Raw genomic sequence first — 72,089 nt, forward strand, 5'->3', positions numbered from 1 at the left:
CTATTCTTTGTTGTATCTGAATAAATAAATAAATCTAAGGTGCCGGTGAGCTGAATTTGGAGTACTTTGAGCAGTTCTGGTCACCTACCTATGGGAACGATATCAATAAGCTTGAAGGAGTACAGAGAAAATATACAAGGATGTTGCCAGAACTCAAGGACTTGAGTTATAGGGGAAAGTTGAATAGGTTAGGACTTTAGTTACTGGGGCACTGGAGAATGAGGGGAGGTCTTTCAGAGCTATACAAAATGATTGGGGGGGGGGATTGTTCGGATGAATGCATGCAGGCTTTTTCCCTTCAGGTTAGGTGAGACGAGAACTTAGAGGATGGTGGGAGTGTGGAATGAGCCACCAGCAGAAGTCATGGATTCAGGTTCAATTGTAACATTTAGGAGAAGTGAGAATAGGTACATGGATGAGAGGGGTACGCAACACTCTGGTCCAGGTGCCAGTACATAGGACCAGGCTGGTGCAAACTAGATGGGCCAAAAGGTCAGTGCTCTATCTTCCAGATAACATAGGCAGGAAAAGACCATTTAGCCTTGTTTACTCTGCCATTCATTAAGATCACTGGTTTGTCTTAATGCCAGAACCATCATCCTGTGCTAACCCCTTATCATTTCATATATTAACATTAGGCATCTGCTTTGTCTCCCTTGTCAAAGTGCTAAATGAATTAATGTGACATGTACCTACATTAGTAAATGGCTAAATGATAAGTATATACTGCATATCAGAGAAGTATCTTGAATTTCTAAGTGAGCAATGGGCTCTGTCATTATGACATCCTTTGGTGCACTCCATAATGTAGGGATGATGACCTATTGCAGTATTGATATTCAATGCTTCTGTCTGCATTGTTGGAAATTCTCTTTAGATTGCACTAATGCACTTTTAACACTTGGATTTTTCTTAAAGGTTGACAAATTACCCAGGTGTCTCACAGACTAAATACCTAGAGGAATAATTTGAGTAGGATGTGGAAGGCTAGTGAACTAGAACTAAGTATTCACCAGCAAATTCCATAATTACAGCTTTTTGAAGGCTTGCACCAGAAAAGGTGAGCTTGAAAAGTAGAAATTCAAAGGTTAAGAAAACCTTCTTTGATAAAGGATGTCTACTCTGGGCCATATTTAACTCCAATGTCAAAGTCTCTTTAATTGTTAGTGGCCTCAGAGTAGCTACAGGCCCACATTTTGACAACACATATTAAATGTTATGGGTGGGAAAACATTGAAGGCCACCAAAACAGCAAAAAGGTGTTGCTGCAAGCAGACTTATCATGTTCGAGAGAATGTATTGGCAGGTTCATTCTGAGGTGAAGTACAAAAAGCTAGCAACAAGAATTGAGGGAACACTCACAATGCACTGGAGGAACTCAGCAGGTCAGTCAGCATCAGTTGAAAAGATTAGTCGACGTTTCGGGCCGAAACATCGACTAATCTTTTCAACTGATGCTGACTGACCTGCTGAGTTCCTCCAGCGCATTGTGAGTGTTCCTTTGACAACAGCATCTGCAGATTATTTTGTGTTTAAGAATTGAGGGAATTTTGTAATTCTACTTTTAGTGAACAGCACATTACCTGTGCCATAACTGGATCTGAGAATTATGCTAGGTGATTTGTGTTCCATCAACTTTGGAAAAAAAAATATTCTTTTCCATTTCAGTGTAGAGAAGAACAAATATTTAATTTTATCACAACTTATAACGTGTAAGGTTTTACCCTATCTGGTATTTCCAGGAAACCTATAAATTCAAATAAGGAAACTACTTTTATCATATTGTGACAAATAAAACAAGATAACCCTTGTTTTTCTTGAAAAAAAACAAGAAAAAAGCCTGCATTAATAAAAGTCAAGATCTTCAGAGATATCCAAAGATTTTCAGTAAAGCTCTGGTCAGGTTGTCAATTGGAAATGTGTAAAAGTCCTTCTTTTAACTGTGATGAATCCTCTGCACATTACTCTGGCCTGTTTGTGCGGTGTCGCAGGGCCTCCTTGACTGGAATCTGCCCTAGGTATGAGTCACCACTCCCTTGTGCCTGCAAACAGAATTAATTCCATAAACATCTGGCTTCATTCATTTATGCCTATAATTTAACAAAATTCTTCTGTTGACTGTTGACAAACTTCCTCCAGGTGGAAGAACGACAATTTTCTAAACTCAGGAGGTGTCTGTACTCTTTGAGAGTATTGACGATGTTCAAAATCATCAACTGCGTAGTTGACATTTTTTGTGGAGATTACTGCCCTTGTTTGCAATTTTTGTTAAAAGGCTAGTATCTATGGTTTGCCTCTGTATTCATAGTATGTCTTGGGATAAGGTATAATTAAAATTGCTTCTTGATTATGACTTTGTATATAATTAGATGAGAATATCATGACTCCTGTGCATTATATCTTTCTTTGACAAAACTGACATTTAATTTTTTTGTTGTTAACATTATTTCCTTGGCATCAGAGATAGTGCTCCACTGTTGGAAGGTTTGTATTTTTCAGTTTGTTGAACTAAATAAAGCCTTTTCAGTAGGACTTTCATTGCGTAATTCAAGCAAGAACAGAATAGTCCTTATCAATAATTATTCCTCTACTGAGAAAGAATGGGATTAATGTGGGTGATTGGTGGTTGCTGAATGGCCTGTTTCTGTATAGCATCTCTCTGGGGCCTTATTAGGGATTATCATGTCTATTTCTGCAATTTTTCTGTGCATTCCCAGCATTTCAAATATACTTGCTTTTCCAGAAGAATTTAGTAGGCTTTGAAGTGCTTTGATGTATTGTTAGGGGTGATAAGATATATGAAACTCTTTTTCCTTTCAGTTACTAGAATTTAGATTAGTGTAGAACATAGCCTTAGAAGGGTAGATCACTGACATTGCTATTAAGACCAAGACAGCAAATTGGCCAGGGATAATTGAGGATTCAATTGCTGTGCTTAGATACAAGTCAGCAAATTAGAATGATGTGCAAATGGTACAGTGAAAATCCCAACCACTGTGCTGCTGGAACAATGAATGGCTGTCTGCTTCCAGTGTAACACTGTTGCTATGGTTTATGGAGAAAGGGGGATCACTACATTTTCTGACAAAGAAAGTGCTCACTTACATACATTTAAAAAAAATGTTTCAGGCTGTATGTAGGTCAGTGCCCGCAAAAGCACATTAAAACTGTGGCTGTGACTCTTTTATCCCTGGTCTTAACATGTTGGGAACTCAGACAGATTTGGGTTTGGGAGGTCAAGGAGGTGAGGAATAAAAGGGATGGTCTGGACTGAGTTGGAGCAGATAGCTTAGGTAAAGGTTTGGATTATTGATTGTTTGGAGGATGGGGCGAAGGGCTTGTTTTCCCAGGTGGGAAGGTCATGAGGAATCATTAGCTGATTCTGATCAGTTGAATGGGGCGTTGAATCAAGCTGCATGATAAATTGATGGATAAGGGGAATATGTCAGGCTGGGATGATAGGCACGTGACAGTCTGTTTCTATCAGGTAATGATGCTGACAAACTAATTCATGCCTTTATATCGAATAGACTAGATTACTGCAATGCATTTTTACTGGCCTTCCAAAGCAATCTGTTTACCAAACTTCAACTCATTTAGAATGCCACTGCTAGACTTTAGCTAAAATCAGGATGAGGGAGCATACCGCTTCTGACCCAGCTACTCTACATTGGCTTTCTGTATCTTTTAGAATTGATTTTAAAGTTTCCTTAATTGTCTTTAAAGCTCTTAATGGTCTGGAATGGGAGTACATCACAGAATTACTTTTGTTTTATAATCCTGCTTGGGCTCACAGGTCTCCTTCCTCTGTTCTATTAAATTTCAACAATCTCCCTCAAAAGATAAATTGGTAGATCAGCTTTTTTGAACTACATTCCTAAACTGTGGAATTCAATACTTAAAACTATAAAGGATGCAGACTCATTTTTAAATGTCACCTCAAAACCCATTTAACCTTGCTTTTAACTAAATCTTTTTGACTTTTATTTTCACGTTTATTTTTATTTTCATGTTTACACTTTATTCCATTGTAAAGCACTTTGAACTACATTGTATGAAAGTGCTCTATAAGTAAGTTATTATTATTATTACAACTTTGCTATCTTGAAAATGTGTGTGAGAGGGAACAAAGGAATCTCCACAAAAGAGCCAAGAAGACCTGGCTGAGTCATGTCCCCAGCGTTGGTCTCTCTAGTCACATAAAGGCAGGCTCTAGGCACTGTGAATCTGTGTCAACAAGAATGATATTTAAAAGAGCCCATGCAGATAATCTTTGGAAAATCCAAGAGATAGCATCAAAGGGTATGTTACATTATCACTGGACAGTAATGCTTGAGTTTACCACATCAGGCACATGGAGGGCCCAGAACCAAACACACTGAGATCTGAGAACATATGATTTTTAAATGAATCTGGATCATGTAGTGCACGGAACCTGATATGACCTGCTATAACTTTCAGACAATAATTCACAAGTTGCACTTTTGGGTGTATTGGTTTGTCATGTGATTTATAAAACAAAATGATACTGGAAAATGTTACAGGTAAGAGTTCTACTAAATATTTCAATTTGAAAAATTAGGTCAAAACAAAGTAAAAACATTTCAATGTTAAAGAAATGTTCTGGAATTCCAACCTGTGCAGATATTTCCAATTCTGCTTTCATTTTTCTCTGGGCACTTTCTTTGTCCATCCCTTGTTGATCATGGGAAGGATTACCTGAGAATGCAGATCATAATTAGTAATCATTAACAAATCCAGTCCAAGATAGAGTGGAGACATGACAGTTTGGCACTGAAGAATCTGATTGTTGAACTGGTCTGTAATCTGGATATCAGCAGTCAATTGCCATCAGGAAGAAGGTACAGGAGCTTCAGGACCCACACCATCAGGTTCAGGAACAGTTATTACCCCCTCAACCATCAGGCTCTTGAACCAGAGGGGATAACTTCACTCGCCTCATCACTGAACTGTTCCCACAACCTATGGACTCACTTTCAAGGACCCTTCATCTCATGTTCTCAACGTTGATTGCTTATTCTTTTTGTTGCATTTGCACATTGGTTGTTGGTCCACCCCGTTGGGTGCGGTCTTACATTGACTCTATTTCTTGGATTTACTGTGTGTGCCCACAAGAAAACAAATCTTTGTGCTTTGATATTTAATTTACTTTGTGCTTTCCCAACTAGTAGCAATCATTTTTCAGTCAAAAATAGCTGTAAGATAGACCTATTGGGGATCTGATGCATTCTCAGCCAAGGGAATCAAAGAACTACAGTAATGTGCTTGTCTTCAGCAGTTCTCAACATTGGAGTAGAGAACAACGCGAATCTTGAAGCAGATTAACCAAAGAGATTCTGCAGATGCTGGAAACTTTGAGCAACATACAGAGAGTGCTGGAGGAATTCAGCAGGTCAGGCGGCATCAGCTGAAGGGAATAACAGCCAATAGTTTGGGCTGAAACCTGGTTATTTCCTCCAGCATTTCGTATGTTACTCTGGAAGCAGATTCCTCAGTGGCTAGAATATTTTGGTGGAAACTACAATAATATTTTTAGCTTTTCCTATGTATCATAATTCCTTTGCTCATATGCCTTCCTTCAACTCCAAGGCTCCTGAGGAAATTGGAATAACTTGGCAAAATAGACTGTACAGTAATCAGGAACTTGGTTGATGGCAACTTCACCTTTGTCAGAAGGTAATGGCACAAGTTCCACTCCAGGGACATAAGGAGAAAATCCAAGCAGTAGTGTTGATGGTGCCACCTTAAGATGTGGACCTGAAGTCCTGGTTCTTTTAGGATTTCAGAGAAAAGTAGTCAACTGTGTCCACAGCAACATCACTAATGAAACAGATTAACTGGTCCATTTTTCATTGCTAAATGGAATCTTATTGACCCAGATGACCAATCCTTCAGAAGCCCACTGTGATGCTGAGACAGTTGTCATACCTGGACCACAGCAATATTAGTGCTACCTTTGAAAGTGAGTGGCTGATCTTTCTTAAGGTAAAAATGATGCAGCAGTCTAATACATGGTAATAGGCAGCTAAGCTGTTTGTGAATGTGGAGAATACAAGTTGGACTCATGCGTTCTTTTTGACTACAACTATTTCAATATATCATTTTTCAGCCCTCCTGATCTTCTGCATCACGAGCCTTCTGCCCCTCAAACCATTCCCAGACTTTCTGACTTTCAGCCTCTGCCAATTCTTCATCTCCACTCTCTTCCTATTTATTCACTTCCACTTTAAGTACATCTAATGAGCTAGCCTCCACAACACTCCAGGGCAAAGAAGTCCAAAGATTCACTTCTCTACAAGAAGAGTTAATAGTTCAGGCCTGTGACCTTTTGACAGAACTTAAGCTTACTGATCAGCTGGGTGCCTACCGGAGACTATGCCTCAGAGCACACTAGCAGAATGTTGGGCATTGTTGATCATTCAAAGATCAGGGCGTTTATAATAATGGATGAATTTCAAAGGTATTCATGGGTCATAAAGTGCTTTGGGACATCTTGAGCTTGTGAAAAGCACTATATGAATGCAGACTATACTGACCTGATCAATTTTTCCCCTTCCAGAGAAGCATTTCAGCAAACTCCAATTGGTTCCCATCAAGGTGGCAATTGAAATCCTACTTAAACACAAGAGATTCTGCAGGTGTTGGAATAACTACTTAGACTCCCAGTGTCCTTACTAAAATAAATGGATATTCCTCATTCAACAGCATTGTTCCTTTCAGATGAGAAGTACAGAATTGCTAATTTTATTGTGGTGGTAGGCTTACTAAATCCATTTTGAGGCTCTTAACAAACAAAGGTAAACAAAATCAGCCCTGAACTCAGGCAGCTGAACTGTAAATGCTGTTGAGGTTACCTGACTGCTGAGATTGGCGTTCTGTAATCAGCTTTTCGTCATCATTGACCTGCACATCATCAGTCTTCTTGTAGTAATAATCATCAGGGGGCCCAAAACGCTATGGAAACAATCCGCGTCACAAGAGAATACAACATGTCAAGATAAAATGTAGTAGTGAAAATTACAGTACCATACCCTGCCCCCCCCACATAGTACAGGCAGGAGACACAATTCCACACAAAGTGGGTAGATCAATCTATTACAAAAGAGCATAGTAGCTATAAGAGAACAAACAATAAATTACAGGAACGGGATTCAGTGAGATTATTTTAGTTTTAAGCATTTAATTCTTACTCCATTTTTACTCTATTATGAACCAAAATTAACAGAATTACCTTATTTGGCCAAACAAGGCTAATGAATAAGATGACTGGTAAGGCAACTGTGAACACGTAGACCCCCCAGAGCCATGGGCGCTTGTCTGCTGCCAAAATGAGCTGCGTGATCAAATTAGGCTGTGGACAGCAGTAATCAACAGAATTATCAGTCACTCTTGAAAAAATGTATCCATTCACGCTCAGAAACAATTAAATAAAGGCACAGATTGGCACATGAAAACACAATGAGGCACTCTCAGATGTTTTGCCACATGATGGCACCGCTGGACAAATGACAATGGAAATTCTCCTCTCTCGGGGAACAGAGCTCCAAATAAATTTCCCAGGCTTGGGGTTCATCCAACATGAAGAGAAGGCTCCCAGTGAGGTATCCACCAATACACTTAAGTAAACTTAAGCCAACGTTAAAAAAGATGACCGAGGACAGCAAAGGGTCAGTTGTCTGGAATCAAACACAGCAGCTCTCACTGAGTCTCATTTGTCTTGAGGTGGGGAGGTGAGTGGCGGGTCCACAGAAGACCCATTTTATTGTTCGTTGGGAATATTATCAGACGGAGTCTGGAGAGCAGTGATAAGGAAGGAGGAGTGAGCTTCATCGTGGACACTTGACTTCCCTACTGTGATTATTTGCATTTGGTATGTACAGAATGAGGGGCTCATGTTGGTCTCTGGTTGGGACTGTTAGCATTCCTAATTCTCAACTACCACAGCATCTCATTTAAGGGAAGAACAGGGAGAAAAATTTCTCCCACTTGGATATGTGATAACACACTGCAAGAGGTATTAGTAGGCACGGGGAGATGGATTTTAATTTAGAGTCACAGAAACAAAGAGCTCTACTGCACAGCAACAGGCTCTTTGGACAATATAGTCTGTGCTAAAGTTTACTGCCTAGTCCCACTGCCCTGCACCTGGACCATAGCCCTCCATACCCCTCCCATCCATGTAACTTTACAAACTTCTCTTCAACGGTTCAGTCACACCCACGTCCACCACTTCTGCTGGCAGCTCGTTCCACACTCTCACTGCCCTCTGTGTGAAGTTGTTCAACATCAGGTTTCCCTTAAATATTTAACCTTTCAGCCTTAAACAATGACCTTTTGTTCTAGTCTCACCCAAACTCAGTGGAAAAAGCCTGCTTGCATTTTCCCTATCTGTACCCCGCTTAGTTTTATATACCTCTATCAACTTTCCTATTAGATGCAGTTTTAATGTAGCACACTCTAGTCTTTAGGAATGTTGGACTAATAATTTCATGATAAATGGATTTTAATCCTTTTGATATTCCAGATAACTTTTAATCCATTTTATGCAGCAATACAATAAAGTTTCCTGCAAAAGGAAAGCAGGAAATGAGGCCATGACACATTCAAAGAAAATCGAGCGACCCTCGTGTACTTAAAGCGAGTATAGGAAATGGAGCCTCATGTGTTTAAAGGGATTGTGAGAAAAGAGACCCAGTGAGTTTAATGGAAGATCACCAAACAGTCCCAGTGAGCCAGATGCTGAACCATTGGGATTTCTGAATAATTGGATAGTGGATTAATACAGTTTTATTGTATTAAAGTAACCACTAAGAATTTATACAAGGCTGCAAATATATATTGTTACATCTGTGTACCATTTACAGTATGGATGTTATTACTGTTGATGAATATTGCAGAGGGACTTAAATGCTAAGTGCTTGAAACCAGATGCATCCTGCAACCATGGGAAGACTGTATAGGAGCATCGTACATACTGACTGGTGCCAGAGCTGGGAGAGTTAAGTGCTTGCCCAACCAGAGAAGTGAACCCGTAAGCAGCTATAGGCCACAGGCAGTGAAATCCTATACAAGTATCTGGCAGAACCTGGACTAATTCTGAGCATGTGGTTGCACAGATAGCCAAAAATACAGCAGCACCCAAAACTAATCTGACGGATCCAAGATCCAAAGTGCAAAGCAAATATACAAAGCTCTTAAGTTGCGAAACTAACCTCCCAGCACAAGTAGTGTGAACACAGCCTTTCACACAGAAAGCAGCAAAGTAGCAGTGTGCTTTCGCTACTTTCTGGCATATTTCCGTTATTTCTTCAGCCCTCAATTGCTGGTGTGTTCCTACTTTATTTTACCTGCTAAATTCCAGGAAACCTTATAAACCCACAGGGCATAGTAAAATTGTGCAGGCACAGTACTATTGCCATGTCTGAGTGACAAACATTTTTTAATTGACATGCTGCCTCTTTAATGGAGGATTTCCATCACAGCTTAACTGCAGTTAGAAGTGGGAGATGATGGTGTGGAGTTGCTTTACTGATCTGCCAGTGTTCCTGGTTTCAACCCCACTACTTGGCTGCAACCCTCTGTCAACCCCCACACCTGTTGAGCCAAACCTAAGAATCTCTGCACATTGAAACTTATCCTGTGCTGTAACACAACAAAAGTGATCTCTCTGCAACAACTATGTTAACTTACTCCATCTGCGTCATATACTGCCTTCGTTTGTGCCCAAGTGTCCTTCACCCACTGCTTGACAACCTCCTCATCAGATGAAATAATAAAGTTGTCAAACATAATGCTGTCAGTGAGTGACCAGAGTTCCAGTCCAATGGCACTGATTGAAGTCATTTGGAATGGGTTTGAATCTTCAAAATAGTTCGGGTTAGGTATCTTTCGAGGTGTCCATACTCCCTATTGGAAAAAAGTTAGAAAATTAGAAATTTTGCTCACTTAGACTTCTCAGTTATGTTATAAAAAGAGAAATATTTACTTCAGTGAAGAAAGGAAATTGTATCACCTTTGCTTTAAGAATCTAAAGACAGTTACTTCCCTCAAGGAAGACAGCAACAATATCTACAAGAAATGAATCAGTACTGTTGAAATGATCTCTCCATTATAGCCAGGGGTTTTTGGGATGAGGAGACATGTTAGTGTATAAACTGAAAAATCAAATGATGGGAGAGATAAAAGTGCAGGGATCTCCTGGGATCATTTCTCGCCTTTGGCTGATCACCTTCAACACTGGGCTCATGCTAGCTGATTTATCACAAATAATAGATAGGTTGGTGGCCATTTTAAATCACACAGGTTTCAGTGCTCCCAACATAGTGTGTTTTTTGAACTGCAATGCTATGCACCTCATTGTCCACGCGTGAATTCCCAAAGAAAGTTACCACAGCCAAAACTATTCCTCACCTGAAACTTACATATGATAATCATTGGGTTGGGTTCTAAACTCTTTGCTTCAGAGACACCCATAGATTAACAAGAGCAGCAAGAGGGAAAATACAGATGTTAAAAGTTATGAAATACAAGCCTGATGCAGGGTCTCAACTCAAAATATTGACAGCTTCCCTCCATACATGCTGTCTGTCCCATTGAGTTCCTCCAACATTCTGTTTTTTGCTTCACACCCTCTGGTCTGCACAGCACACTTCTGTATTTATTAACGATCCATACCAGGAATGCTACAGAGTGTTCAAAACTTCTAGCTAATATAAGGAAGACTGTAAAACCTTAAAAATCACACAAAGACCGTCAATGTAGCATAGATGAATTTACTTTGTAATTGGGATTGGCAATCTTCGGTGCTTTCCATTTGCCTTTATAGGCAGGGTTGGGGATCAGGGAAGGTTTCCAGGTTCCACAGCCTGCAGACTTGCACAGAGGGTTTGGGATCTTTGGTCCTTCCCATTCACCATCCATTTCTATATCCCTGTAAAACAAAACTTAGGTGATTCTGATTGAAAAATAATTCCTAAATGATCTATGACAAACATCTCTTTTATTAAATCTAACGTTAAACATTGTTATTTTTGTTCATTGCAGTGGGGAAAATCATTGGATTTTGTTATTATCAGTGATTACTAGAAGGGCAAAAATAGTTGGATGTTAAATAATGATTCCTCATTTATAGGGCTAGAACCTCAGGGACTGAAGCGGCTCAAGAAGGCAGCTCATCACCACCTTCTCAAGGACAACTAGGGGTGGGCAATAAATACTGGCTTAGCTGGTGATGCCCACATCCCGTAAATGAATAAATAAAAAAAAACCTTGGTAAGATCAATGAACGTTTAATCAGATGTGTTTGAAAGGATGTTATGTTGAGGACTGTGACATATAGACATACAGGTAATGATTCTGCAAAGACTTGAGGGTATTTCAAGGAATATGAAAATGAAAGTTGGGTTATATGAATGAATATACCAATTTAAATTTAAAGTCATCCGTTAGCCTTGTGAGACCATGGATCTACACCTGGAAAGTCTTCACTCTCCAGGGTGCAGGCCTGGGCAAGGTTGTATGGAAGACTGGCAGTTGCCCATGCTGCAAGTCCCCCCTCTGCACACCACCGATGTTGTCCAAGGGAAGGGCAAGAGCTGATGCAGCTTAGCACCAGGGTCGTCACAGACTACTGTATAGTTAAATGCCTTGCTCAAAGACACAACACGCTGCCTCGGCTCAGGCTCGAACTCACAACCTTGAGATCGCTAGTCGAATGCCTTAACCACTTGGCCACGTGCCCACAATATACCAATGAAGCTATGGTACACGTCATGAGTTTGGTGTCTGGATGTGTTTGTACTCCTCAAGCTTGTGCTCAACTCACCAGTCTGAAGGTTTTTTAGCTTCAGGATCTGTAATGTATTCTGGCTCCTCATCCAGCCAGTCAAGAGGCTTCCCAGCAGTGGGATCTGGAATATAGCGGGGAGCATCCTCATCCCTGTGGTAAAGAACATTCCACAGCAGTTGTGCATTTGAGTATCTGACATAAAGTTCGTATTGTAAATTACTCAGAAAGCATTAAGGTTTGCACGTAAAATATGGCAGGTAGGAAGAAACAACTCCAGATATAACACACAGCAATAGTAGGACAGTGATTTGAAGTTGTTGGAAAGGCTAGTTCTGAAACAGTGTTTAAAATACTGGCCAACTATGCATTTTATCCCTTCCCTGCCAGCCTTCTTCATTTTATTCACACCATCTTTCAGTACTGAGGCTAGCACAGTATGAAATATGTTTATCCACATAATAATCTCTAGCTGAGATTAAATATTTGGTCGTGAAATTGAATTTTTTTCCAGAAAGGTCAATCCAATACTGTTAATTCATATTTCTATCAACTGAGGGATGACTTTTACTCACTTTCTTGCTGGTTGAGAAATTTATCAGAATTTGGACTGGTATCGGTTGATTAGGGAAGTCAATTAGAATTTGTTAAAGAAAAGTCTTGGTTAATTAATGTGATAGTATTTTTGATGAAATAGATGAGGATTGATAATGGAAATGTGGTTGATGTGGTATACCTAGATTTCAAATGGCTTTTGATAGGTGCCACATAATGGCTTGTCATCCAGACAGAGGATCACGACAATAAAAGGGATTACGTCAGGACAGAAAATTGGCCACATAACAGGAAACAGAATCATAGTGAAAGGTTTCTTGTCGAGTACTTTATGGAAGTGTATCGTGAAGTTTCCTAGGGATCAGTATAAGAACTGCTGCTTTTCTCTAAGCATAATATTGCTTTGGAGTTGGGTACAATTTCCAAATTTTCAGATGACATAAAAATTTGGAAGCATGGTTAGTGACACGGTAAGAGGGTAGTGACAGACATTGATGAAATACGAGATCGGCTATTGAATGGGCAAAGAGGTGGCTGATGAAACTTAATGTTGAGAGACACAAAGTAACACATTTTGGCACAATAATTAAGAAGATGCAAAATAAACAGAGGGCTAAAAAGAATACAGAAATGAGAGATCTAGGGTTATCCACTGCCCTATCTTCTTGGTTACCTCCTTAAAGAACTCCAAGTGATTCGTCAGACACAACTTCCTACATACAAAGCAGTGCTGACTGTCCTGGAGTCAAGTCAAGTCAAGTTTATTGTCATTTCGACCATAAACTGCTGGTACAGTACACAGTGAAAATGAAACAATGTTCCTCCAGGACCCTGGTGCTACATGAAACAACATGAAACTACACTAGACTATGTGAGACAGCACAAGGCTACACTAGAGTACGTAAAATAACATAAAAACTACAGACCTGCACAGGACTACATAAAGTGCACAAAAGAGTGCAGGGCAATACAATAATTAACGAACAAGACAATAGGCACAGTAGAGGACAAATTACAATATAATAATAAATGATGTAGACGTCAGCCCAGACTCTGGGTATTGAGGAGTCAGATGGCTTGGGGGAAGAAACTGTTGCACAGTTTGGTCGTGAGAGCCCAAATGGTTTGGTACCCTTTGCCAGATGGCAGGAGGGAGAAGAATTTGTATGAGGGGTGCATGGGGTCCTTCATAATGCTGTTTGCTTTACGAATGCAGCGTGTGGTGTAAATGTCTGTAATAGTGGGAAGAGAGACCCCGATGATCTTCTCAGCTGACCTCACTATCCGCTGCAGGGTCTTGCGATCTGAGACAGTGCAATTCCTGAACCAGGCAGTGATGCAGCTGTACAGAATGCTCTTGGCACATCCTCTGTAGAATGTGGTGAGGATGGGGGGGGAGTGGGAGATGGACTTTTCTCAGCCTTCGCAGAAAGTAGAGACGCTGCTGGGCTTTTTCGGCTATGGACCTGGTGTTGAGGGACCAGTTGAGATTCTCCGCCAGGTGAACACCAAGAAATTTGGTGCTCTTAATGATCTCAACGGAGGAGCCATCGATGTTCAGCAGAGAGTGATTGCTCCATGCTCTCCTGAAGTCAACAACCAACTGTTTTGTTTTGTTTTGTTCACATTCAGAGACAGGTTGTTGGCCCTGCACCAGTCTGTTAGCCGCTGCACCTCCTCTCTGTATGCTGACTCACCGTTCTTGCTGATGAGACCCACCATGATCATGTCATCGGCAAACTTGATGATGTGATTTGAGCTGTGTGTTGCAGCACAGTCGTGGGTCAGCAGAGTGAACAGCAGTGGACTGAGCACACAGCTCAGACCAGACTCAGTCCCTGCAAATGTTGGTAGATATTGTCCCTCAGCAATGTATCCACACCTAGGGTTTGGGGAGTGGGACAAATTGGATTGCAGATTTGATGGGTTAAATGGCCTCCCTCTAAGTCTGAACCATTTTGCGATTTGGGTCTTGTATTAGTGGAGGGATGCTTCTGGATTAATTTGTAATCTAGTGTAGGTGGAAGGAATCTTCCTGTACTCACTGGTAGTCTGCTGCTAGGAGGAATATTCTTGCTAGTCAGCTGACTGGTGCTGGCCAGAGGCTAATCTCAAGTGTTAATGGAGGAACACTGCTGAATTTCCTGCTGATTTCCATTCTCTGTAGTGGAAACCACACATGTCCTATTCTAGCCCATACATAGTATTGGAGGTGATAAATACTCTCTGGAGTTTAGTAATCTTTACATTGAAGAATGAAAGGGGATATACACCCAGTTAACAGTACATATATGCACAGGCTCCTTCACTAACTTGTAGTAGTTTGATTCTTACCAGTCACTGGGTTTCACAGACTCTGGGTCAGCTATTTTAGGCCTGTCATCCCAGTCTTCAGGTTTTTGATGGTTGGGATCTTCAATTTCTTTGGGAGGGTTTACAGAGGGTGTCATGTCCTGAAGGAGGTTTCCTTTACTCACAGATCTTTCATCAATCAGCATCTCAAAACTGTTGTCTGGTCTCACAACTAAATCAGTAATTATTTGAATTTTTATTGAAAATAGAGAGATAAAAGAGAATATCAAGTGAGAAGCAATTTTAAGTACAATGATTATAATATGCTAGTATTGGTATAGTACGTAAATATGTTGCAGTGCTGAGATCTAATAAAGAATCTGCTCCAGAAAGCAAGAGCTGGGCTTTGGCATTCATATGTTAAACTGTATTTGATATAGGAAGTTTAGACCCACAGATCGTGTTGAACACAGGAGACCTTGTTCTTCACTTTAGTTATTACTTTCACCAATAGTTTCTTAAGAGAAAGTTGACAGATTGTTTAGTTATATACAAATTTGTTTGAATCATATGGATTGCCTGTTCTATGCTGTTTGTTTTAAAAGGTAATTTAGCCTGTACTACTTCAATCAAAATACATTAAGAGTCTGAATAACTGCCTTCCCTCTCTTGCAGCTGTTTTGTTTTCTGTTAGAATGATAAAGATCACATTACTTAGTGTGAACAGGTGAGGTCTTTTATCGTCGAAGTAACTCTGGAGGTCCACGTCTGGTTTCCTGGCATGCTTTTCCTCATATGCACCTGTTACGGAATTCCTATGCCTGAAGATGAAGTGCAATTTATAGTCCTGGCCACACTTGTCTGGTCCAAACATGATGCTGTAAGGGGTTTTATCATTGAACTTCCTCTGTGGAAACAATGGTAGAGTTTGTAATGAGTACATGAAAGCTGTCATCGAAAGGGGATTCAGATTGTGTAGGATCTGCCAGCTGAACCCACTTAAACTTTGTTCAATGGTAAGCAACGCACACAAAATGCTGGAAGAACTCAGCAGGTCAGGCAGCATCTATGGAAAAGAATAAACAGTTAGCGTTTTCTGCTGAGACCTTTCTTAAGGACTGAAAAGGAAAGGGGACGACATCAGAATAAAAAACGTGGGGAGAGAGGAAGGAGAAGAGCTCGAAGGTGATAGGTGAAGCCAGGTGGGATGCAAGGATAAAGGGATGGAGAAGAAGGAATCTGATAGGAGAAGAAAATGGACCATAAGAGAAATGGAAGGAGGAGGAGGATGAAAAGCAGGTGAGGTGAGATAAGAGGACAAAGTGAGGAATAGAAGAAGAGGAGAACAGGAGGAATTTTTTTTTTACCAGAAGGAGAAATCGATATTCATGCCATCAGGTTGGAGGCTACCCAGATGGAATGTAAGATGTTGGTCATCCATCCTGAGGGTGGCCTCATCTTGGCACAAGAGGAGACCGGTTCAATGGTATTCTTTTCCTAATATCAAACTGGTACTCATCCCATCCTTATAACCAGTGAGAGAGGGAAACGATGGTAATCAATGATCAACACATATGAATATCAAATATAAGCAATGAACAAATGAGTTGGACTTTAATAATAACCATTGACTGACAAAGTATTGGATGAATGGTAAGCAATGATTGACATAGTCAATGGTGACCATCCATTGCCTAACAGTCCAGAATCATCACTGATTATCCACAGGTGTAATCTGAGTTTAACATTAACCATTGACTTTGTGTGTGAATGATCTATTGACAGTAACCACTAACCAATACAACCTAGAATCAAGGAAGATCATCAAGAGACTTTTAATTGAATTTGTATTGATACAATTTAAGTTAGAGACAAATTGCAGACTGTTTATTTTTAAAATAAGACAATTTCTGAATTTGATGACCACCTTTGACTTTAGAATGGGATGTTCACTGAACTGTGTATAAGAGCTTCACAGTGGTTTTCAGCTCTGAGAGTCTCTGGGATGAATAGCTACTTCTAATTACTGATATTTCTACTGTTACAAAATCTGTTGCTCATTAGAGAAACATAAAAAATACTTACTGACTAGGATACTCCTGTTCTTTTTTAAACTAACTGTCTTCAGTAGGGAAGCCCTTTGCACTTATGCACACTCAAAACCATCCTGATTTTTATCAAAAGATTGACTTACCAGATCAAGCTGATCATTTTCTGACAGCAACTTCAGATAGGCACCACTGCACTGAACTCCATTCTGGAAATATATTTCATACCTACAGGACAGTGAGGAAGGACACACATTACACTTAATTCCAGAGTCACCTCTATTTGTCTGTCCTTTGTTATTCATTGCCTTCCACTTCATCCACCTACCATCTATTTTTGTGCCAATTAGCTCTAATGATAATCTATAAATTCTGTTAACAAGGAGAAACCATTTTCCATGGGCACATTTTGTTGTTGTATCATTCACTAATTCCTTTCCATTGTATCTGCTGCTTCACTTGAGTGAGTTTCCAGTGTTAGTTGTCATGCTGAGGGATTGGAGTATGGATACTTTTACAAAGGGAGCAAGTGTGCTTTATTTTGATTTCTTCCTCGCAGGCCCTAACAGGGTGCACTGGAAGTTAAATGAGAGAAGGCCATAAAATAGAAAATGAGAAAAAGACCACTTCCAAACAGAGATTACACTAAGGCTCAACCTGGTTCAAAAATTGTGGGAGTAATCTTTGAGAAGACATTGAGTAGACTGAGACTGTATTCTCTGTAATCTAGAAGAACACGAGGAGATGTCATTGAAACATACAACATTTTTGAAGGGTTTGACAGGCTTGACTGAAGAATCTAGAACCGGAGGGCACAATTTCAAAATATGAGGAAGGCTATCTAGTACTATGATGAGGAGAAAGCTTTTCACTCAGAAGGGCAGATTCTATATTCTCCCCCTTTGAAGCCTATGGAGGCTTAGTTACATCTTTATCCACAGATTTCCAGATATGAGGGGAATCAAGGGTAGCAGGGAAAGTGCCCTAAAATGGGACTGAGATAGCAGATCAATATATGACAGAATAAGCTAAAATGGGACTGAGATAGCAGATCAATATATGACAGAATAAACTAAAATGGGACTGAGATAGCAGATCAATATATGACAGAATAAACTAAAATGGGACTGAGATAGCAGATCAATATATGACAGAATAAGCTTGAAGGGCTGCATGGCTTCCTCCTACCTTCCTGTTTTTTTTTTTAAAAAAGTTCTTATATTGAAAGAAAGAAATGTGAATCAGCTACTTAGATTGCTGATTACGCTTAGATCAATTGCAATAAAGTAAGAGAGAATCCATCTACGATAACCTGGGCAAATTTGTTAATAAGAGAGTATCAGTTGAGAAATGTTCAAAATAAAAACCGAAAGTGAAACAGACCCAGCTTATACATCCAGGGGCAAAAGCTTTTCTTGCCAATAAAGCAGCTAAAGACAACCAATGCGGTAAGAGAATATAAAACTAAATGAGAAGTGTACAAGTTTGCAAAAAAAAATCCTAGTGAAAGAGAAACAGGAGTGTGACAAAACAAATATTAAGAAAGATAAAATGGGTGAATGAAAAGAAGCTCCTTAAGAGTATCAAAACTGACACAGAGATATTTCAGGAAAAAGGAGGATGAATAAGGGTGAAGTTAGTGCAGAAGTTTCCAGAAGTCTATTTACATCTGTGGAGTAAACTCATTAACGATGTACTATCCTGGGTCTCTTTATCTTAATAATGAAGTAGTTTACTAGCTTAATTAACCAGTTATCTTCCAGTATCTCAAACTATAATTGGGAAAAATATTAAGATGTAATTGAGCACCTTAAAGTCATACTTGATGAATGTGATTGAATTCTTTTGAAGAACATTGAATAATGAATTATTGGACAAAGGAATGTCTAATTATATTACTTATGAGTACTTTTAGAAAATATTACATGAGGGTGCCTCAAAAGAGACTGGAAGTTTAAGTTGAAGGAACAGAATGAAATTGTAATTCTAGTTAGGAAACTGATTCCTATTGGTAGGATGAGACAATTCTGCAGGAGCACAACCATTTAGTGCATTCAGTTCACATGGGCAGCTTTTAAATGGTATGCAAGTTAGCTGATCTTTGCATAACATTTGCTGCAATGTCTGTATAATGGAGGTGAGGCAAAGCTCCTGTCCATAACTTCCCATTCTAGGTCAGAGATTGTGTATGGACATTTGAAAAGGACGGAATCGTGGTCTCTACTTGCTGTAGAACAGTCTGCTAATGTCCTTTCCTTTGCCTCACACAAAAAAATGGATATTTTGTAGATTGATGCACACAAAGATGAATTCTAAAATCATATATAGAGCCTAAAATACTTGCTGGAACTGGAGTCAATCAATGTTCTGATTATTATTGCAGTAGAATGAACGGGTTTGTTGGTGGGTTAATTGGTCCCGTGATGAGGCCAGGGGTAAATTGGGGGTTGTGGGATGGTGTGGCTTGAGGTCCAGAAGGCCTGTCCTGCACGGCATCCCAATAAATAAATAAATAAACATTAGATTATAAATTGCTTCAGGTTTGCGGGTCAGTCTATGACCTGGTCTAAATCTGTTGCAATGAGCATCCTTGCAGCTACTCTGATGACGAGATGCATGACTCATTAAATTCCCTACACACTACTTAACACAGCACAAAGCTCTATAATACAGTGAAAGCATCCATCACAGTACTTCATTGCTTCAGTTTCCCTGTGGCAGTATGTGCTTTCAGGAAGATTGAAATGAATATGTCGTTGGTTTTTCCTCGGTAGCTTTCTTGTTCTAACCTTTGTGTATTGCTGTGCCGGGGCAATCTTTTCAAAACAAGCTTTAGAAGAGAGACATAAAAATGGAACTTTGAAGACATTGGAGGGGCTAGGCTTCACCGTGCACCTTAAAAATGGGCACATGCGTGAGGGAGTGGGGTACAGCCAGTGTCCATGCACTTGTACACAATTAGTTCACAATAATCAGGAGCAGAAGTTCTGTTGAAAATGTAAATTCGGTGTTTTGTGTATCTTTAAGTAATGATGTGAGACTTTGAATGAGGAGACAATACTCACTGCACAATGAGAGGTTTGTCTTTGAAAGAGAAGGGTTTCTGCAAGTGGGCAGCAATAGCATGGTGTTTGGCAGGGGACTTCAGTACCAGTCCTTTATTTCCTGGAATTTTCTTGTCATAAGATTCTTCCACAGCCCACATTCCTGCAATTCAGTAACTGATCAGCCATGATCTGCAGACTCAAGGTTATGAAACAAACTGACACAGTATAAGCATCTTCACATATCAGAACACAACACCACACAAAACACTTTCAATTCCTGGAACTCTAAGCCCAACAGCTCTGGTGCAAAGGAGGCAGGAACAACTTTGATTAGTGGCTTGCTAATAACTGCCTAAAATCTCCGTCTTATTCAGGGCGTTGGTGCTGCCTACTGCTGTTCTGACTGTGCGAGATGGAATGGCTACTCTTCTGTGTCAGTACTCCATGATCTAACATTGAGGATCGCGGAGCAAGGCAGAAAAGGGTTGCTGAATCATTCCTAGTGGAATCTGTGATTAAAATGCTCAGCTACAATGCTGGCAGTACATGGACATCGGCTACTTTGTGAAAGAATGGGAGGTTGCTCTTAAGCTGTACCTCGGGAATTGCACTGCAGTTTAGGTTCAACTTCCAGAAGGAGGCAAAACGCAGTATGCTTCATGACGTTACTATTTGCTTGCTATGTGTATGAGAACAGCAACACTGAGCTAGAAGCTCATTCTCAGCCAAAAATATGCTTTGTGTTGCACTCAGTCATAGAGCACAATACGAGGCACAACGGCCCACCATGCCTTGGCCAACCATCAAATACCTATCTATACTAATCCTATTTTCTAGCACTTGGTCACTGCCTTCAGTGTCTTGCTGACTCAAGGGCTTGTTCAGTACCTGCCCCCATCACCTTCTCCAGCAGTGCACTCCAAATTTCAACAGAAAATATTCTTCATCAATCCCTTCTCACCCTCCTGGCATTTAAATTGTAGTCTGGCAACCAAGTGAACAGAGATAAAACTCAAATTAAATTAAATTGCAGTAATCATTATATTTCGTGGAAATGACTTACCTTCATATCTGGTCTCATCAGTGTCACCCTTTGTTGCCTCAGATATTACCCAGCTGGAAAGGGAATGTGAAATCTTTCAGTTCTCGTGAGGCAAACACAGTGTATGTCCTGCTGAATACTGAGATCTCTATTACCTCTGCCAGTGTTGTTCTTCAACCAACCTCTGTGAAATGCATAGCACTGTTTTCTGGTCGGTCTATTTACTAATACCCCTTCTGTTTATCAGACATCGCCTTACCTTAGAGCCTGCTCAGATGAAACCAGTCCTAATAAAGCAACTCAGGCCAAAAAGCTGATCGTTCATTTCCCTGCCTGAACTGCTCAGTTCCTCCAGCATTTTGTGTGTGTTGCTCCAGATTGCTAGCATCTGCAGAATCTCTTGTGCCTACTCTCCACTCCAGGTAGATGTGCAAATGTGCAATTTGGATAACTATTATATATCCCTTTGATTCCCCACCCCCCAATCCAACTCTTCCATTTCTATGGTTTGTACTTATAAATCACTTTGATATGTCACTACAGTGCACCATTGGTAAGCAAATGAATTCCCTGCATGTTAAATGTCCAGGTCAATGTTTCTATTGATTACCTCATTGCAGCTATATAACTCAGCCATACAATCCAGTCCAAGTTTGATGTTAGATTTCACTGAATAAAGTCATTCTGCATCAAATTGCAAGAGGAGTATTGGACACCCTTACACCATTGAGAGGAAAACCGTCAGAGGTGATGGCCTTGGATACTATCCATTTTTTCACCAGTGTAGTGATCATGATTGGCTCCAGTTGTGTTTCCTTTCAATGACTGAATCCCAGGTAGAAACCATTGTCTGAACGCACACATGGAGGATGGCTGATGAGTGATGTGAAGTAGGACTGGGGAACTTAACAGATCAAGAGGCAGTGTCTTTAGGAGAAAGAAAGAGAAAAAAAACTGAGATTTGAGGTAATGAACAAAAGAAACAGCTGATAAGCAAAGATTGTGTTCATTCAACCTTCAAAGAATCTAGAATTTCTTCCATCATTTGGCTTAGTGAAGCATGGTCATAATTAGAGAAAATTAGTTAACATTATTGTTTCTATCAATAACCTTTTGGCCAGGAATTTCTGCTTCGCCAACAGTTTTCAGTGTCCCAGATGCAAATTCCACCCAAAGTTGGATAAGTTTCCAGAAGTATTTTTATTCATACATTTCTTCTCAGACTTTATAAATCACTAAAGCTGGCATGAACCAAATCACGCAGTACTTTGGATTACAATAGTTCATTATCAGATTTTTCATAACAAAGTTTAACTAACAATGTTTCTTACAGGTTAACTTGTTAACAGGTGGCGAGGAAGACAAATGTCATGTTAGCATTTATTTCAAGAGGTCTGGAATACAAGTACAAGAATGTGATGCTGAGGCTTTATAAGGCACTGGTGAGGCCTCACCTTGAGTATTGTGAACAGTTTTGGGCTCCTCATCTTAGAAAAGATGTGCTGGCATTGGAGAGGATTCAGAGGAGGTTCACAAGATTGATTCCAGGAATGAACGGGTTATCATACGAGGAATGTTTGATGGCTCTGGGTCTGTACTTGCTGGAATTTATAAGGATAAGGCGGGGGGGGGGCGGGATCTCATTGAAACCTTTTGAATGTTGAAAGGCCTAGACAGAGTAGATGTGGAAAGGATGTTTCCCATGGTGGGAGAGTCTTGGACAAGAGGGCAAAGCCTCAGGATAGAGGGGTGCCCTTTCAAAACAGAGATGCAGAGAAATTTCTTTAGCCAAAGGGTGGTGAATTTATGAAACTTGTTGCCACATGCAGCTACGGAGGCCAGGTCGGTGGGTGTATTTAAGGCAGAGATTGATAGGTTCTTCATTGGACATGCTATGAAAAGTTATGGGGAGAAGGCCGGGAACTGAGGTTGAGGAGGAGAGAATAAAGGATCAGCCATGATTGAATGGTAGAGCTGACTCGATGGGCCTGATGGCCTAATTCTGCTCCTATGTCTTATGGTCTTAAGTGAAATCCCAGTAAAAGTCACTACAGCTAATGCAATTCTCACACATGATAATTATTGGTGTTGAGTTATATGTTCAGAGAATAAATATTCATTCGCCTCCCTTTCCCAGGTGTGATCAGAAAACTCGGTGAGGGCTGGAAATTGAACTTCACACATTCTGGTCTGTGTGACCCAGTAACACATACTTGGATGCTGGTATTACATAAGGTTATAGTAATTTAGATTAATAGAAAAATATCCAATGATGGAGAATTACATTTCTACTTGTTACATGGTGATGTCAGCACATGACCCTAAGGTTCCAAAATTCATTCCATTGCTAAAAAGATAAAATTTCCTTTTAGTTAATTGCCCAGATGGAACACATATGGGAATTTGCTATAACTGATTTTGTACAATATGTAATCAATTTAATGTAATAGGCGGGAACAGCTGAGGACTCTGTCTTAGGTGTAAAATGCTCTCTAGTCAATATTTGTGCATCTGCTCCTCACAGTTGGAACCTTTTCTCTCTATACGAATAGAATTCAGCCTGCAGTTTGAGAGGGCAAAGCTAAAGTCAGGCAAATCAGTAATACAGTGGAGTAAAGGGAATTGCTGAGGCATGAGAGAAGAACTGGCCAAAGCTGATCCGAAGGAGACACTAGCAGGAGACGGCAGAACAGCAATAGCGTTTTTGGAAGCAATTCAGAAAATGCAGATGAGATACATCCCTAAGAAGAAGTATTCTAAAGGGAGGAGGACGTAACCGTGGCTGACAAGGGAAGTTAAAGACAGACAGCATAAAAAGAAAAGCAAGGGCAAATAATACAGCAAAAACTAGAGGGTAGTTAGAGGATTGGGAAGATTTTAAAAACTAACAGAAGGTAACTAAAAAAGCCATAAGGAGAGAACAGTTGAAATATGAAGGTAAGCTAGCCAAAAATATAAAAATATATCTGTTTTTTCAGATATATAAAGAGTAAAAGAGAGGCAAGGGTGGATATCGGACTGCTGGAAAATGATGCTGGAGAAATAGTAATGAGGACAAGAAATGGTGGATGAATTTAATAAGTATTTTGTATTAATCTTCACTGTGGGAGACGCTAGCAGTATTCCAGAAACTCAAGTGTGTCAGGGGCAGAAGTAGTTGTTGTTGCTATTACTCAGGAGAAGGTGCTTGGGAAGCTGAGAGTTCTGAAGGTAGATAAATCACCTGGACCAGATGGACTATACCCAGAGTTCTGAAAAAGCTAGCTGAAGATATTGTGAATGCATTAGTAGTGATCTTTCAAGAATCACTAGAGTCTGGACTGGTTCCGGAGGAGTGGAAAATTGCAAATGTCACTCTATTCTTTAAGAAGGAAGGTAGGCAGAAAAAAAAAGGAAATTATAGGCCAATTAACCTGACTTCAGTGGTTAGGAAGATGTTGGAGTCTATTATTAAAGACGAGGTTTCACGTTACTTGGAGGCACATGATAAAATAATCCAAAATCAGCATGGTTTCCTTGAGGAGAAATCTCGTCTAACAAATCTGTTGGAATTCTTTGAGGAAGTAACAGGTAGAATGGACAAAGGAAAGTCAGTGAATGTTGTTTACTTGGATTTTCAGAAGGCCTTTGACAAGGTGCCACATATAATGCTGCTTAACAAGATATGAACCCATAATATTACAGGAGGGATAATAGCATAGATAGAAGATTGTCTGACTGGCAGGAGGCAGAGTGGGATAAAGGGGGCCTTTTCTGGTTGGCTGCTTATGACTAGGTATTCCGCAAGGAATGGTGTTGGGATTGCTTCTTTTCATGTTATACATTAATGATTTGGATGAGAGAATTGATGGCTTTGTGGCCAAGTCTGGGGATGATATGAAGACATGTGGAGGGACAGGTAGTGCTGAGGAATTAGGGAGGGTGCAGAAGGACTTAGACAGATCAGAAGAATGGGCAAAGAAGTGGCAGATGGAATATAGTGTAGGGAAGTGTATGGTCATGCATTTTGGTAGAAAAAAACAAAGGTGTAGACTATTTTCTAAACAGGTAAATAATAAAAAAACTTAGAGCTACAAAAGGGCTTGGAGTTACGCAGCAGGATTCTCTAAAGATTAACTTACAGGCTGAGTTGGTGGTAAGGAATGCAAATGCCATGTTAGCATTCATTTTGAGAAAACTAGAATATAAAAGCAAGGATGTAATGCTGAAGCTTTATAAGACTTTAGTCTGACCACACTTGGAGTATTAGGTTGGACTCATGCCTAAGAAATGATGCGTTTACATTGGAGATGGTCCAGAGAATGATCAAAATTTACGTTTAAGTAGTACTTCATGACTCTGAGCCTGTACTCGCTGGAGTTCAGAAGAACACGGGGATGGGAGGCTCTTATTGAAACCTATTGAATATTGAAAGGCCAAGATAGAGTAATGTGGAGAGGATGTTTCCTATAATGGGGAAGTCTAGGACCAGAGGGCACAGCCTCAGAACAGAGGGACATCCATTTAGAACGGATATGAGGAGGAATTTCTTTAGCCAAAGGGTGATGAATCTGTGGAATGCATAGCCACATAAGGCGGTGAAGGCCAAGTCATTGGATATATTTAAAGCAGAGCTTAATAGGTTCTTGATTAGTCAGGGTGTCAATGGTTATTGGGAGAAGGCAAGAGAATGGAGTTGAAAGGGATAATATATCAACCATAATACAATAGCAGAGCAGTCTCAATGGGTCAGATGGCCTAATTATGCTCCTATGTCTTATGGTCTAAGACTGGTTAGAAAAGAATTGCCTTGAGGAATTTTAGCATGTTCAACATCGAGCTTCTGGTTCTGGAATCTGAGTCTGCATTCAGAATAAACAGAAGAGGTTTAGGTTTGTCATATCTAACGAGACTAGACAAAAGCAGTGGAGGTTAAAAGTGGGTTTGTCACATTGGTATACAGCACTGGCTCGGGCCTGTTGTATCCTGCCACTAGTACTGAGTGCTGGAAAATCAAGCTGCCATATCAGCTAGTCTTGTTCAGTAGAGGCTGAGCACAAATTGTCTACATCTAACCCTGAGTTCTCAGATTCTTGTTACATAGAATAGTTACAGAAAATTGTGTTATTAAATTACTGTGCATTTAACTCATTCCACCATCAGTCAGGAGAGATCTTTTATGCAGTTTAGCAGACACACCTATAGACTGCTTACACACTTGCAGTGAGATCAGATTTATGGAGGCAAGCTTACCTTTCAAGACCTTCTGTGTCAAAGGAGGCCACAAAATAAACATCACCAGCGGGCTTTGGTGGGTTATAAGCAATCTGAAACATGTAATGGTAGAATGAAAACAGAGTGCATCTGTTGAAGAAGTGATAATTATTGCATGGAAAATCTTTGCTTTAGAAAAACTGCTAATCTTTAGGCGACTCAATGGCCAGAGCTGAGATTATTGTATTATTCTTTCAGACGTGTCATTTGACATTATCCCTCTGTGAGCTCAAATATAGTTTGTGTCTGCGAATTGCGCACCAGGAGAAAAAACACAGCTTTTGTATGGATCCAATATAACTCTTGATAACTGATAGTCAAAAATCAAATGCAAACTGTATCAATACATTGTTTAATGGTAATCAAATGTCTCAATGTGTGATTCCACATTGGTTTGCAGCTGGGTGATGTAGATCAGCAGCATCTTCGGTTCAATTTCCCAATATATGGTGAGTTGGCTGATGGAGTTTTACAACTGAGATGAAAATCTGACAGAATTTGTGCTCCTGATATTGAATATTAATGGTTGATAGTAACTTCTTTCTCAACTTACACGGTTTCCATATTTAACTTTTCTGACGACACTACTGTCGTTATCTGAATCAAAGGTGGTGAGGAATTAGCATATAGGAGGGAGATTGAAAATCTGGCTGATTGGTGCCACAGCAACAACCTCTCACTCAATGTCAGAAAGAGCAAGGAGCTGATTATTGACTTCAGGAGGAGGAAACTGGAGGTCCATGATCCAGTCCTCATTGGGGGATAAGAGGTGGAGAGGGTCAACAACTTTAAATTCCTCAGTGTTATAATTTCAAAGCATCTGTCCTGGGTCCAGTACATAAGTGCCATTACAAAGAAAGCATGGCAGTACTTCTACTTTCTAAGAAGATTGCAGAAATTTGGCCTGACATCTGTACTCTTGATAAACTTCCATAGAGAGCTGGTGGAGAGTACATTGACTGATTGCATCACAGCTTGGTATGGAAACACCAAAGCTCTTAAACGGAAAAGCCTACAAAAAATATTGGATATGGCCCAGTCCATTATACGTAAAGCCCTTCCCACCACTGAGCGCATCTACACAGAGCACTGTCAAAGGAAAGCAGCATCCATCATCAGGGACCACCACCATCCAGGATATGTTCTCTTCTCAATGTTTCCACCAGGACGAAGTACAGGAGCCTCAGGACCACACCACCAGGTTCAGGAACAGTTACCGCCCCTCAACCAAATGGCTCTTGAATGAGAGGGGACTAGTTCACTTGCTCTGTCACTGAACTATTCCCATAACTCATTTTTAAGGCCTCTTCATCTCATGTTCTTGATATTTGCTACTTATTTATTTATTATTACTATTAATTTTTTTCTTTTTGTATTTGCACAGTGTATTATCTTTTGCACATTGGTTGTTTGTTGGTCCTATTGGGTGTAGTCTTTCATGTATTGTGTTTCTTGTACATACTGTGATTGCACGCAAGAAAATAAATCTCAGGGTTATATATGGTGACATATATGTACTTGGATAATAAATTTTATTCGAACTTCGAACTTGAACTTTGCTGCCAGCTGCTGTGGTCTCAGGATTCAAATATTTGAAGAGGTTCCACATGGAATACTGGACATCTTAAGTTGCTTATAAGTTTAATTATGAACTCTCACCCTGTGTAGTTGAGTAGAGTCAGAATTGTCTTGAAGCTCCTCATCTTTCTTGGAGTTATCAACAGCTTGTATAAAGACCAGAACCAGTCCACAGATTCTGAGACATACGATGGACTGTAGCCACATGCTCTCTTGTGGAAGTGAAGCAATCAATTAATTAATACATGGTAATGCAGATTCACAGAAATCACCTGCCTTCATCATAACTCTTCCCAAATTATCTCCAAATCACCTTGCAAAACATCTCTTTTCCTCCATAACCCATCGAAATCTCATGCAAGTTATGAAAAACCCTCCATCAGAACTATTGAATACATTTTGAGAGATATATTTCACTCGTTAGATGCTGTCAGAAAACTGGGAGCCTGATGTCATCCTGAGCTGATTTATTTGGCCTTTGCTCAGGAAACACGGCTTTGGCAAGATGGGAGGGAGGGTTGGTGGTTGAATGGTCATTTCAAGAGTGTGAAAACCAAACACATTTTCTGATGGCTGACCACATTCCCTGCTAGATTACCATGTAGTTTAGTTAAAAATTACCCTGAGTCTTTGAAATTTTATGCTTTTAAATTGTTAATTAGTAGAAGAGTTCTATTTGTACTTTGGTTATTGGGATAACTCCATCTCTAAAGTAATACTTTTGTATTGTCAAAGAACAAGTGGACATCATAATTTATGCATAAGGCTTCTTCTGAATATGAACACTCCTTTACATGTCTTTTCTACTTATTTCCTTTTGTGTGTGAGAGTTTGTGATATTGGTTGTGAGTAGAAATTTTATCTTTAAAGTGGTCACTTATTTAAGGGTTGTTTCATCTATTCAATGGCTATAACAATGTATGTAGAAAGTTCCAGAGGGCAATCTGCAATGAGCTCTTGAATAAACTACTGTTGTTTTGAGTTCCACAAGTAAGTGTGTACATCTGCGTTATTGGTCATTAAGTTTCCGATAAGTGCACACACTTTATATGGGTGGTGAGGATGGGATGGCAAGGAATGACTGCCATTAAAAAGACAAGGTCATGGAGGACATCCAGTAATTGTGTGATTGTACTGATAGGGTAAGTCTGAAGACTTACAATTAATTGTGGCAAGCCTGAGGTGCATGTAAAGGAGTGTTCATATTCAGAAGGAGCCTAATGCATAAATCATGATCTCCACTTGTTCTTCAACAATGGAAAATAGCGGCTGCAAAGTATATATTCTGAATACAGATACAAGTTCAGTAACTGTTTAGGATGATGCAAAATAACAGCCAGTACCAGTCCAGTCATCTTGGGCTAATGAAGAGCCACTGGGTCCGTTGTTGTCTGTCATCTATAACAATGATCTGGATAATGTGGTTAACTGGATCAGAAAATTTGCAGATGACACCAAGATTGGGAGTGTAGCGGACAGCGATGAATTCTATCATGGCTTGCAGAGGGATCTGGACCAACTGGAAAAATGGGTTGACGGAATATAATGCGGACAAATGCAAGGTGATGCACCTCGGTAGGACAAACTAGGGTAGGTCTTACACAGTGAATGCTAGGGCACTGAGGAGTATGGTGGAACAAAGGGATCTGGGAATACAGGTATATACAAAGTAATTCATTGAAAGCGGTGTCACAGGTAGATAGAGTCGTAAAGAAAGCTTTTGGCACATTGGCCTTCATAAATCAAAGTATTCAGTTCAGGAGTTGGGATGTTATGTTGAAGTTGTATAAGACATTGGTGAGGCCTAATTTGGAATACTGTGTGCCGATTTGGTCACCTACCAACAGGAAAGATGTAAATAATGTTGAAAGAGTACAGAGAAAATTTACAAGGAGATTGCTGGGACTGGAGAGCCTGAGTTATAAGGAAAAATTGAACAGGTTAGGACTTTATTCTTGGAATGTAGAAGATTGAGGGGAGATCTGATAGAGGTATACAAAATTATGAGGGGTATAGATAGGGTAAATACAAGCAGGCTTTTTCCACTGAGGTTGGGTGGGACTACAACCAGAGGTCGTGGGTTAAGGGCGAAAGATGAAAAGTTTAAGGGGAACATGTGGGGAAACCTCTTCACTCAGAGGGTCATGAGAGTGTGGAATGAGCTGCCAGTACAAATGGTTCATGCAAGCTCAGTTTCAACGTTTAAGAGAAGTTTGGACAGGTACATGGATGGTAGGGGTATGGAGGGCTATGGTTCTGGTGCTGGTTGATGGGAGCAGGCTGTGTAAATGATTTGGCATGGACTAGATGGGCCAAAGGGTCTGCCTCTGGGCTGTACTTTTCTATGACTCGATGACTCAGTTTATGACAAGGTGGGGGAGCTATTTCATTTTTCCATACAATGTGTGGAGATAATCTTAGGGTGAAAACTCTGGAGGTCTCCCCTTAGCAGTTCCTGGAGTAAGGCACGTTTGTCGCAGCTCCATCTTTTACAACTTACTTTCCACTGTTAGATTTGTTTAAAGTTTGAAGATTTATTACTTTTGCTGAAGGATTTACGATTCAATTACGATGGCTGATACTCGATCTGGAATTGAGTGGTGGCAAAGGTGGCAAAACTCTTTCCGAGGCTGAAAAAACAAAGAAATCAGAGGAAGTCTCTTCAGAAAGAATGCTCTCTTTAATAGAAGCTATAGATGCTAAGATCAGCACGGTAGATACCAAAATCGATTAGCTGACGAACGCTAATGAAAAGCTGGAAAAAACTATTTTTGCTGTTCAGGAATCTTTGAAGAATCTGGAAGATCAATATCAGATGCTTAAACAGAACACTCATAGAATTGAAAGAGAACAGAAGTCAACAAGTCAAACTATTAAAGAACAAGGATTCAAGTTATCTTCTATGGAAAAGAAAATTAATGAGGTTACTTTGGAGTTATCAAGAATTAAGAAGAAAACAATCGATTTGGAAAGCAGAAGTCGCAGGATGAATTTATGCATACTGGGCTCGCCTGAAAATACGAAAACCGGTGAAAAGTTCTTTTCGAACATGTTATATTCACTTTTTAGTGAGATTCTTGAAGCCTGTCCGCTACTGGACAGAGCTCAACAAATTCAGCCGAAATGAAACCTCGTCCTATTATAGTATGTCTGCATTATTTTACAACCAAAGAAGCTATTCTTCCAGATGCAAGGAAAAGGGATAAGCTAATTTATAACGGAGCAAAGATTCGTATAGTTGAAGATTTTACCCCAGAGATTTATGCTGAAAGAATTAAATATCGGGAAATCATAGAACCATAGAACCATAGAAACTACAGCACAGAAACAGGCCCTTTGGCCCTTCTTGGCTGTGCCGACCCATTTTCTGCCTAGTCCCACTGACCTGCACACGGACCATATCCCTCCATACACCTCCCATCCATGTATCTGTCCAATTTATTCTTAAATGTTAAAAAAGAACCTGCATTTACCACCTCGTCTGGCAGCTCATTCCATACTCCCACCACTCTCTGTGTGAAGAAGCCCCCCCTAATGTTCCTTTTAAACTTTCCCCCCCTCACCCTTAACCCATGTCCTCTGGTTTTTTCTCCCCTTGCCTCAGTGGAAAAAGCCTGCTTGCATTCACTCTATCTATACCCATCATAATTTTATATACCTCTATCAAATCTCCCCTCATTCTTCTACGCTCCAGGGAATAAAGTCCTAACCTATTCAATCTTTCTCTGTGACTGAGTTTCTCAAGTCCCGGAAACATCCTTGTAAACCTTCTCTGCACTCTTTCAACCTTATTTATATCCTTCCTGTAATTTGGTGACCATAACTGAACACAATACTCCAGATTCGGCCTCACCAATGCCTTATACAACCTCAACATAACATTCCAGCTCTTATACTCAATACTTCGATTAATAAAGGCCAATGTACCAAAAGCTCTCTTTACGACCCTATCTACCTGTGACGACACTTTTAGGGAATTTTGTATCTGTATTCCCAGATCCCTCTGTCCCACTGCACTCCTCAGTGCCTTACCATTAACCCTGTATGTTCTACGTTGGTTTGTCCTTCCAACGTGCAATACCTCACACTTGTCAGTATTAATCTCCATCTGCCATTTTTCAGCCCATTTTTCCAGCTGGTCCAAGTCCCTCTGCAGGCTCTGAAAACCTTTCTCACTGTCTACTACACCTCCAATCTTTGTATCATCAGCAAACTTGCTGATCCAATTTACCACATTATCATCCAAATCATTGATATAGATGACAAATAATAATGGACCCAGCACTGATCCCTGTGGCACACCACTAGTCACAGGCCTCCACTCAGAGAAGCAATTCTCTACCACCACTCTCTGGTTTCTTCCATCGAGCCAATGTCGAATCCAATTTACCACCTCTCCATGTATACCTAGCAACTGAATTTTCCTAACTAACCTCCCATGCGGGACCTTGTCAAAGGCCTTACTGAAGTCCATGTAGACAATATCCACTGCCTTACCTTCATACATTTTCCTGGTAACCTCCTTGAAAAACTCCAACAGATTGGTCAAACATGACCTACCACGCACAAAGCCATGTTGACTCACCCGAATAAGTCCATGTCTATCCAAATGCTCGTAGATTCTGTCTCTTAGTACTCCCTCCAATAACTTACCTACTACTGACGTTAAACTCACCGGCCTATAATTTCCCAGATTACTGTTCGATCCTTTTTTAAACAACGGAACAACATGAGCCACTCTCCAATCCTCCGGCACTTCACCCGTAGACAGCGTCATTTTAAATATTTCTGCCAGGGCCCCCGCAATTTCAACACTAGTCTCCTTCAAGGTCCGAGGGAACACTCTGTCAGGTCCCCGGGATTTATCCACTTTAATTTTCCTCAAGACAGCAAGCACCTCCTCCTTTTCAATCTGTACAGTTTCCATGGTCTCACTACTTGATTCCCTGAATTCTATAGATTTCGTGCCAGCTTCCTTAGTAAATACAGATGCAAAAAACCTATTTAAGATCTCCCCCATTTCCTTTGGTTCCGCACAAAGCTGACCACTCTGATCTTCAAGAGGACCAATTTTATCCCTTACAATCCTTTTGCTCTTAATATACTTGTAAAAGCTCTTTGGATTATCCTTCACTTTAACTGCCAAGGCAACCTCATGTCTTCTTTTTGCCCTCCTGATTTCTTTCTTAAGTATTTTCTTGCACTTCTTATACTCCTCAAGCACCTGATTTACCCCCTGTTTCCTATACATTTCATACAACTCCCTCTTCTTCTTTATCAGAGTTGCAATATCCCTTGAGAACCAAGGTTCCTTATTCCTATGGCTGAACTTTATAAGATTAACTGTCGTCCTTCTCTGCGTTATCCGCTCGTCTGATAATTACTCCACCTAATTCTCATTCAAAACGGATTGACTCCCCAGAAGACGGTTGGAAATTTATAAAGGAGTTTAAGTCCATTTTGTAAGCAATTTGAATGGTTAATCCTTAGCTGGGAGCTGTTGTAGCGGTTTCGATGAAAGTCCGCTCCACGTTTTATGAGTGCCCAGACATGGACTTGGTTGATTTACTCAGATCCATTGTTGTTTGCTTTAATAGTTAATATAGTTTTGGACTTTTTATATATTATATATATATAATTACTTATTCTTTCTTTGATTTGTAAGTCTTTGACATTAGTTGTAGTTTACTAGTTGGTTGGATTTATCTTTTTTGCATACATGGTTACGTATTTTAAATGAATCTAAGATGGCCGTCGTTAGTTCGGTGTTAGCTATTGTTCGACATAATATGAAAATATTTGGAAATTCTTATTTATGTACCTTTTGTTATGTCTTTCTGGTGGTGGCAACGTATTACTTTGTAAGCAAGAGCTGCTAACTGGAGACAGGGGTCAAAGGTCATTGGAGCAGCATGCCGTCTGTCTATTGGACGGTTTCCGGGTTTTTGGGAGAGGGAGGTGGGTCTATTAGATTAGTTTTTTTTTCGACTGGGCCTGTGAGGTTTTTTTTTGTCAATTATCTTGTTTCTCTTTCTGATCGAGTCATGCTTTGTCCTTTCTTCGGATTTAGTTTCCGCCTGCGCATTAGCTTACTTTATAAGAATTTTAAATATGGATTTTAATAAAATTAATATAATGTCTTGGAATCTGAATGGTATGAACCAACCTATTAAGCGCAGAAAGATTTTTAAGAGATTAAAAACACTTCATGCGGATATTATTTTTGTGCAGGAGACTCATATCCGTAGGCAGAATGAAAATCGTTTTTTTAAATTTTGGAAGAGACCCTTATTTCATTCTTTATCAGTAAATAAAATAAGAGGGATATCTATTTTGTACATTTCAACACGGTTACTGATTTAATTGGAAGATAATTGTTACTGGTTTGTTATGGGGACAAAAGGTGGCTTTGGTGTGTGTTTATACACCTAATATAGATAGCCCTGAATTTTTTAAGAAGCTATTTTCTGTGTTGCCAAATTTAAATGAATATAAGTTGATTATGGGCGGTGACTTTAACTGCTGTCTCAATCCGTCGATTGACAGATTGTCCACCAATCCATCGCTTCCTAATAAAACTGCGACTTGTATTAATTCCTTTTTATTAGAATACCGTCTGGTCAACATTTGGAGATTTACGTACCCTAAAAATAAGGATTTTTCTTTTTTTTCGCATGTATACCATAAATACTGAAGAATTGTTTATTTTTTGTTGAACATGCGTTTGGTGCCCTCTGTTGCTGACAATTCTGTTACCTGGATATATGATTCACATCACCATTAAGAATGAATGACAATCTTTAAGATGTAAAGGAGGCAAAGTGAAAACACAGATTGACTTTTCAAATCCATCTGAAGAATAGTTTTGCTGTTTAAATACCTAACCGTTTCAAACGCTAGTCGTTTTCTTGAATTTGTTCAGGTCATGACAAATTGCTTAAAGTGAAAGCCGGTAATGTTAACACAAGAGAGCTGAGTAGACAAGGAAAACGGTAACCAATGACGAAAGCCGGATTGTTTGGGAGGCTTGGGAAGGAACTGTACATTAGAGTGGTGAATACAGTGGTTATTTCATGTGAGAGATTAAAATTAAAAGGACTAAATTTAATCCAAAATTGATCTTGTATATCTGTGAAGAGTATTTTCTACAAATTTCCACTCAGGCTCCTTCACTGAAATTAGGTCTGATATGAACTGGTACCATCAGGCTGAATTTAAGCAACACTATATTAAAAATGCTTTAAAATATATTCCTTGTTGTATATAAAATAGATGCATCAGAGAAAGTAAGCATTTTAAATCAGTGTTAATCCACAAATTGCTCAAAATATTCAACATACCATTATGTTATATGAGGAGAAAGAGCAGCTGTTAATGTTTCGGGTAGAAGATCTCTCATCAAAACTACTGAATTTAATTTAAATCAATGATGATGACATTTACAATATACTAAAAAAAAGTCAGGCTGGGGTATACCAGTGAATTCCTTATAGCTTCAAAAGAAATTCTTGACCTTTCCGATGTATAGATATAATATACTCCAAATATCCGGACCTGCCTCTCGGTTTTTTTGCACTACCTTACTTCCCATTTTCCTATTTTCTATTTATGATTTATAATTTAAATTTTTAATATTTGCTAATTTAAACTATTTTAAATATTTAATATTTGTAATCCAGGGAGTGTGAAGCGCAGAATCAAATATCGCTATGATGATTGTACGTTCTAGTACCAATTGTTTGGCAACAATGAAGTATTAAGTATAAAGTATAAATACTAGAAATCTGAAAACAATACAGAAAATGTTCAAAATATTTAACAAATGAGGTAGCTTCTGTGGTGAGACAAACAATAAATACTTCAGGTTGATGATGTTTCATAAGAACTTAGATGTTACCTGAGTTGGTTGGGTATTTCCAAAATGACGAAGGGTTTTCCACTTGGAACTTTACATCCATTTCTCTTTCCACACATGCTGTCTGATCCCCTGAATATTTCTGGCATTTTATGTCCATGATTTTCTGATTTATTTGAAATATGTTATTCATGAACTTGTGCCCAAAAGACAACTGGTGCCTTCTCAAAGACCCACGGATTAAGCAGAAGGTGGAAATACACTGAGACAAATTACCGTTAGGCAGACATTTGAAAAATCTGCCTTAATTGACAGCATAGGAAAGGGACTTTATAACTGGAATAGCTACGTTTCAGTGCAAAGGAGCTGAGAGGCAGAAAACAATCCATATCATTGTTAAAAACTGGTCAGTCTCTGTGGGGAGTTTCAGTTCATGTCTACTGTGTAAGTACACTAAATTCACACAGTTCAATTCATTTCAAAGGTGGGTCAGGTAATGAGTGGCAAGGTTAAAGGCAGAGGGAGAGTACAATTTAGCCAACAACTTTCGTTTATCTGTGTTTAATCTCATCTTCAGATTCCAAAATATTAATAGATTATATCCATTACTTTAGTTATAGCTTGTCACCATCCAGTGCTAACTTTTCTCCCAATCTTTTCATAGCTTTAATGCTTGTTCTCATCTTCCTAATAAACAATATGTTCTAATTTAATTAACTTGAATGAATGAAAGGTGGATGCCACCTTTGACAGAAGTCATTGCCTGCCCTTGACTAACAACCCAGGGCAGTTCTGGAGAAAGTGCACACATTGTCTGCCTATCATCTTCAGAGCAGTGTATACTGTTAACAATATTGTTATTGATAAGTTTACTTCATTTTAGATTATATTTTCTTTGTTATTTCCAGGCTCTCTATAAAACCATGTATTATGTTTAGTTTTTTTTTATCAAAGATACTAATATCTTTAAAAAAAGCTGTATATTTAAACACTTGCTGAGACAATAGAAAGACATTTCAGTCTTTCCGGGGATACTTGTCTCCCCTTTTGAGAAATGTCTTCCTTCTCCTCCTGCCTCCAACATCTTGTAAAAACAAGAAGTGATTGCACATCAATACAGCTATTATATTACATATAATAGGAACATTACTCACCCACTGTTTCTTATAAGGAGCTTAGTAAGGGAAGGAACAATATTCTACACCTACATTTAGGGCTACTTCTTGACAGAAAGTGTTTTGGGCCCTGGCTGTTTTCAGCTCCCCTGTGTAAAGGCCTTGCTGCACAGAACAGGCCAGAGCTACTTCTAACTTCTCAACCTTTGCCCCCGGCAACCAGAGGAACCTTTCACCAGGTGGAGTCATGGCAACCAGCCAAGAATGGAATGTGCAGTGATTGTTCTCCTCATTCACTTGCAGTGAGACTCACTTACATTACAAAATGTTACTTATTTTCAAGTAGTCTCACATACTGAGATACAAATTCAGCTGCATTAATGTATTAGCTTATCAATTCACTCCTCTTACTAAACCACAAAATTTCACTCATCACATTGACAGGCCGAATCTTCCAGACATATCTGGTGAAGGTGGCTCCTAGTTACCTTCCGTATTGGAGAAAACAGTCAAGATTTTTTTTCATGATATTACACCATCAGAGTCATCTGAATACTGTGCTCCTGTCAGGTATAAAAACACCCACTCACTTGCATGTATTAATTTGTTTTTCTCAAGGGATTTGATTTTCCATAACCCGTTAAATTTACAATATTGCCCTTGTTTGAAGATTCCTCATGGTCTTGCCCTTTTAAATTGATCCTATCCTTACCAGGCATCCATTTTTGGTATGCCACTGAGTTGCTGGATTCTGTTTTTTATTCTCCTGCCTCCCTTCGCCACACTATTGGTGATAGAGCTTTTAGATAACTTTGTTTCTAGGAGCTCCAGTGCCACCTGTCTGTAATTGAGCATTATGGGATCTGTGGAGAGCTTTCCTCTCTGAAGCACCTTCAATAACTCCAAAAGACTGAGGTTATGTAAAATACCAAAAGGCTTTTATTCACTGTACAATACGACCTCCATGGTGAGTGTCTGCCCCCGGACTGAGGGGGAGGGGCAAGGCGAAACACCTTTATACAGGACTCTGTGGGAGGAGCCACAGGGGCAGTCAGCAGAGGGGCATGTCCAGACATTTAACCCAGTTACAACATATGTATGGTTTACCACATTCACCCCTCCTTTTTTTAAAGAGAGTACCACGAGGTGAAGTGACTGACAATATTTAAAACAAGTATATTTACAGGTCAAGTCTATCAGGCGGTCGAGTCCGTCGCTGTGATCTACGTAGCACCGGTGGTGATTGTATCGGCGACGGCGGTTGTGCTGGCTCCGGCCTGACTTGAGGTGTTAGTACGTTAGGCATTGTTAATCCCTCATGCGTGTACATCACGCCCGGTATGGTAGTGTCGTGTGGTGTCGGTGTAGGGTTTAGGGTGCACAGTGTCTCGTAGGTACATACATCGGTGGGTACGGGGTCAATAGTCACCACGGAGTGTTCAGGGTAGGGGCCTGGTGCTCCTGCGGGCGCCAGGTCGCAGATAGAGACCGTGTCCTCCCGCCCATCAGGTAAAACCACGTAGGCATACTGGGGGTTCGCATGGAGTAAGTGAACCCTCTCGACCATCGGGGAGTATTTATTGCTCCTCACATGTTTCCGGAGCAGCACTGGCCCTGAGGACGTCAGCCAAGTTGGTAGGGTGGTCCCAGTGGTTGACTTTCTGGGAAATGAAAAGAGCCGCTCATGAGGGGTGGGATTGGTGGCCGTGCATAACAGGGAGTGGATGGAGTGGAGTGCCTTGGGAAGGACCTCCTGCCAGCGGGAGACCGGCAGTCCCTTTGACCTGAGGCCTAAGAGTGTGGCTTTCCACACCGTGCCATTCTCCTTCTCCACCTGTCCATTCCCCCAGGGATTATAGCTCGTGGTCATACTAGTTGCAATTTCCCTGGCCAGTAGGTATTGGCGCAACTCGTCATTCATAAACGAGGACCCTCTTTCACTGTGGATATAGCATGGGTATCCGAACAGAGTGAAGAGCTTGCGCAGGGCTTTTATAACTGACGTGGTAGTGGTGTCGGGGCAGGGGATGGCAAAGGGGAACTGCGAGTACTCGTCGATAACGTTAAGAAAGTACACATTGCGGTCGGTGGAGGGAAGGGGCCCCTTAAAGTCAACACTCAGTCACTCAAAGGGGCAGGTGGCCTTGATGAGTTGTGCCTTTTCGGGTCGGTAGAAGTGCGGTTTGCACTCTGCGCAGACTTGGCAGTCCCTGGTCATCGTCCTGATCTCCTCAAGGGAGTAAGGCAGGTTCTGGGCTTTCACGAAGTGGAAAAGCTGGGTGACCCCTGGGTGGCAAAGATCTACATGTAGGGCATATAGCTGGTCGATCTGCGCGCTGGCGCAAGTTCCCTGGGATAGGGCATCGGAGGGTTCGTTGAGCTTCCCAGGCCTATACATAGTTGTAGGTGGAGAGTTCGATCCTCCACCTCAGAATTTTATCGTTTTTGATTTTGCCCCGCTGTTGGTTATTAAACATGAACGCTACTGAGCGCTGGTCAGTTAGCAGGGTGAACCTTTTGCTGGCGAGATAGTGCCTCCAGTGCCTAATAGCTTCCACTATGGCCAGGGCCTCTTTCTCCACCGCGGAGTGCCGAATTTCAGGGCCTTGAAGGGTACGGGAGAAGAACGCCACTGGTCTTCCCGCCTGGTTGAGGGTAGCAGCCAGTGCAAAGTCGGAGGCGTCACTCTCTACTTGGAAGGGAATGGACTCATCCACCGCATGCATTGCTGCTTTGGCAATGTCCCCTTTTATGCGGCTGAAGGCCGCGCGGGCCTCAGCAGAGAGGGGGAATGTGGTGGACTTGACCAGGGTGCGGGCCTTGTCTGCGTAGTTAGAGACCCATTGGGCGTAATATGAAAAGAAGCCCAGGCACCTTTTGAGGGCTCTGAGGGTGTTGGGAAGAGGGAGTTCCAACAAGGGGCGCATATGGTCGGGGTCAGGGCCAATGACTCCATTCTCCACGACACACCCAAGGATAGCAAGTTGTTTGGTCTCGAATACACACTTGTCCTTGTTATAGGTGAGATTGAAAGCTTTGGCTGCTTGCAAAAATTCTTGGAGGTTTTTGTCGTGATCCTGCCGGTCGTGACCACAGATGGTGATGTTATCCAGATATGGGAACCTGGCCTTCAGTTGGCACTGGTCCACCATCCGGTCCATTGCCCTCTGGAAGACAGATACACCATTCATGACACCGAAGGGGACGCGCAGGAATTGATAAAGCCTGCCGTCCGCCTCGAAGGCAGTGTAAGGGTGGTCCTCCCGGCAGATGGGGAGCTGATGGTAAGCGGATTTTAGGTCTATGGTCGAGTACACCTTGTACTGTGCTATCTGATTGACCATATCCGCGATGCGGGGTAGAGGGTACGCGTCGAGCTACGTGAACCTATTGATGGTCTGGCTATAGTCCACGACCATCCTATTCTTCTCCCCGTTCCGAACAACCACCTGCGCCCTCCAAGGACTTGTGCTTGCCTCAATGACCCCCTCCCTGAGCAGCGGCTGCACCTCTGACTTAATGAAAGCTCTGTCCCCCATGCTGTACCTCCTGCTTTTATTTGCCACAGGTTTACAGTCAGGGGTCAGGTTGGCGAACAGCGGTGGGGGAGGGATCCTGAGGGTGGAGAAGCCACAAGTGGTATCGGTAGTGCAGCAGTTGGCATGGTGTTGGGTGGGATGCGCGGGTCGGTGTGTGTGTGGTCAGTAGCGGGGTGTGTGACGTATCCCTACAAAACTGGGGATTTACGACAGTAATTGGTGGGAGGGGCCCATCAGACTCCATTGTCACGCTTTTCAGGTGGCTGTGGAAGTCGAGACCCAGTAGCACAGGGGCACACAGTTGAGGCATGACCAGTAACGTAAAGTCTCGATATTCTGTGCCCTGCACCACTAGTGTCGCTACACAACCCCCCCCAGATGTCTGTTGTATGCGACCGGGAAGCCACGGTGACCCTCTGACTTACCGGCCGTATCATCAGTCCGCAATGCTGCACCGTGTCCGGGTGGATAAAACTCTCCGTGCTGCCTGTGTCAAACAGGCAGCTTGTCCTGCGCCCCTCCACCAGGATGTCCATCATTGACCTTGCGAGCTGGTGGGGAGCGCTTTGGTCGAGGGTCACAGGGTCGAGGGTTGGGTCGCTGTCTTGGTCCGGCGTGGTGGGGTGCCCCGTGAGCACCCGTTGGTCGTAGGCGGTGGGAGGTGGCGCCGACCAAGATGGCCGCCCCCATGTCTCGCACATGGTGGCAGTGTGCACGGAAGATGGCGCCCCCATGTCTCGCACGTGGTGGCGGCGTGCAGGGAAGGTGGTGGCAGGCAAGATGGCGACCCCCATGTTTCGCACACGACGCTGCTCGATCCTGCTCGTGGTTTGGACTTACAGACCTTCGCAAAGTGGCCCTTCTTTCCGCAGCTGGAGCAGGTAGCTTCTCGGGCCGGGCAGCATTTCTGGGGGTGCTTCTCCAGTCCGCAGAAGTAGCACTTCGCAGACTCGCGACTGGTGGCAGCCGAGATCGATTCGCTGGCAGGTTGCGGGGACTTGCAACTGGCAGCAGCCGAGGTTGATTCGCCGGCAGGTTGCGGGGTCTGCGGCGCCCACGAGGCCATCGGGGGATCGCGTGCCTGGAGAGCCTCAGAGTTTTGCAGAGCGGCCTCCAACGCATCAGCCAGCTCGATCGCCGAACTTAGGGTAAGATCGGCTTTTTCCAGCAGCTGCTGGTGCACATACACTGACCTGGTCCCCGTGACGAAGGCGTCCCTCACTAGGAGTTCTGCATGCTGCGCCGCCGTCAGCTCCTGGCAATTGCAGGCTCGCACGAGCATCCGTAGGGCCCGGACAAACTCAGCACTCGATACCCCGGACCGTTGTTGCCGTGTCGCTAAGTGGTGTCGAGCATAGACGCTGTTTATCGGCCGCAGGTATTGTCTTTTGAGGGCGCTCATCGCGCCATCGTAGCTCGGCTGGTCTCTGATAAGGGAATAGACCTGTGGACTGACCCTGGACAGTAGAACTCTGCACTTCGCTACGGGGTCGGTCGCTTTAATCTCCTCTAGGTACGCTTCGAAGCAGGCCAGCCAGAGTTCGAAAGCGTTTCCAGCTTCGGGTGTTTGCGGATCGAGGTCTAATTTGTCGGGTCTCAAAGCGTGTTCCATGCTTTAAAATGTACAGCGAATAAAATTGAAGCACCTTCAATAACTCCAAAAGACTGAGGTTAGGTAAAATACTGAAAGGCTTTTATTCACTGTACAATACGACTTCCATGGTGAGTGTCTGCCCCCGGACCTAGGGGGAGGGGCAAGGCGAAACACCTTTATACAGGACTCTGTGGGAGGAGCCACAGGGGCAGTCAGCAGAGGGGCGTGTCCAGACAGGTAACCCAGTCACAACATATATATGGTTTACCACACTCTCCCTGCTGTTCTCTGCTTCCTTTTAACAGGATGAAAATGACATGTGCTCATTCAATGGAGGAAAAGCATTCGATGAGGGTGCCAGGCAGCGGTGGAAAGTCAGATAGACATTTGAAGAAGTGCACAGAAAGGCATGAATATAATGCATTGAGTAAGAGTAGAGCAGAGTTAGAGTGAGTTCAAGTGCTGATGATGTAGGTAAACCAATAAATGTACTCCTGTCCTGACATGGAAAACACACCCTGCCTTGAAGCAATGAACAGGTGTAGTGTCACTGGAGAACCCAAGCACACCTCTTGTCACAGTTTTATGTGATCAACTTGTTCCTCCAGTTGTTTCTCATTTTAATTTCTAATCTAAATGATTTTAGTCTAATCTAAATACGGTACTTCCTGATCACTACACCAGAGTGTTGGTCAGGATTTTTGTGCAAATGGCCTGGAGTGGGATTTGAACCAGAAGCCTAGTTACTAAGCTATGGATGAGTCATGTCAACTGAGGATTCACTAAAGTTGGGTAAAGGTTCTGTTATGTTCATAAGGCCATAAAATATAGGATTTATTTTCCCTCTCAATCTCATTATTCTGCCTTCTTCCTATAATCTATGACGGCCTTACTAACAAGAACCCTATCAACATCCATTTTAAATATACCTAGTGACTTGGTCTCCACACCCGTCTGTAGCAATAAATTTCACAGCTTCACCATCCTCTGGCTAAAGAAGTTCCTCCCCATCTCTGTTCAAAGGGGACATCCTTCTGTTCTGGTCTTAGATCCTCTCTATGCCCACTCTAATCAGGCTGTCCAAACCCAACCCCTGCCATCTCCACAGTGCCCTGATAGAACCTTTTGGCGCCATGGTAGCATAGCCGTTAGCATGACGCTATTGCAGCTCGGAGATTGGAGTTCAATTCCGGCATCCTCTGTACACAAGTTGGTATGTTCCCATGGGCATGTGGGTTTCCTCCGGGTGATCTGGTCTCCCCCTACAGTCCAAAGATGTACCAGTTAGTAGGTTAATTGGACATTGTAAATTGTCCTATGATTAGGCTCAGGTTGAATCGGTGGGTTGTTGGGCCTGGAGGGACTGTTCTGCACTAAATAAATAAAAATCTTAAATTACAAGATGCTGGACATTATTACAACGTTCTATGTTCATTGCTGCCCTCATGTGGCAAGTGACTATACAACAGTTTGATTTGCTATGTTCAGATGATGACTACTATTTCCAGCAAGGTCCTTGCAAATGGAGGACAGGAATCTGCAAGTAGAATAGTGAGGCTATTGATTCTCACTATTCTCACTCAAGATTTGAAAATCTTTGAGTACAATGTCTGGAGTATAGGCAAATGCAATTAAATATGGTCATCCATAAACTGCAGGCTGAAATTGCCACCTCTTCCACAGGATACAGCTTCAGTCTTCTGCAGGATAATCTTTAAAGATTAGTGAACAGACTGGAATGAGAGATATATTTGTATTGTTCCCACTGTAAAAACAACCCCTGAAAACGTTGAGCTATATCACCAGAGATCTTCAGTGAGGCTTTATTGGTAGAAAAAGACATTAATTGCTGCTTTTGAATAGGTGCAGTCATCAGAACCCTACCTGGTTTGCACCACTTTTGATGTGAATTGTTGTAGGGTGTAATGCTAAGACTTTATAAAGCACTGGTAAGGCCTCACTTGGAGTATTGAGAGCAGGTTTGGGACCCCTTATCTTAGAAAGGATGTGCCAAAACTGGAGAAGGTTCAAAAGAAGTTCACGAAAAGGATTCCAGGATTGAATGACTTGTCATATGAAGAGCGCCTGATAGCTCTGGGCCTGCATCCACTAAAACTCAGAAGGATGAGGGGTGTCCTCATTGAAACCTATCAAATGGTGAAAGGCCTTGACAGAGTGGATGTGGAGAGGCTGCTTCCTATGGTGGGAGAGACTAAGGCCAGAGGACACAGCCTCAGAATAGAAGGGTGCCCTTTTAGAACAGCGAAGAAGAGGAATTTCTTTTGCCAGAGAGTGGTAAACCTGTGGAATTCTTTGCCACAGGCAGCTGTGAAGATCAAGCCTTTATGTATATTTAAGGCAGAGGTTGATAGATTTTTGATTGGTCAGGGCATGAAGGGATATGAGGAGATTGGGGCTGAGAGTAAAATTGGATCAGCCATGATGAAATGGCAGAGCAGACTCAATGGACCAAATGGCCGAATTCTGCTCCTATATCTTATGACGTTATGCTCTTAACACACTCTCTGATCCTGAAAGGTTCTTAAGTATGTAGATTGACAATCTCTTCAATAAATATCCAAAATTTTGCATGCTCTTAAAATAAGAATAATTAATATTATTATTTTATTTTTCATGATATTTTAGCTTCAAACTTTGCCTCACATGCATGTTCCAGACTTATTCAAGCTCCGTAAAATGTCTAGACAATTGGTTATTGATTGCAATGTTTTTATTTCTTGCCCGCTGCCTTTCTGTGACATGTTTGCTCATCCTGTGGTCATCACTGTTGCTGAAGGGATTGGAACCCTCGATATGGTGTCTGACAGCAATTCACATTAAAAATGGTGCAAACCAGGCAATAGACAGGAAGATTACCGATGACGGCACCTATTCTAAATGTTTAATAGACAAACATTTAAGAAAAATTGAAAGCAATTTACAAGAGATGGAACATGGCTGAAATGAATTGGCTTAGGCAGACAGAAAAAAAAATTAAACAATCTAGTAAAACTCCCAAAATCCTCGAGGCATTCAGTAGGGTGGGCGCATTCTTATGGAGTGAAATGAATCATCAGTGTTTCAGACTGAGATTCTACATCAGGTCTGAAAGAGAGGGGAAAGAGGCTAGGATAGAAGGATGTGAGGAAGAGGAGTGGGATGAGCTGTTGCGTGATTGGTGAATCTAGGTGAGTGGGGGAAGGTTGGTAGGTAAGGGAGGGGGAAAGATATGAGAAGCTGGGTGGTCGAGGAAGCTAGGCGGAAGAGGCAAAGGGCTGACCAAGATGGAATCTCATATGAGAGAACAGCGGATCGTGGATGAAAGGGAAGGAGGTGATGAACCAAAGGAAGGCGTGGGTGATGGGCAGGTCGTGAAGGCAAGAGAGGGGAGATAGAAAAGGTTAAAGGGGGCCAGACAGACAAGGGAAAACAAAAGGTGATAGGCTGGGGACAGAGAGCAGTGGCTACCCTGAAGTTAGAGGAATCAATGTTGCTGCCATCATGGTGGAGACAACCAAGACAGAATATGAGGTATTGTTCATCTGATCTGTGTCTAATCTCAACTTGGCAGTAGAGGAGGCTGTGGACAGAGATGTTGGTGCAATAAGGATTCTCGTAGCTTAGTAGCACACCTAAGGTGCTGCTACGTGTTAGCACTGACTCTTCTGTTAATCTGTGCCTTTTGATGATGAGTCTTTATCCCACTGGAAACAGCCTCATTTTCATTACCACAAGATATCATAATCCTTCAAAATTTTGAGCATCAATATCAAAATATCCTTAACCTTTATCCTCTAAGGAAAATAACCCTAGTTTTTTTCTTGGCTCTTTGTGTAAGCGAAGCCTTCATATCACTCTACTAGACTCTAAAGGTTTGAAAATATTCCCAAACTGGAAGCACCCATAGGAGTCCTGATTTAGTTTAACCATCGAGGTACAGTTTGATTAACAGGTCTGGATATTACAATCCCTAAAGTTTCTGCACTGAACTTGACTTGAGTGGAAGTAGTTTTTAAAGATGACCACTGGATGATGTTACTACCATTACGACGTATCTTCAGTTGTGTACCTCGACATCACTGGGTGTTCCGGCCTTTTATCACAAGACACCCTCAGCCGAGACAGGCCCACTACAGGCTGATCAGACCTGGGTGTGTGTCACCTGGTTAGTCTCTAGTCTAGATGGTCACTTGGCAGCCGAGACAACTTCCTTACATGCTTTGTGCCAGATGTCTTTCCATTTGTCAAGTCATCTTCAAAGATTCCATAAATCTCTGTTTCTATAGTACGTAATGTTAGAATTGTATCATTTAATCCATATTATGTCCCTATCTGTCCTTCAGACTTTTTAAAGTTCATTCTTTTCTGACATTGTGATCTATGCACTCAGGACAAAACTATAAGTATATATCAAAGGGAGTAGTGGGCCCAGTACAGACTCTACGGGACATTACTTCACATTACATTCATCTATTCACCACCACTATCTGGTTTCTAGCTCATAGCCAGTCGTTTTCTCCCTGTGGCAATGTCTATTTAATCTCAGTTTATCTAATATCTCCTCTGTGGTACTTTGTCAAAGGGAGCCAGCTGCAACAACCCCAATCATCTCTCTTCAAATATCTGGATCGCTTTATTCAAAAGTCTGGTCAACTTGTTCTTGCATAGTTACAAGAATATCTACCTGATAATATGATAATTTTCCTCTGAAACATGGCACAAGTACCATCTAATTGATTTCTACCGCATCAGCTTACAGTCAGTCATCGTCAATAGAAGTTCTAGTAGTTGGTTCTATTAGCTGTACTTACTCACCAATACCAGGTCATCATCAGTGTCCGTTCGGGTTAAACAGTATCAGCCAATGCTATACTAGATCTCATTACAGCTTTAGGACAAATATAGAATATCACAGGTAGGGATTCTGTAAGGGCAAAAAGACCCTGATGGGAGTTATCTATTGGCATGTCGCAAAGGTAATTCTACGGTTGTTATGGGGGATTTCAACATGCGGGTAGACTGGGAAAATCAGGTTGGTACTGGACCCCAAGAAAGGGAGTTTGTGGAGAGCCTCAGAGATGGATTCTTAGAGCAGTTTATATTAGAGCCTACCAGGGAGAAGGCAAGTCTGGATTTAGTGTTGTGTAATGAGCCAGATTTGATAAGGGAACTTGAGGTAAAGGAGCCATTAGGAGGTAGTGACCATAATATGATAAGTTTTAATCTACAATTTGAGAGGGAGAAGGGAAAGTCGGAAGTGTCAGTACTATAGTTGAACAAAGTGGACTATGGATCCATGAGGGAGGAGCTGGCCAAAGTTGACTGGAAAGATACCCTAGCAGGGATGACAGTGGAACAACAATGGCAGGTACTTCTGGGAATAATACAGAAGGTGCAGGATCAGTTCATTCCAAAGAGGAAGAAAGGTTCTAAGGGGAGTAAGGGGCGACCGTGGATCATAAGGGAAGTCAAGGACAGTATAAAAATAAAAGAGAGGAAGTATAACATAGCAAGGATGAGCGGGAAGCCAGAGGATTGGGAAACTTTTAAGGAGCAACAGAAGATAACTAAAAAGGCAATATGGGGGGAAGAGATGAGGTACAAAGGTAAGCTAGCCAAGAATATAAAGGAGGATAGTAAAAGCTTCTTTAGGTATGTGAAGAGGAAAAAACTAGTTAAGACCAAAGTTGGGCCCTTGAAGACAGAAATGGGTGAAATTATTATGGGGAACAAGGAAATGGCAGACGAGCCAAACAGGTACTTTGGATCTGTCTTCACTAGGGAAGACACAAACAATCTCCCAGATGTAATAGTGGCCAGAGGACCTAGGGTAACAGAGGAACTGAAGGAAATTCGCATCAGGCACAAAATGGTGTTGGGTAAACTGATGGGACTGAAGGTTGATAAATCCCCAGGGCCTGATGGTCTGCGTCCCAGGGTACTTAAGGAGATGGCTCTAGAAATCGTGGACACATTGGTAATCATTTTCCAATGTTCTATAGATTCAGGATCAGCTCCTGCAGATTGGAGGGTAGCTAATGTTATCCCACTTTTTAAGAAAGGAGGGAGAGAGAAAACAGGCAATTATAGACCAGTTAGTCTGATGTCAGTGGTGGGGAAAATGCTGGAGTCAATTATAAAAGATGAAATAGCGGCATATTTGGATGGCAGTAGCAGGATAGGTCTGAGTCAGCATGGATTTACGAAGGGGAAATCATGCTTCACTAATCTTCTGGAAATTTTTGAGAATGTAACTATGAAAATGGACGTGGGAGAGCCAGTGGATGTAGCATACCTGGACTTTCAGAAAGCCTTTGATAAGGTCCCACATAGGAGGTTAATGGGCAAAATTAGAGCAAATGGTATTGGGGGTAGGGTACTGACATGGATAGAAAATTGGTTGGCAGACAGGAAACAAAGAGTAGGGATTAATGGGTCCCTTTCAGAATGGCAGGCAGTGACTAGTGGGGTACTGCAAGGCTCGGTGCTGGGACCGCAGCTATTTACAATATACATTAATGATTTAGTTGAAGGGATTAAAAGTAACATTAGCAAATTTGCAGATGACACAAAGCTGGGTGGCAGTGTGAAATGTGAGGAGGATGTTATGAGAATGCAGGGTGACTTGGACAGGTTGGGTGAGTGGGCAGATGCATGGCAGATGCAGATTAATGTGGATAAGTGTGAGGTTATCCACTTTGGTGGCAAGAACCGGAAGGCAGATTACTATTTGAATGGTGTCAAGTTAGGAAAAGGGAAAGTACATCAGTCACTGAAAGTAAGCATGCAGGTACAGTAGGCGGTGAAGAAAGCTAATGGCATGTTGGCCTTCATAACAAAGGGAGTTGAGTATAGGAGCAAAGAAGTCCTTCTGCAGTTGTACAGGGCCCTGGTGAGACCACACCTGGAGTATTGTGTACAGTTTTGGTCTCCAAATTTGAGGAAGGACATTCTAGTTATTGAGGGAGTGCAGCGTAGGTTCACAAGGTTAAGCAGCGTAGGTTCACAAGGTTAATTCCCAGGATGGCGGGACTGTCATATGTCGGAAGATTGGAGTGACTGGGCTTGTATACTCTGGAATTTAGAAGGATGAGAGGGGATCTGATTGAAACATATAAGATTATTAAGGGATTGGACACACTAGATGTAGGAAACATGTTCCCGATGTTGGGGGAGTCCAGAACCAGAGGCCACAGTTTAAGAATAAGGGGTAGACCATGTAGAACGGAGTTGAGGAAAAGGTTTTTCACACAGAGGGTTGTGGTTCTGTGGAATGCTCTGCCTCAGAAGGCAGTGGAGGCCAATTCTCTGGATTCTTTCAAGAAAGAGTTAGATAGAGCTCTTAAAGATAGCAGAGTCAAGGGATATGGGGAGAAGGCAGGAAAAGGGTACTGTTCGTGGATGATCAGCCATGATCACAGTGAATGGCAGTGCTGGCTCGATGGGCTGAATGGCCTACTCCTGCACCCACTGTCTATTGTCTATTGATTCAAATTCAGATTTAGATTTGGATTTATTTATCACACGTTACATTGGAACATGGAGTGAAATGATTCATTTGCATTAATTAGCAACCCAACCTGCCCTAGGAAAGGAGTATCGTTCATCAGCGATCCCCACCACCCAGACCATGCTCTTTACTCGCTGCTGCCATCAGGTAGAAGGTACAAGAGCCTCAGGATACACATTACCAGGTTCAGGAACAGTTACTACCCTTCAACCATTAGGTTCTTGAGTAAAAGGGGATAACTGCACTCACTTGCCCCATCATTGAAATGTTCCTACAAGGAATGATCTGACTTTAAGGGCTCTTTATCTCATTATCCCATGTTCTTGTTATTTATTGCATTTGCGCAGTTTGTTGTCTTCTGCACTCTGGTTGATCTTTCATTGATCCTGGTAGTTACAAATCTATAGATTTGCTGAGTATGCCCGCAAGAAAATGAACCACAGGGTTGCATATAGTGACATATATATACACTTTGATGATAAAATTGACTTTGAACTTTGAACCTTCAGATGTGCTGGGGGCATCTTGCAAGTGCTGCCACGTATTCTGGCGCCCACATAGCAGGCTCACAATATCCAGCAGAACGACACAGAACACAGCAAGCATCAAAACAACAATGGGAAAACAAGCCCCTTTCCTCCCTCCCACCCACCTACCCCTGCACACAGACAGTCATCCAAATCCAGGACAGGAGAAGGAGTTACTGCCAAATAATATATTGACAGTAATGCATCAGCCTATGAGTTAAAGCAGGAGACAGAGCTTACAATTCCTAACCGTCAGTCTTCTGTGCCACAAACAAAATCAATTTAATTAGAAAATGGCAAATTACCTAGAAACTCATTGTTGGTTAATATCACTTAATTGTTGCTTAGTCACATCAGCACATTGTACTCTGCATCTGAAAGCATCAACTTCTCCCAATAAAAGTGGAGTAATTTTCCCTACAGTGCATTCCATGCATAAAAACAACCACGAGTGCATGTAGCTATGTGGTCGTCGAAGCGGATGTCAGCCTAATTATAAAATGATTTCCGGTCTGCCTGGGTGTAGTATTGCCAAAATATTTAGACTTGGATTGTTTTGGTCTTTTTCATGTATTCTTATCTTCTATCCGATCCCAACCCTTTATCTGGGACTTCTGAAAAGATGTTTACCTGTAAAATTGTTTTGTTCTGATGATGTATTACATTCCTAAACCTTTGCATATTTCTTCTTTTTTCAAACGTGTTGCTTGCCATTACAGTATTTTCAATATTTATCCTTTTAGTCAGTTTTTGGCCATTGGGCATTGCTGAAAAGACTCATCCCTTTTTGTTCTTGGGAATGTGATGGGGGACTTCTTGGCCTTGTTGAATACTTCCGCAGGGTGTTCCAGTATTGTAATCCAATACTGATGAAAAATTATTGACCTATTTCCAAATCAGTGGCTGTGCAAATTGGCAGCTATCCTGCAGCAGGTGATGTTCTAAGCTTCCGTTGCTCTTGTCCTTGTAGGTTACAAAGATGGTGGTTATATAGCTTGCAGCTGAAGAAAGAGCAGAAGGACTGAAGAATCCATGCATATTGTGATCATAGCCAGTTGCTCAGACTGGACTTTGGGCCACAAGACTTTTGCTGGACTTCAGCCTTCAGGATAGGACAAACTTGACTAGTTTCTCACATTGTTACATAGTAGGTGATGAAATGGGTGTGGTAGAATAGATTGGCTAGAGGTGAAATTTGCTCTGGAACAAAAATCTTCAGCAGTGTGCCTGGTACATTATCAGATCCTTTGGCTATTCAGTATCCAGCCAGTTCCGGATGTCATGAATTGAATGGAGTAAAACAGACACGTTCAGTGGTGTAGATCATAGAAAGGAGGGAAAATGGCAATTGCAAATGCTAGAGTCTTATCCTTCCCCTTCACTTTGCATATCCACCAACTGTCAGATTTTATTTTCAGATGTTACTCTAATAACTAGCTAAATTAACACGCATCCCTTCCAAATTAGCCAGAAAAAGTGGCTCACCTGAGGACTGGGAGAAATTCAGAGTTCAGCAGAGGAGGACAAAGGGCTTAATTAGGAAGGGGAAAAAAGATTATGAGAGAAAACTGGCGGGGAACATAAAAACTGACTGTAAAAGCTTTTATAGATATGTAAAAAGGAAAAGACTGGTAAAGACAAATGTAGGTCCTCTACAGACAGAAACAGGTGAATTGATTATGGGGCGCAAGGACATGGCAGACCAATTGAATAATTACTTTGGTTCTGTCTTCACTAAGGAGGACATAAATAATCTTCCAGAAATAGTAGGGGACAGAGGGTCCAGTGAGATGGAGGAACTGAGCGAAATACATGTTAGTAGGGAAGTGGTGTTAGGTAAATTGAAGAGATTAAAGGCAGATAAATCCCCAGGGCCAGATGGTCTGCATCCCAGAGTGTTTAAGGAAGTAGCCCAAGAAATAGTGGATGCATTAGTGATAATTTTTCAAAACTCGTTAGATTCCGGACTAGTTCCTGAGGATTGGAGGGTGGCTAATGTAACCCCACTTTTTAAAAAAGGAGGGAGAGACAAACTGGGGAATTATAGACCGGTTAGCCTAATGTTGGTGGTGGGGAAACTGCTGGAGTCAGTTATCAAAGATGTGATAACAGCACATTTGGAAAGCGGTGAAATCATCGGACAAAGTCAGCATGGATTTGTGAAAGGAAAATCATGTCTGACGAATCTCATAGAATTTTTTGAGGATGTAACTAGTAGAGTGGATAGGGGAGAACCAGTGGATGTGGTATATTTGGATTTTCAAAAGGCTTTTGACAAGCTCCCACACAGGAGATTAGTGTGCAAACTTAAAGCACACGGTATTGGGGATAAGGTATTGATGTGGATAGAGAATTGGTTAGCAGACAGGAAGCAAAGAGTGGGAATAAATGGGACCCTTTCAGAATGGCAGGCAGTGACTAGTGGGGTACCGCAAGGCTCAGTGCTGGGACCCCAGTTGTTTACAATATAAATTAATGACTTGGATGAGGGAATTAAATGCAGCATCTCCAAGTTTGCGGATGACACGAAGCTGGGCGGCAGTGTTAGCTGTGAGGAGGATGCTAAGAGGATGCAGGGTGACTTGGATAGGTTGGGTGAGTGGGCAAATTCATGGCAGATGCAATTTAATGTGGTTAAATGTGAAGTTATCCACTTTGGTGGCAAAAATAGGAAAACAGATTATTATCTGAATGGTGGCCGATTAGGAAAAGGGGAGGTGCAACGAGACCTGGGTGTCATTATACACCAGTCATTGAAAGTGGGCATGCAGGTACAGCAGGCGGTGAAAAAGGCGAATGGTATGCTGGCATTTATAGCGAGAGGATTCGAGTACAGGAGCAGGGAGGTACTACTGCAGTTGTACAAGGCCTTGGTGAGACCACACCTGGAGTATTGTGTGCAGTTTTGGTCCCCTAATCTGAGGAAAGACATCCTTGCCATAGAGGGAGTACAAAGAAGGTTCACCAGTTTGATTCCTGGGATGGCAGGTCTTTCATATGAAGAAAGACTGGATGAACTGGGCTTGTACTCGTTGGAATTTAGAAGATTGAGGGGGGATCTGATTGAAACGTATAAGATCCTAAAGGGATTGGACAGGCTAGATGCGGGAAGATTGTTCCCGATGTTGGGGAAGTCCAGAACGAGGGGTCACAGTTTGAGGATAAGGGGGAAGCCTTTTAGGACTGAGATTAGGAAAAACTTCTTCACACAGAGGTGAATCTGTGGAATTCTCTGCCACAGGAAACAGTTGAGGCCAGTTCATTGGCTATATTTAAGAGGGAGTTAGATATGGCCCTTGTGGCTACGGGGATCAGGGGGTATGGAGGGAAGGCTGGTGCAGGGTTCTGAGTTGGATGATCAGCCATGATCATAATAAATGGCGGTGCAGGCTCGAAGGGCCGAATGGCCTACTCCTGCACCTATTTTCTATGTTTCTATGTTTCTATGTTTCCCTATAGCTAGTCTTTTCAGCAAAGAGATCAATCTGTGCCAAATTAAGAAAAAGACATTCACCACATCAACCAGGTTCCAGAGGTCAAAGTTTAGCAAGCTAACAGAATCAGAATCAAAATGTGGTTCATTATCACTGACATATTTATTTTGTGTCAGCAGTACAGTGCAATATATAAAGACTTGCAGTATGAAATAAATAAAAATAATAAATAAATGAAATTATAAAATAATAAATTAAAAAGTTATAAACAATAGCACCCTGAAATATGTGGCATATTTTTAAATAACTACTAGATGAATTTCATTATTTTAAATTCCAGGTTAAACCCAGGTTTTATTGTGTTATATTTGGATCAGAGCCTCCCAAACATTAGTTGCTCAGATTTGTTTTTCCACTCTTACCCTCCCTGCATTTTCTACTCTGGTTTCAATAAATGAATGGAAAAACAATTTAATTTTCTTATGGTGCTCTCCCCCTTTTAATTTTGCTGCCCACTCCCTCCACACCAACCCCAAAGAAACATTTCAAATCCAAACAACAGGAATTTTGCAGATGCTGGAAATTCAAGCAACACACATCAAAGTTGCTGGTGAACGCAGCAGGCCAGGCAGCATCTATAGGAAGAGGCGCAGTCGACGTTTCAGGCCGAGACCCTTTGTCAGGACTAACTGAAGGAAGAGTGAGTAAGGGATTTGAAAGCTGGAGGGGGAGGGGGAGATGCAAAATGATAGGAGAAGACAGGAGGGGGAGGGATGGAGCCGAGAGCTGGACAGGTGATAGGCAGAAGGGGATACGAGAGGATCATGGGACAGGAGGTCCGGGAAGAAAGACGGGGGGGGTGACCCAGAGGATGGGCAAGAGGTATATTCAGAGGGACAGAGGGAGAAAAAGGAGAGTGAGAGAAAGAATGTGTGCATAAAAAAGAGTAACAGATGGGGTACGAGGGGGAGGTGGGGCCTAGCGGAAGTTAGAGAAGTCAATGTTCATGCCATCAGGTTGGAGGCTACCCATACGGAATATAAGGTGTTGTTCCTCCAACCTGAGTGTGGCTTCATCTTTACAGTAGAGGAGGCCGTGGATAGACATGTCAGAATGGGAATGGGATGTGGAATTAAAATGTGTGGCCACTGGGAGATCCTGCTTTCTCTGGCGGACAGAGCGTAGATGTTCAGCGAAGCGGTCTCCCAGTCTGCGTCGGGTCTCACCAATATATAAAAGGCCACATCGGGAGCACCGGACGCAGTATATCACCCCAGTCGACTCACAGGTGAAGTGATGCCTCACCTGGAAGGACTGTTTGGGGCCCTGAATGGTGGTAAGGGAGGAAGTGTAAGGGCATGTGTAGCACTTGTTCCGCTTACACGGATAAGTGCCAGGAGGGAGATCAGTGGGGAGGGATGGGGGGGACGAATGGACAAGGGAGTTGTGTAGGGAGCGATCCCTGCGGAATGCAGAGGGGGGGGGAGGGAAAGATATGCTTAGTGGTGGGATCCCGTTGGAGGTGGCGGAAGTTACGGAGAATAATATGTTGGACCCGGAGGCTGGTGGGGTGGTAGGTGAGGACCAGGGGAACCCTATTCCTAGTGGGGTGGTGGGAGGATGGAGTGAGAGCAGATGTACGTGAAATGGGGGAGATGCGTTTAAGAGCAGAGTTGATAGTGGAGGGAGGGAAGCCCCTTTCTTTAAAAAATGAAGACATCTCCCTCGTCCTAGAATGAAAAGCCTCATCCTGAGAGCAGATGCGGCGGAGACGGAGGAATTGCGAGAAGGGGATGGCGTTTTTGCAAGAGACAGGGTGAGAAGAGGAATAGTCCAGATAGCTGTGAGAGTCAGTAGGCTTGCTTTAAGTGTGATTTTGATAGTGGCCACTGGAGGGCACTGTTTTGTTTCCTACTAAGTTGCCCTGTGTTATTAATTGAAACCTGCGATCTGTTTGATATCTTGCAGCCACTGTCCATACCACAGTTTCCGTGCGGGGCTGATAGGGGTAGATTAGACCAGCCTGGCTCACACAGCTGGAAGTTTTGTAGCCTGGCTTATCGGAGAACCACAGAACACACTGCAATGCCATAAGGGAATTGGCCCACATCCGATTCTCCTCCTGAGTTTAAAGGGCCATGGCCTCTAGAAAAAGTTCATCATGAAGATGTGGCGTTGTGTGCCACGATTTGCCTTCATTATAAATACTGTGAATTGACAAACATTTCAGGAAAAAAATATTGTCAAGCAAACCCCTTGAATTGTTGCACTGTAGGTCATGTATTGCTGACTTTCAGAAATTATTACAGATTTCTTTCTCAGGTTTTGCAGCATTTTGAATAATCAACCTATAAACGGCAATTACGTTCTGGGTGTTCGAATCCCATTAAAGTACCCGCGTCTGATACACGGCTGCTGGGAATTACCGTAGTTTCCAGGTTAATTGTGGTGTGGAATACTGGGTCATTTTGCGACATGTTGTCCAATGAGGTTTTGCAAGTTTTGGGAGATGTCACTGTTTTATGATTTTATATTTTAGGACTTGGAGTGAGATACTGGGAATCACATTTATTATCACTGATTAATTTTACGTGAAATGTGTTGACTTACAGCAGCAAAGACATGAAATTGATTAATTATAGAAAGAAGTAAAAAATGAACAATAACGTAGTGTTCATGGACCATTCAGAAATCTGACGGTGGAGGGGAAGAAGTTGTTTCTAAATTGTTGAGTAGGGGCCTTCAGTCGTCGCTATCTCTTCCCTGATGGAGGAGGTGGGGCAGTTTGTGCCTCTGAAGGAGCTGGCTGAATCTATAAATCTTTGCAGCTTCTTGTGATCCTGAGCACCAGAGACTCAATGACTGACTGTGACACCACCAGTCAGAATGCCCCCCACCATGCACCTACAGAAGTCTGTAAGAACCTTTGGTTACGTACCAAATCTCCTCAAACTCCTAATGAAGTAGAGCCACTGGCATGCCTTTGTCGCGATCGTACCAATGTGTTGGGCGTAGGGTAACTCCTCTGAGTTGTTGATGGCCAGGAACTTGAAGTTGCTCAGCCCTACACCGCTGGAAAAGCATGGCGACACTTTCAATTCTGGAGGTCATCGTTTGGGATTTTGGGTCATATGTATGTAGGTCATTGGATGTGATCCAGCAAAAGTGACCTGAAAGCAGATTGATAGGGGTACATTTGGTATTGGTCTGGATCCTGTGGCATGCTTTCAGGTTACGTGGTACGTACTGAGTCCTCCTACTCATGGAGTTATGCAGCAGGAAAGCAGGTTGTACAGGTCACCTTGTCTGTGCCAACCATCAAGCCTCCATTTACACTAATCCCATTATTTTTAATTTTTGCAATCCCCTAGATTCCACCGTTCACCTTCACACCTTCTAGTTGCAAATTAAACTGGCAACCTACCTTTGGGTTATGGAAGAAACCAGGGCAGCTAGAGGAAATCCATTCAGTCACAAAGAGAACGAGAGAACGTGCATACTCCACACAGACAATGCCAGAGCTAAACATTGAAGCTAATTACTGGAGCCCTGGTACAGCGACTCTCTCAGTTGGGTCACTGTTCTGTCCCAATATGGAGCTAACACAGATATTGGGTAGTTTGGGGCCTTGAGCGAGCTCGTGGAGGAAAATTGAATGTGACTGAACGTGCAGATGCCTAAACCCTGCAAGTTTCCAGGAATGATTCCGAAAAATAGTTTCCAACGTCTCTCCCTGCCGGGAAGTAATTAAAGTGACAGCAGAAGGCAACAAGAAAGAGAGGCAATCCATCAATATGCTTGTAAGTGGGGTTGATAGCAAAAAGTTGTTATGTGTCCATAAAACTGCTGTGGTAGGTTTAGAACAGATGAGGGGTGCCATATTGCTGGCTATTGCAAAAGGTAGCTGAGACTGTCACAGCAACCAGAGACACACATGCAACTGAAAGAAGTTGAGTGATCCTGTTAGGGAGGGGAAAGCAATGTGTGAATCGTTATATTGATTAAAATGTTTGTCGGCCATTTGAGATCTGCCAAGTGTCCCTCACACTCAGATTATTAGTCTGTAATGATGACATTATGCAGCAAACACCTAATCCACTGTTCAACAAGGATTAATTTGATAGTCACAAGCCACACAGTTGAATTCATGAAAGACCAGCGCCACTTTCAGCCAAACCACTAACTCCTTTGAAAGGGAAATAGCCCTAATAATTGTAGTGGGATCTGCTGCATCACACCTCACAGGTGTCAAAACTGGCTTTACAAGAGAAGGGAGCAGAAGGCAGATGCAATTGCTGGAAGGAAATTTAGCACTGAGTCTCTACAAAAGGAGCCCCAGTCATCTGAGGAAAGGGTAAAAAGGGTAAATGCCCATGAATGCATCTTCATGGAGCTTGGCGGAAAGTAGAGAAATGAAACGTAAGGTCTGTCAAGGGTTCAATGCTCCTTTCCCTATCTTCTAAATTCTGGTCAATGCAATGACCAATTTAAACCTTCTGAACATTCCCGTGAGGATGAAAGCAAAGACAAAAGCCTTGCATTCCTACCTCTTAATTTGTTTTTGAGTTTGTCCTCATTTGCGTTCATAGGGACTCTCGTTGTGAAACATGGTGCAGAGCAGTGCGGGAGATGGGATGCAGGATGTGTAGATCCCAGCGAGGGGGAACGCGGAGTGCCAGGCAGCAGGAATGGGCGACGCAGCAGACGGAAGTGGTGTTGCTAAGAACCTCTCCAGCAGCTGCACTAGCGTTCCAGACGTCTGTGGTTTAGCCACTAAGAGAAGAATGTTTTCAGAGCATGTTCGGCTGCCGCTGTAGTTGAGTCATGTGCTTAAGAGCATCTGCACAATGGCGATATACCTCCAGGATTCCACATCCTGCATGTGGGAGGTGCTGACACAAAGCGATGAAGGGGGTAAATGGCACCTCAGGGGGCATCTCCTACACAGGTTGTCATTGCTGCTGATCTGTTAGAGCTACTGAAACCAACATTTTCCTCCAAATGCTCCAGCCTCCAATAACTTAGATGTACATTTTTATAGCACCCTTAACCTCATGAGTGCCAAAGTGTTCCATGCGGAATGAAGACTTTTGAAAAATAATCACTGTTGCAATGTAGAAAATACTGTGTGCTGTGAGCAATAAAGAGCAGATATTCAGTTTTTGTGCTGCTAAGTGGGAGGATAAATGTTGGTCACAACATTGGGCATAGCTGCTCCTCTAAAGATGTTGAGATGGTTAATGTTCTTTCTGAGAAAGCAGATGAGATCTTGATTTAATATCTCAGTTTTTTCACAGTGCAGCACCAGACAGTTAGCCTAGACTTCCGTGTTCTGGGACTTCAACCACAGACACTAAATAGCAGAAAGCAAAACAGATTGTGCACCAGAAAGCTGAACTAAGACCAGAAAATATTGTGACCACTCAGCAGACATATGGAAAGAGAAGCGGGGTTAACATTTCAGGTCAATGACCTTTGCATTGTGTACATTTGGTAAAGGATGCAGCGGCCCATGACAATTAGAGAGCCCCTCTGTGCGTTAGAGAAGCAGGGATCCACGAGTGGAGATTCTGCCTCACTGGTCTGACTGGATTCTCCCGGAACAAGCACAGTCAACTCCATAAAGCATGTCTGCTGAAGTAACTGGGGAACACAATGGAGCTGGCAGCCATGGCCAAGTAGCGGGTGGCCAGCGTGTCTGGCAGGCTTCCTCAAACAGTGAAGGGCAAACACATTGTGAAAACAACCAAGGACCTGCATGATTTATTTTTTAAAGCTGGATCCCTTCACCATTTTTCATGAAAAGGTGTTTTTGTCCATTGGAGGCTGCAGAGCTGGGCTGCCATTGTTAGTTACATCCTGTATTCTGAATAACTCACCAAGGTGAAAGTAAAAAGCAAAGAGCTTGCAGCCTCTCGCATCCATCAGAGAAGTGAAACAGTCATTTGGCCTGGTAGTTGTGTCTATACATTGGTAATTCAACAATACCAGCCAGGTCACTTCTGGTTGCTGAAATGCTCCAGTGAACGTGTGGGTAGTTTCACTGGCACTCTAGCACTGAGTGGACATTGGAGATTTGGTCCGTGACCTCAGGTCCTGTCAGATTCTCAGATTAACTCTCCACAGAACAATGAGTATTTCTCTCTTAAGGAACTCTGGCCTGTTGACCCATCTGCTAGGCTGGGTGTTGCCGAGCCAGTTCTTGCATTCTCACTCCCTCACACCCGATGCAGGGTCAGTATCGGCGCCTGAAACTGCCCTCGGGGTGGGGTGTCCTCCCAGGAGCCACAATTTGCTTTCTACCAATACTCACGTGTTAAATGTTTCTTTAAAGGGCAGCTCAAAACTTTCAAAGTAATTCCCTAGCCAAGGTGTGGGAAGCACATGAAACCTCCAATCACAAGAGAAAAAAAAAACAGGTGTAAAGTTAAATGCATTTACAGACAAGTAAGAAAAACATTGGTAAGGAAAATAAATAAAGGAAGTGCTGAGGAGCTTGGATGAAGCAGAGCGGAGAGGAAGCTCATGTGAAGCATGAACCCCATCACAGGCCAGATAGGCTGAATGGCCTCTTGCTATAATTTTATAAAATCTCGGGTCAGAACTTACTGTACCTCACCAGTGCTATAATATTTGATATCACTGCTTTTTTATAGAACCAAAATACGCATTGTCATTCTGACCGGCAACCCGAGCATCACCATTCACTAAGTGAGTCAGTACCATTGTGCCTGATTGTGGAATGTGAGACAGATTATCATCAAGTGCAACAGCTCCTTCCAACAGGGCCATGAGAGTCGAGCTTCTGGGGTCTGAGCCACACACAGGTTTAATATGTGGAGCACAGACCGTAAGTATAAAGTGTGGATCTCATGCAGCATTCTCAGCCACACATTCAACCTCAGCAGCTGGCAATAAGCCTAGCAGCTGCAACCTATGCAGCCTTGTTTTATAGGAACAACCGACAGTATGAACAGCACTCTTCCAGCTACTGGGGAGTGATGCTGCTTTGGTGGAAGGTAGCTGAGAGAGTGCTCCCAGAGACTCAGAGTGACCTGGACTGGCTGAAACATTACCTGAAGGAGGCTATGTTCTCTGTTCAAGGGGCAATAGGTTCCTCCAGGACTGCAGTTATGTTATCCTGGCAATAGGTTGCCAGGTAGCCAGGGAGCTCTCTGTAATACCCCATCCGCTAGAGTATAAATTTAAAACCTGATCTGACCATGGTTAACCAAATCCTGATCAGAAAGAACAACTTCCATAACCCATAAGATCTCTATAAGAATAAAAATCCTGAAAATGCTATTTATGAAATAAATATTTCTGAGTTGTTCAGCACACAGATGGTCCTTTGGCTCAGCATATCCATGCAGACCTTTTTGGCCAATGACATTAATCGCATTTGCCTGGATGGGACTGTATCCTTCTGTGCCTTGCCTATTTAAACATCTGTCTGAAATACTAAACATAGTATTTGTATCTTGCTTCACCACCTCCTCTGACAGTACTTTCTAGATATCAACCACTTTCCAAGCTAAAGAACTTCCCCTCAAATCACCTTCAAACTATGTCCTCTGATTTTACTGTGGGGAAAAAAAATTTGACTCTCTACCTTTTCTCTGTCTCTCGTGAGTTTACATGCTTTTATCAGGTCCTCTCTCAGTCTCCTTTGCTCCAGCATAAACAAGCCCAGCCTAATCTATCCTACTCCCCAAAATCCTACAATCCAGGCAACATTTCAGTGAATCTCCTCTGCATCCTCTTCAGTGCAACACTATTTTTCCGATAGTGTGGGAACCAGAACTGCCAAGTGTTAATTTCTCAATTTATATTCTATGATCAGACCAATAAAGGCAAGCATACCATATTCTTTCTACACCAACCTATCAGCTTGCGTTCCCACTTTCAGGGAACCAAGCACCTGGACTGTTAAGCCCCTCTGTCTCTGAGAATGAAGCACCACATGAAAACACCCAAAACTGCATTTACGAAATATACTTTAACAATTAAATCATTCTTGAACTGTATTGGATCAATTGCAAGAATGTGGCAAGAGAGATTGATTACACAGTGATTCCATTGGGCCTCGTGCAGGAGGCACCCCCTTTCTGCGTGGGCTTCCCAGTGCGCATGTTTATTCCTTAAGAACATAAGAAATAGGAGCAGGAGTCGGCCATCTGGCCCGTCGAGCCTGCTCTGCCATTCAATTTGATCTAGGCTGATGTGACCATTGACTCATCTCCACCTACCTGCCTTTTCCCCACAACCCTTAATTCCTCTACTATGCAAAAATCTATCCAACCTTGTCTTAACTATATTTACTGAGGTAAATATTTACTGCTTCACTGGGCAAAGAATTCCACAGATGTCTTATGTCTTGGCAGCTCTAGTTCATTGCTCAAATTGCCCAGTGATTACTGTGTCTAACATGACTCAGTAAAAATGTTCAATCCTACTGCTCTGCTGTTGTCCTAGCTTTGCGCCTGACCTGGATAAAGTGCAGAGTCAGCACGCATTGCCCAACCTGACCCAATCCTGAAGGTCCAGTCCTTTATCAGACTGTACACCTGACCCCAGCACACATGCACCCAGTTCCTTCAGTGTTGGCTCTGGCACTTAGACTCCACGAGTACAATCAATAATAACTCTGCAGGGAAGGTTGTAAGTCAGGCAGGTCCATGTGCCCACTTTGCCTCCTGATGTGATAAATTAAATAAAGTTTCCACTCCGTGAGAGCAGAGTCTCGGTGACGTTCCTGATGCGGCAGAGATTTAGTTATTTATTCATTTAGAGACACAGTCCTTCTGGCCCTTTGAGCCGCATCACCCAGCAACTTCCCACAACAAACAAGAGAGGATCTGCAGATGCTGGAGATCCGAGCCACGCAACACAAAATGCTGGAGGAACTCAGCAGGCCAGGCAGCATCTATGGAAAAGAGCACATCGATGTTTCAGGCCGAGGCCCTTCATCAGGATAACCTTGATTTAACCCTCACCTATTCACAGGACAATTTACAACGACCAGTTAAACTGCTCGGTTCGTCTGGGACTGTGTGAGGAAACCAGAAGTCCCAGAGAAAACCCATACATTTCACAAGAAAACGTTCTTACAGAGGGCAGTGAGATTGAACAAACTCTGACACCCCAAGCTCCAACAGCCTTGCGCTTATCGCTATGCTACCATAGCACCCACAGCACTGGCAATATGGAATCCTTTGGCAAGGAAAGATACAGTGGCCTTGATGTTAATAGGTAAAACAACCCAGGGATACACGGGAGAGTGTCCTTGAGTTCCACAGAAGGTCAGACATCTCAGTGAGGTCAAAGATTGAAATTTAAGTGATGTCCCTTTAATTGGGAAAATTAGAAGGGAAATGGGTTAGTTCTTTTGGTTCTTCTGAGAGTTGTCATTTTCAGTGAAGTAGTTAAAAATCACACTGAAAATAAATTTTAGATGTTGTGCTATTGTTGACACACAGTGAAGTGCTACAGCACAGAAAGAGGCCATTCAGCCCATCTAGTCCAGGCTGAATTACTTAGGGAATGACATTATTTAGGAAAGTCTTATGCTAGTAAAAATTGAGACACAAAAACTCTCAGCTGGGTGAAAAGGCACCTATAAATGTGATTAAGTTGCTCTGCTGTGTGTGGAGCCATTTCTCAACTGTATTGTTCCTAGGTCAAAGCTGTTAACTTTGGGCAATTCAATAATATTGGGGTTTTACAATTGTTCCACAGTGTAACTGAACTTACTATCAAGTTGTGACTAATTCTCTTAAGAAGCTAGACAGTACTAATCTTGAGTAGTTTTTCCTCCAGCCGCTTTGAGAGCTCAAGGTTGATAATAATGCAATGTAAGAGCACTCAGAAGATTTCTCTATGATGGCCCTAGTGATGATATGTGGCTGCTTGGACTACTGGACACTTTAAGCAATTGATTAAGGAGCCCCATAATCGCCTCTGTGTTCTACTTCCTAAAATCTACATTAAGTTAGTGAAAAATAGCAACCATAATGTGCACCAAAGCAAAAGGCACGAGTGAAGGTGATCTACGTGGTCTTCCATGTAATGGAGAGACAGCCAGGTGCGTACAAGTGTAGGACTGTACAGGGTTTCAAGCTGCAGTAAATCCACATATTTAACACAAAAAATCTGTGTTTTATTGTTCTTGCATTCTTATATATTTAAACTGTTAAAAACCCATGTAAGACTTGTTTGAATTCTTTAGTATTACTGAACTACGTTTGTATAAGAATTTATATCTGGGAAAGAAATCACTGTTGAATGCAAAAGCAGTGCACATCAGCTGCCCCAACTTCAATGCAGGGGATGGGTGAGCAGAGAAGCAAGCTGTAAGATCTGAACCACAGTCTGGTGGTTGATAGTTTTGTGCCTTTGAAACCTCAGCAATTGAAGTGACAATGGTTCATCTGATTGGCATCGGCAGAAGTTAACATAAAATAGCTAGTATCCTTCAAAGAAGCAATAATATGATTTAGCTTGAGTTCAGAAGCTTTGAGCCAGACAAACTGACTACAGTGTTCTTGCTGAACAAAGTCTTCTTTGACGTGACTGAATCCAGTTTTTGAATTGAATTTACTTTTATTGAAGAAAAACAAAATTTATGGAGTACAGAAATGCCCTTGTTTTGCGGTTCTTTTTTGAAAAGGAATACGTGAATAGAGAATGCAGACCTCATTCATTTCAGCAAACATGTCCTATTTCAAAACAGATTGCCACTCTTTAAATATTTCCCATTCATGTTACTCATTGACTCCTGGCACCTTGAATCCCATCTGCCCAGTATCTGTAAATCTTCATGAACAATAAGCTTCTTTTCAGAACATTATGTTTTACTACATGACATGACATTCACAGACTCAGATTTTCTACTTGCAATAACTCCCGTCAAGATTATTAATAAATATTATGATCTGTGGGGTCTAAGAACGGATCCTCAGGGAATTGCACTGGTTACAGCTGCTCAATTAGAACTTCTAACACTGTTAACTACTCTCTGTTTCCTATCATTCAACTAATTTATTGTCCAGTTGACAACTTCCTCTTCAATCCCCTGGGCTTTCACTTTAGCATTAATTTCTTCTGAGGAACCTCATTCAAAGCTGTCTGCTTTACATTTAAGAACGGGATAATGAACTTTCACTCATCACTCAGATAGTCTTTTCAAATTCAAGCAAATAGTTCTGTCTTCCTGTAGAACTAATAAGATTAGCAGATGAATTAAGGATATTCCTATTTCATAAAGACAATCTCCCTATTGCAGCATCTACCCCCTTCTTATGTGATGCCAGGTATTGCTTTCATTATATGAATTAACTATCCATTCATTCTGTGTAAATGTATTTCCCATACCAAATTTGTTTTACTCATTTGAATTTGTATTTCCTTGCTTTAGTGTCCCTAGTTAACTTAAAACAACACTGGAGATTTATCTTTTCTACTCTTACACTGCTATGAGGTTATCTTCGAGTTGTTTCCTTTCAAGATTGAAAACCCATGTTCCTCAGTTTCTCCTCCCTAATTCTATTTTTATACTCTTGCTCTTTGAGATGTTGCAACTGGAACTGGACATAGTCTTCAGGGTGTGAGCACTGGGCAGTGTACGCACGATTGCTTTGACACGCTATTTACTTTGATGATGTTTACTTCACGGTGATTAAACCTGTGCACTAATATGTGCAAATTTTTAAACTTTACCCCTGTTTATGTCAACATCTACAGAGTACCTATGGCATCTTTTTTTCTGCTTTGTCAAACTCAAGTTGATTGTCACGTTCGAACGGATGCAATGAATACCTGACTTGCGACAGCATCATATGCACATTGAATCAAAAACACAAAATTCACAAGAAACACTTACGCATAATTTTTCTTTATATAAAAAAAAACACATTTGGAACAAAAAAAACCCCAAAGACCATTGTAGTGCAATATGTTGCTATACTGAGATTGTGATTTTGCCGATAGGTTCAAAACCCGAATGATTGAAGGGAGTTAGCTGTGCTTGAACCTGGTGATGTGGGACTTCAGGTTTCTATGCCTCCTCCCTGATGGAAGCTACATGATGGTATGGCCCAGATGGTGGGGTCTTTCGATGATCAATGTTGCTTCTTGAGGTAGCACCTCGTCTTGGTACTACTGATGGTGGGGAGGGAAGGGCCCATAATGTATTGGGCCTGAGTCTACAACTCCCTGGAGCTTATTACATTCCTGCACATTCAGATTGCTGTACCAGACCAAGATGCAACCAGTTAGAATACTTTCAACAGGATACTCTACACATAATTCACTTTTCAGTTTATGTGGAAAAAAATTGCGAAAGAGGCAATATTTCATGTTTGGAGAATTAAATTTGAATCAAAACAGTGAGACCATGCCTTTAATTTTGTGGTGGTCTTTGCCCTGTATCAAGACAACAATAATACTTCCATTTTACATCAGCCTGCTGTGCAAACCATTCACCACATGAATCCTCCCCCACATGGTCATTGGGAGAACTCAGTTGTTCTCTAACGATAGGGCTCTTGAAACCCACACAGAGGGGCATTGTGAGCGTTACTAAAGTGATATTGCTTTCTGTAACTTCATAACAGAAGATCAGGGGACTCCTCAATCAACTCCTTAACTGTCTGGGCCCCTAGGATACATTTTGCAGCATATGGAAAGGTGTGTCTCCAGACATATTGATACAGCGTTGGCCAGTTTCTGCAGAGAAGAAGAAAGGCAAAGGGAGGCAATCATGTAAAGAAAACCATTTTTGGTTAGATAGTCAGAAGTCAACTGATCAAACCTGCATTATCAATGAACACAAACTCAATATACATCAGTGTCTAATTATCAGGGAAACAGTGACATCATAGTTAACTCATAGAGAGGGAGTTAAAGGAGATGGGGGAGTGGCATTGCTAATCGAAGATAGCATCACAGCTGTAGAAAGGGAGGATGTCGTGGACTGAGTGTCTACTGAGTCAATGTGGATGGAAGTCAGAAACAGGAAGGGAGCAATCACTCTATTGTGGGTATTCTAAGCACTCAGTGGCCACTTTGTTAGGTTGTCATGGTCCGGATCGGGGTCCCTTTAAATTTAGCTCATTTATGTTACGATCCGGACCGTTGATTCACTGTTTTCCCGTGTCCCGCGACTTTGGTGATTAGAGGCAATTAACACTCGGCTGAACCGATAGTTTATAGTCTCCGGCTTTCAGCCGTTCGGGGTGGGAGCGTTTGCAAAGTCACCAAAGGTACGGCGTGCCAATGTCATCTGGCCGGATCCAGCCTAGTCTCTGTCCGAAGCGAGTGCCGGTAATTTGCCTTTCCTCACCGGAGCAACCCTGTCAAGTTTCCTCGCTGAAGCGAGCCTGCAAAGTTTCCTTACCGAGGTGGGTCCATCAGTTAACCCACCGGAGGGAATCAGGAGCTGCTGCCTACTGTTCCTGAGATGAGTCTAGAGCTCACCACTACCCGGCAGCATCCAAGTACCACGTCCTGGCTCCAGCGGCGTCCAAGTACCACGTCTTGGCCCTGGTGGTATTCAAGTACCATGTCAAGTCCTGGCCCTGGCGGCTTCCCAGTTCCGAGTCAAGTCCTGGCCCTGGCGGTCTGTGATTCCTGTCCTACCCACTTGTCTGAATCCCTTCTCTGCCCCTCTTGCCTCTAGCCCTCGTCTGCAGCTCCCGCCTGCACTTTGGTCTAGTTATATCACCGGAGCTAAATAGGTACTGTCTGGTGTTCATTCGTGTTGGTCTTGTCTTGTCTTGTCCTCGCCTCCATGGGGTGATTCAGGCCGTCTTGCCATTGCCCCGCAGGGGGTCATGTCTTGTCTTGTCCTGTCCTCACCTCCGTGGGGTAAGTTAAGCCGTCTTGCCGTTGCCCCGTGGAGGGTCATGAGTCTCGGCCTTATGTCCTGTACCCAAGGAGGGGTCCCGGCTCTCTGTTCTGTGTGTGAGTCTCGGCCCTCTGCCCTGTACCCAAGGAGGGGTCCCCACTCTGTGTTCTGTGTATGTGTCCATGGTTCCATGTACCTGCTCTCCCGAGACCGAGGCTCTGTTTTCCATGTTCCTCCTCTCCCTAGCCCATGTCATGTCCATGCCTGGTTCTGGGGTCCGAGCCCGAGGCAAGACCCAGGTACTGGGTCCTTGCCCAGTCTCTGACTCGGAGTCCATACCCTAGCCTCTTCATGTCTCCTCTAGTTCTGGGATCCGATTCCGAGTCCAAGCCCAGACCCTTAGTCCCAGCCTAGTCGTAGTCCTGAGTCCTTATCCAGTTTGCTACTCCTGCTCCTGCCTTGCTCTCCTGGTATCAAACTATAAACTAAATCTAAGTAACCTCACAAGATGTGTCTTGCATTTGGGTCCACCCTTGCTCCCAAAGCCCCGCCATTGTGACATAGGTACCTCTTGTACAGTGCTACTCTGCTGTACAGAGATATTCCTCTGCACACTACTGTTGTGACACACGGTTACTTGATTTACTGTCACCTTCCTGTCAGCTTCAACTATTCTGGCTATTCCCCTCTGACTTCTCTCACCTTGCTAATGAGAGAGGCATTTTCACCCATAGAACTGCTGCTCACTGGAAGTTTTTATTTGCTTTTACACCATTCTCTGTAAATTCCAGACACTGCTATGCATGAAAATCCCAGGAGATCAGCAGTTTCGGAGATACTCAAACCTCCCTGTCTGGCACCAACAATCATTCTTCAGTCAAGTCACTTAGATCACATTTCTTTCCCATTCTGAACAACAGCTGAACCTCTTGTCCATGTCTGCATTCTTCTAAGCATTGAGTTGCTACTACGGGATTGGTTGATGAGATACTTGCATTAATGAGCAGGTGTAGAGGTGTAGAAGTGGCTACAGAGTGTAGACTGTCCAATATCAACAGAGACACTGAAGAACATATTGAGAGGCAGATTTTTGAAAGGTGCAAAAATATCAGAGTTGGTGTCATGGGGGCCTCAACTTAATATCGATTGGCACCTCCTGAGTGTAAAAGGTTAGGATAGAGAGGAATTTGCTAGGTGTTCCCAGTACGGATTCTTGACTCAGTATGTAGACAGGTCAACTAGAGGCAAGGCCATACCGGATTTGGTGCTGTGTAATGAACCAGGTCAGGTGTCAGATCATTCAGTGGGAGAACAATTCAGAGACAGTGACCACAACTCCCTAACCTTTACTATAGCCTTCGAGAAGGATAGCAGTAGATGGTATGGGGCAAGTATTTAATCGGGGGATGGTGAATTATAATTATAATACATTGGGAACAGATGTCCTCAGGTTACTACAGGAAGCAAGGGAAGAGATTTCTGTGTTCTTGGTGATGATCTTCACATCTCATTAGCCAAAGGAATAGTACTAGATGATTGGATGGTGGAAAGTGTTATTCTTTTGTTCAAGGTAGGAAGTAGGGATAACTCTAGAAGTTATAGACTAGAGAGTCTTATTTCAGTGGTGGGCAAATTATTGGAGAAGATTCTTAGCCACAGGACTTATGAATATTTGGAGATGCTTAGTCTGATCAGAGATAGTCAGCATGGCTTTGTGAGGGGTTGGTCATGCCTCACGAGCCTGATTGAATATTTTGAGGATGTGGCAAAGCACATTGGTGAAGGTAGAGCAGCAGATGTGGTACTAATGGATTTTAGTAAGGTGTTTGATAGGTTTACAATGGTGGGCTCATTCAGAAAGTCAGGAGGCATGGGTTCCAGAGAAATGTAGCTGTTGGATATAGGATTGCCTTCCCCTTAGAAGGTAGAGGGTGGTATTAAATGGAGCATATTCTACCTGGAGATCATGGTTTTCCAAAGGGATCTGTCTGGGGACCCCTGCTATTTGTGATTTTTATTAAAGACTTGCATGAGGAAATGGAAGGGTGGGTTAGTAAGTTTGTAGATGACATGAAGATTGGTGGAGTTGTTAATAGTGTGGAGAGTTGTTCTAGGTTGCAACGGGACATTGACAGGATACAGATCTGGGCTGAGAAGTAGCAGATGGAGTTTAACCCAGAAAAGTGTGAAGTGATTCAGTTTGAAAGGTTAAATTTGAAGGCAGAATACAGGGTTAATGCAGGATTCATATCATTGTGGAGGAACAGAGGGACCTTGGGATCCACATCCATAGATAGATAGCTGTCGTGTAAGTTGATAGCGTTGTTAAGAAGGCCTATGGGGCATCTGCCTTCATTAGTCAGGGGATTGAGTTCAAGAGCCATGAGGTTATGTTATAGCTCTGTAAAAACCTGGTTAGAACTGAGGCCCTTCGTTGGTCAGGGTCAACCATGGATAGTACATCCTAGCTGTCCACATGACATGCAAGCCGGGATAGTACGGTATGGAGAGCAAGCTGTTGCCCATGCAGCAAGCTCTCCCTCTCCATGCGGCTGATGAATCCAAAAGATATACTCTGGTTTATCTTCAGATCGTATAAACAGCCGAAGCCGATACAGTTTGGCGGCAGCAGTGTTGCAGGAGTTGCCAGTCAGCACTGAACTCAAAGCAGGACTGCCTTAGGGAATCCAGCTCTGGATTTTTTCCTCAGAGTCTACTCCCGAAGCCTTCGCCATGAGTGGGTATAGCTGCAAGGCAGCGGGGGTTTGAGATCAGAATTTCCCTTCTCTTAGATGAGCTGCCAACCACGGCTGATGAGCCCCAACAGCCCAGAGTGACTGGTTTGAAGGTGCCAGTAACCTGCCTTTGACCCTTGCTCCTGTCAGCAGAAATGGTTCCGCCAGACTTAGTAGTTGAGGCACATGTGAAGGGCAGGAATTGGACTTTGTTGTCAGAGGCTATTTGAGATGCACGCCATTGGGAATACTTAATAGGTAGTGGGCGCTTATCCCCACTATAACAACCTTAAGGAACCACTGGTTCTGTCACAGTTGGAATATTGTGTGCAGTTCTGGTCACCTCATCATAGGGAGGATGTGGAAGCTTTAGAAAGGGTGCAGAGGAAATTTACCAGAGTACTGCCTGGATTAGAGGGCATGTCTCATGAGGCTAGGCTTCACAAGATAATGAGACCCACAGACAGAATGGATAGCCAGAGACATTTTCCCAGGAGACAACTGGCTAATGCAAGGGGGTTATAATTTTAAGGTGGAGGAAAGTATAAGGGGGATGTCAGAGGTGAGTTTTTTACACAAAGAGTGGTGGATGTTTGGAATACCCTGCTAAGGGTGATGGTAGACGCAGATACATTAAGGAAATTTAAGAAACTCTTTGATAGGCTCATGGATGATAGAAAAAATTAAAGTTATGTAGGAAGGAAGGATTAGATTAATCTTAGAGTAGGGTAAAGGTTTGGCACAACATCAGAGGTCAAAGGGCCAGTACTGTGCTTTAATGTTCTATGTTCTTATGTAACTGAAAGGCTGGAACTAACAATCCAGAGATGAGCGAGACACAGCAGTGGTATTACATTCTCTTTACTCCAACCATCCAGATCTGACTCTGATCTCTGGAGCTTTCAGTGTGGAGTTTGCAAGTGGACCCTGGACAACATCGGTTTCTCCTGGTGTTTCCCTCACATCCTAAGGGCACCTTGGTTGGTAAGTTAATTCTCTATACTAAATTACCCCGAGGGTGGGTGAATGGTAGGAGAATCAGGAAGGAATTTATGGGCACATGAGAGAAAACAGGAGAATCGGTGAGGAACTATGCTCTGAAAGTTAGCATTAACTCAAAGGGCTGAACTTTCTGCTTCTATATTGTAATGAAAAGGAAAGCATGAGATCTAATCCTACCATTGCAGCTGGGGACATAATTTTGGTTAGTTAAATAACATGACCTTTCCCAGCAAGAGTGAATTTATAGCACTCTTATAAATCCCTGTCTGGCTCAATGATGTACTTCAACAAAGGGAATCTGTCATGCTTATTTGGTCTGGTCTATCAGAAGCTCAAAAGCCATAGCCACACTTAATTCCTCTCCAACATGGCCTAGCAAGTCCAAGAATTGATTAAAATTGCTTGAGTAAAACCCATGGACCACTTGGCAATTTCCACAGCAAGGGATATGACAAGATCTCTCTGGCAAACATGTGGAGATACGAGTCCACATAGGGAGGACTGTGTCACAGACCAGCCAAGCTCATAGGATCATACAATCAGGGTCCCATACTCCTTCGTCACAATCCTGGGTATATCCCAATTTTAATTCTTTAACTTGGGAGAAGATGTGAGAGAAAAAGAAACACTGTCATCTTTATCGTGTTTGATTATTAAGAAGTGACTCTGCTGGTAACGGTGTGCCTGCAATTATTAGGTTTAGGAGATTAACGCCTGCTATGAGTGAATAACCTGGTGAAAATGACATCGAAAGTTGCACAAATAAGGTTCAGGGGGCAGAGAAGTTCCCAGAGGAATAGACCCTAAGTATGATTCTACTGTGTTAGCATGACAGTGAAAACCAGAAGAAGCAAAACAGGGGACTGTAGTTGGAGCAAACTTTACATTCACATTGCATCAAGAAAATCTGATAAAACCACTCCCAAAGTCTGGATCCATTTCCTAACCCCAAACTTCCTTCCATAATTGATGACCTTGTTAAGCAAAGTTACTTAGACAGTTAATTAACTTTCTGTTCTGTGAAGTCTGATTTCTTAAACAACCATGTACTAAGTATATTAGTCACAATGTGACATAATGGGAGAAGAATGTAAGAATCTATGAGAAAGTCTAAATCCCAGCCTTCCATTTAGTTTGGGAGGGTATGTATCTTTACTTGTGTCCCTGTTGACCTAACTTGAGTTGTCTTTCCTGAATAAGCAGGATTTTATCCTGCCTCCCCCGTCTGTTTTCCTGTGTGTGCTTCTGTTCAACCTCCAGAGATTACATCTGTCTGCCGCTTTCCAAGGATGAGAGACCGCTGATTGCACT

At 42.3% G+C, this 72,089-nt stretch overlaps 1 protein-coding gene across 4 annotated transcripts; it reads right to left on the bottom strand.

Annotated features, from left to right (window-relative positions):
* Nucleotides 1-1,486: 1,486 nt before the first annotated feature.
* On the bottom strand, nt 1,487-36,781 carry si:ch211-274f20.2 (calnexin). 4 transcript variants are annotated; one of them, XM_063060684.1, is made up of 16 exons: nt 36,631-36,781; nt 30,122-30,251; nt 27,703-27,833; nt 26,023-26,096; nt 20,812-20,864; nt 19,767-19,908; nt 16,848-16,929; nt 15,368-15,560; nt 14,696-14,885; nt 11,846-11,959; nt 10,798-10,951; nt 9,712-9,927; nt 7,253-7,372; nt 6,876-6,975; nt 4,637-4,719; nt 1,487-2,042 (listed from the first exon to the last, which is right to left on the bottom strand). In XM_063060684.1, exons 3-16 carry the CDS (start codon nt 27,826-27,828, stop codon nt 1,962-1,964), a joined length of 1,728 nt encoding a protein of 575 aa, XP_062916754.1. In that variant the 5' UTR covers nt 27,829-27,833; nt 30,122-30,251; nt 36,631-36,781; the 3' UTR covers nt 1,487-1,961. The 4 variants fall into 4 exon arrangements, with proteins under 4 accessions (XP_062916754.1, XP_062916755.1, XP_062916756.1 ...); XM_063060685.1 differs by lacking the exon at nt 36,631-36,781 and adding an exon at nt 35,519-35,659; XM_063060686.1 differs by lacking the exon at nt 30,122-30,251 and having other exon boundaries at nt 36,631-36,780.
* Between the last annotated feature and the right edge of the window lie 35,308 nt (nt 36,782-72,089).

This window comes from Mobula hypostoma, chromosome 10 (assembly GCF_963921235.1).
Source record: "Mobula hypostoma chromosome 10, sMobHyp1.1, whole genome shotgun sequence".
NCBI classification, from domain to species: Eukaryota; Metazoa; Chordata; class Chondrichthyes; order Myliobatiformes; family Myliobatidae; genus Mobula; species Mobula hypostoma.

Excerpts from the sequence above, each read along its gene's own strand:
- si:ch211-274f20.2 (XM_063060684.1), bottom strand. The coding sequence starts at position 27,828 with ATGTGGCTACAGTCCATCGTATGTCTCAGAATCTGTGGACTGGTTCTG. Across the intron at positions 7,373-9,711 it reads CAGTATATGACGCAGATGGA|CCTAATTTGATCACGCAGCT; the intron begins GTAAGTTAACAT and ends TGCTGTCCACAG. Across the intron at positions 6,976-7,252 it reads GCCTTGTTTGGCCAAATAAG|CGTTTTGGGCCCCCTGATGA; the intron begins GTAATTCTGTTA and ends TTGTTTCCATAG.